Raw genomic sequence first — 72,089 nt, 5'->3', positions numbered from 1 at the left:
TGTATGGTGTACAACTCACAGTCAAGACGTACATGAACACACTATGCACACACTATGCACACGTACACACTACGCTACCTGTATGGTGCACAACTCACAGTCAATACCTACGCGTACACACTTCGCTACCTGTGTGGTGTACTACACACAGTCAAGACGTACGCGTACACTACATGCACACATACACACTTCGCTACCTGTATGGTGCACAACTCACAGTCAAGACTTACGCGTACACACTTCGCTACCTGTATGATGTATAACTCACAGTCAATGCGTACACGTACACACTATGGACACGTACACACTTCGCTACCTGTATGGTGTACAACTCACAGTTAAGACGTACACGTACATACTATGCACACGTACACACTATGGACACGTACACACTACGATACCAGTATGGTGTACAACTCACAGTCAAGACGTACACATACACAGCAAGCACACGTACACACTACTCTACGTATACGGTGTACAACTCACAGTCAAGACGTACAAGAACAAACGATGCACACGTACACACCTCGCTACCTGTATGGTGCACAACTCACAGTCAAGACGTACATGAACACACTATGCACACATACACACTTCGCTTCCAGTATGGTGTACAACTCATAGTCAAGACTTACGCGTACACACTTCGCTACCTGTATGATGTATAATTCACAGTCAATGCGTACACGTACACACTATGGACACGTACACACTTCGCTACCTGTATGGTGTACAACTCACATTCAAGACATACACGTACATACTATGCAAATGTACACACTTCGCTACATGTGTGATGTATAACTCACAGTCAATACGTACACGTACACACTATGGACACGTGCACACTACGCTAACTGTGTCGTGTACAACTCACAGTCAAGACGTACACGTACACACCATGCACATATACACACTTCGCTTCCAGTATGGTGTAGACTCACAGTCAATACGTACATGTACACACTATGCACACATACACACTTTGCTTCCAGTATGGTGTACAACTCACAGTCAAGACGTACATGTACACACCATGCACACGTACATACTTCGCGACCTGTATGTTGTACAACTCACAGTCAAGACGTACACGTACACACTATGCTACCTGTATGGTGTACAACTCACAGTCAAGACGTACACGTACACACGTTTGGGCCGCACTTCCACGCACTTTGTGTGGAACATTACCCATTGAAGCTAAAAAACACAAGCAAACTTTGACTTGAAACTTACATTTCATAGGGTAATCGTACGCTGATTGAAAAAAAGCTGACTTTTAGTCCATGCATGCATTTAATCCGATTAATTGCTTCATGCATGCCATGAACTATGACCATTTCGATTACTGTCAAGTGCATTTTCTGTGTGCTCGCGATTTGTTTTAGAGGAAACAGTCGGCTTCAGGTATCAGAAACATCTAAATATTCAGATGCGAACATTCTTTGATGTTACAATAAATATCTTCTCTTTTACGTGCACAATTAATTTAAGGTGGAACGCGACTATGATTTTTTTTTCGAGTTACTGTCTGAAAATTGGTATACGAATAGAAGAGCATATGCCCAGTTAGGGCTGTTTTTACTTTTTCAATAATCGGAACAGTTTCGAATCTACGAGTCTTTAAAATATACCACTGCCGTCAATTTTGAGACGTCTGTCATATTTTTGCGTTCCTGCTACAATAACCGATATTTTCATCAATTCTTCGTTTACCGCTATGAAATTTCAACATCAAGTGCGTCTTGTGGAAACGTTCACGCACATATATTTTCTTTCTCTTGTTTTACGTTATTTATTCTAAATTCTTCTATAACGTCATTTTTCGCGGGAAAAACGGCGTCGTGTTTCGCTGAAAAAAGTGCGCCTTTCTTTAATTCTTGAAAAAAACTGCTCGTTCAATTTTTGATTTTTTCAAATACATGTATTCAATGTGTTATTACAAATCGCCTGATATCAAAAAAAGGGTACCTCACCGACTTCGTTTTTGCGCAGTATCAAATAATCTAACCCCTATACCTGTTTCTTTTTCAAAACGTAGTGTATTTAAACGTTTAGCATGATGTTAATCGAATTGCTTTTGTTTATTAAATGGAAAGATTAGAAATCTTAGAGTGTCTGATCAGTTTTATGTTAGTGATATTTGTTATTGTTGTTGTACAATCTACTTAAAGACACTTACGACATTCGACATCGCATGCATCTCAGAGCACAAACTTAAGTCACCCAGTGCTTCATTCTTAAATACACTACACTCATCATATAGATCTATCTGTGTCTGTGAACAAGTTGACTTAAACGTTAAATGTGGTAAAGGAGGTGTGAGCATAATGTTTAAGAAATCTCTCTCTTTTGCTGTGCAAGAACTTAGAAACATTAAATTCACTCGCTTGACTGGCATTAAATTAACAAGTGTAGAGTCCACTATTGTTACACCTATCTATTTATTATGCATGTATCTACCATCGGCAAATTATACATTTGATGATTATAAAGAATGCTTAACCGAACTACAAAGTATTTATGACATGTATTCTAATGACGGTTTTATAATATTATGTGGAGATGCTAATGTGCAACTGACTGATATTAATGACAGAAGGTCAACTGCATTTAATAACTTTTTATCTGACAACGAACTTTCGTCGTGTTTAAACAGAGGAGTAAATTTCACATTTAGGCCGAGTAAAAGAATTCTAGATTATGTTGTATTATGTAAATCGCAGTTAGATATTGTGTTAGATAGCTGTATTGTTAACGATGATTGTTGTGTTGTATCCGATTACTTACCCATAGTCACCACTGTCTGTTTTCCGTTATATCACTTCATTTTGTCTGATAAACTATTAATTGCATGGAACAAATGTACAGATCAACATTTTAATTCATACGCAGTCGCTCTTGCTAACAAACTGTGCAAACTTAGTCTTGATAGTATACGGTTGTGTAATACTGATATACACTCACTCTATGATCATATAATTAGATCAATGTTAGAATGTGCTGAATCAAACTTGCCCATGTCAAAATATAACATGCATGCTAAGCCTTATTGGACTAGTGATGTAAAATGCGCGCATATGATCCAAAAAGATGAACGAAAAAATGGTGTTCTGCAGGAAAACCCAGAGAGCGTGATACTCCACTATATGTCAGTTACAAATCGGCAAAACGAGCATTCATCAACACCCCAAAGGCTGCTATATACAATTGCAATGAAAAGTTTTATAATGACTTAAACGAGGCTGCGGAGTGCGACATGCGTCTATTTTGGTATTTAGTAAAGACGAAACGTACTTCTAGATCGAATCCAATAAATGAGCTAGCTATAAATGGTATCTCATTTAGGCACCCACACCAAATATCAAATGCTTTTCGTGACTACTACTCACAAACTTTCAAACCTAAGAGTGCACCACATTTCGACAACGAATTTCTGAACAAATTAGATTCTGATGTTAATGCATTCATGCAATCGAATGACTATGAGTTCGACCCAAATTTAACAGAAAACGTACAGATCGATGAGTTAAATAATGCTTTTAGAAAAATGAAGATGAGAAAAGCCCCCGGATATGACAAAGTAACGCCGGAGCACATAAAATACGGCGGTAAAATTCTGCGGGCATATATTGCACGACTATTCACGCTAATGATCAAATGTGCTTACGTTCCGGAAGAATGCAAACTTGGTATCATTATCCCAGTTCACAAAGAGGTAAAACCAAGGTCCTTCCCAAGTAGCTACAGACCTATTTCTTTATTGCCGGTGCTATACAAGCTATTTGAAAATGTCATCCATAGCCGTTTGAATACATGGTGTGCTGACAGTGGCATCGACTTCCCTAATAAACAACAAAATGCATACCAAAAGCATATCGGGCCCGTAACAACATCGTTCAACGTACAAGAAGCAGTTGCGAATAGACTGGAGCTCGGATCAAGTGTTTACTGTGCCCTACTGGACACCAAGGGTGCATTTGATTCCGTTCGGCACAGTGCCATAATTATGAAAATGAAATCACTTGGTCTAAAAGGCATTTTCCTGAGGCTGATGGTTATTATATATTCATCTCTTAAAGGATGTGTTCTTGCAAATGGAGTCCTATCCGAAACCTTTCCTGTTCTTCAAAGTGTACGGCAAGGCGGAATAATATCAACATGGAGTTATCTCCTCTTCATTGATGAAATACTGAACATCCTTGAAAATAATGGCCATGGTTTAACACTGCATGATATCCCCTGTGGGAACCCCACTCTCGCCGATGATCTAACTCTACTTTGCCCGAACAAAATGTCTCTTGAAAATCAACTCGCTGTTGTCCTTGAATACGCCAACAAATGGGGCTATGAATTTAATTTCAGTAAATGCCAACTCGTTATATTCCAGAAAAACAGTCCTCGTGAAACAACAGTACCATTTGGGCAGCAAACACTGGTCAGCGTACACTCTGCTAAACACCTCGGTGTGAACTTGAGATATAATTTAAGTTGCAGTGAAACTATTTACAATCGTCTACGAAAAGGATACTCCTCCCTTTTCAGTGTACTTTCAAATGAAAAATCCGAGGGCGATGTTAACCCTTTGACAATAGCCTCTCTCGTGACAAAAGTCAGCATACCCACAGCACTGTACGGCGCAGAATTATGGTCCAACGTTTCCGCTACATCAATGCGATTAGAAAGATTCAAGCGCCTAGCAGCTAAACGAATTCAACATTTACCGACATCGACACGCACGGATATGGCCCTAAGCATGCTAGGCTGGTACACAATGGAATACGACATCCATAAACGTAAACTCATATTCCTGCAAAAACTTTGTACTATGCCCACCTCATTGCTAACTCGTCAGAAATTCAACTATAGACTGAACCTATACATAGCAAAGGGATTTCAACATCAGACAGGCTACATTCCGGACATAATTTCACTTTTGCAAAAATACGAACTGATTGGGTCTTTGAATGTGTACCTTAAAACATCCATATTCCCAAGTAAAAGTAAGTGGAAACAAATAGTCAATCGAACATTATCACTGTATCACAAAACTCAGTGGCGAAGAAGAACCAACTCTGACGAGGATTTCCGAAGATTCCAAAGCGTCCATGAGTCTATTGCCCCATCCATTCTTTAGTTGAATGCACAGTCACGCACGGAAATCATTCACGCCATTAGTGCAACCAAGGCCTTAGTTTACAGACAATTTCAACCCGAATACACGTGTAAACTCTGCAAAACTGAAACATTTTTAATCATACAACTATATAATATGTATAAGTAATGTACTTTTGGAACATGTATTATTTATATTATTAACTACATTGTATGCCATGTCACTTATATCATATGTTAAATCACTGAAAAGTGGAATAAAAGAGAATATATAAAAGAGAATATAATTCCACACAAGACGGGCGCTGAATAATCAGCTTTATAAATCAATGACTTAAATCTGGCAGCTATTTTAATGAGAGGCTTTCTTCATTATTAAGCAATCTCATTTGCCAAATTATAATATTTTGATAATACACATCAATAATCGTTCCAGTCACTATGCTATGAGTTGTGATTATGCTGATGAGTGCTTTGTTTTTATATAATTATACATCTACAGTAATAACACAACAATAAACGGTTCTACTACTTTATTAGTTACCAATTTCTTTAATAAGTATCAGTAGAGATCTGCAGTTATAAGGCTCTAAACTAAGCAAAAGCATAGTAAATCCAGTATGTGACACTCATTTCATACACAAAATATAACTTACAAACCAAAAAATGATAATCGACAGAAATCTGCATTGTAATAAGCACAAACGGATCCCGGCAGTAGAGGGCGTGCAGCCCCCCCTTATAATCATCCAAGTTTTCTTCTGTATAACAGTGAAAAATGTAATAGTATACAGATCTATAAAATACGCGACTATAGAGTTCAGTGTATTGAATCTAAGTTTGATGTAGTCAATCGGTTATCGTTGATTAAAAACATATACAATTAATACATTCCACTAATATTGGTAACCATATTATTGACTAAGTTTGGTAGTGAATATAACTCTTGAACATTTTCAGCGAGGGTCATTTGTTACGCAACGGTTTGGGGAGGGGTGGGGGTGGTCAGTTCTTGACGTTAAAAAAATGATCGGTCATTTTTTGAACAGAAAGAAAATAACTCATGTGGTCAATCGGCGTTAATTTAAAACACACTAAAATTTTAAAGTGAAACTCTTATTCAAATCAATATTCCACATGTATAACAAACATTTATTTTGACTGATAAACTCTTACTTCTTACGAAATAATAAACTCATACAAAGTATTTTTCACTGATTACAAGATTGTAACTGTTTATTTAATAGTAGAAAGCGCAAAAATAATTCATTTTTTTATTGAATGCTAAAGGATTTACTATGGTCTCATATTTCTTTCAAATTAAACTCGGTATTCTTCATAAGAACCATTGTTTTCGATATGTATTTATTCTTAAAGGCATATTAAAACTATAGTATTAGTTGTGGTAAATCGTATTTGTGTTTAATACTTGTGTTTGCACTGATTGTAAATGATCACATGGAATTGTTTCTATTATCTCATCTTCTTAAGGGTTGTTATAGTTCACACAAATGCACTCACATGAACGCACGTATACGCCCACATACTCGTACAGGCACGCACGCTCATACACACGATCACGCACACACACACGCACACACACACGCACACACACACTATGATAAAATATATGTTCCAAATGGCTCAAATGATCTTAAAGTTAATGTTTTTAGTGCAGTAAAATGTTTAATTTTGTTAATCAATGCATTGTTTGTTTTAATCCATAACGAGTTATTTTGTTTTCCTGACTTTACCACGCAATCAAAGCTTCTCGTGCGTTCAAGCGAATTCATGAGACAACTTTCGGCGATGCATTCAATGCCCATGATACAGAAGCCAACATAGCTACCTTATCTCGCACTCAATGTCCCTGCCGTGCGTATTGTACACGCGTGTGTGCGTGCGTGTGTGCAGGCGTGCGTGCGTGTGAGCGCGCGAGCGTGTGTGCATACATGCCTGCGTGTGAGAGCGTACTTGTGTGTGAGAGCGTGTGTGAGAGCGTGTGTACATACATGCCTGCGTGTGAGAGCGTACTTGTGTGTGAGAGCGTGTGTGAGAGCGTGTGTACATACATGCCTGCGTGTCGTACTTGTGTGTGAGAGCGTGTGTGAGAGTGTGTGTACATACATGCCTGCGTGTGAGAGCGTACATGTGTGTGAGAGCGTGTGTGAGAGCGTGTGTACATACATGCCTTCGTGTTAGAGCGTACATGTGTGTGAGAGCGTGTGAGAGAGCGTGTGTACATACATGCCTGCGTGTGAGAGCGTACATGTGTGTGAGAGCGTGTGTGATAGCGTGTGTACATACATGCCTACGTGTGAGAGCGTACTTGTGTGTGAGAGCTTGTGTGAGAGCGTGTGTACATATATGCCTGCGTGTGATAGCGTACATGTGTGTGAGAGCGTGTGTGAGAGCGTGTGTACATACATGCCTGCGTGTGAGAGCGTACATGTGTGTGAGAGCGTGTGTGAGAGCGTGTGTACATACATGCCTGCGTGTGTGAGCGTACATGTGTGTGAGAGCGTGTGTGAGAGCGTGTGTACATACATGCTGCGTGTGAGAGCGTACTTTTGTGTGAGAGCGTGTGTGAGAGCGTGTGTACATACATGCCTGCGTGTGAGAGCGTACATGTGTGTGAGAGCGTGTGTGTGCGTGTGTACATACATGCCTGCGTGTGAGAGCGTAGATGTGTGTGAGAGCGTGTGTGTGCGTGTGCGCGTGTGTGTGTGTGCGTGTGCGTGGGCGTGCGTATGATCGTTTGTGTATGTGTGTGTGTGTGTGCGTGCGTGCGTGCTTGCGTGTGTGCGTGCTTGCGTGCTCGTGCGCGTGTGTGTGTGTGCGAGAGCGCGAGCGCGTGCGCATATATGCATGCGTGTGCACGCGTGCTTGAGTGTGGGATGGTGTGTGGGGTGCGTTTTTACGCGTGCGTACGTGACTTTTTTGTACGTGTTGTGCGTGTGTTTGTATGTAAGCTATAACAACCCTTAACAAAATGAGCTTATAGTAACTATTTAAAGATACACACTTACTCTCCCATCTCAACTCAACTCAATATCTTAATTTTCACCATGGCTGGACATATTCATAATATATCCAAACATTGATAGACATAGAACATAAATAATATTATATACAATAATAGTACAGTTTAAAATTATAGCATATTGTTGTCAAAATATTTATACAGGTAGGATATAGCTATATATAAGTATAAATAAAAAACTTATATTCTACATGCAATAAAAATAAGTCTATTTGAGGTCGTACGTGATCCGACGCTTGGATGCAGAAATCTTGTCGAAAACAAAGGTTCTTATGAGAAATACCGAGTTGATTTGAAAGAAATGAGCATAAAACATGATATTTTTACATTATGAGATTAGAGTAGACCACAGTAAATATTTTAGCATTCACCAATAATTTGATGTTTTTGTGCATTCTGTTATTAAACACGCGGTTAAAATCTTTTAACCAGTAATTAATACTTTCCATAAATGCATAATTGAGTAAGAAGTTAAGTTTTATTAGACAAAATTGATCTTGTTATACATGTTTATGCATGGATTTTGGATAAGCATGTCACTTTAACTATAGTTCATTTATAATCAATGCTTTAATTATTTAATAATGTTAACTATTCGGAATTCAACAGAAGAAAACAATGTTGAATTATCAATTTAATTAAAATTAACAACAAATGTTATATGTTATTGATCAGTGGTTTATTCAAAACTAAGCTCTTATTATAGTAAATAATAGTTCGATTTATGTCATGCTAAACGTTTTATAACAATACGTAATGAAAAAGAACAGGTATAGGGGTTAGATTATTTGATACTGCGCAAAAACGAACTCGGTGAGGTACCTTTTTTATATCAGGCAATTTGTAGTAAAACATTGAATACATTTATTTTAAAAAATCAAAAATTAAACGAGCAGCTTTTTCAAGAATTAAAGAAAGGCGCACTTTTTTTCAGCGAAACACGACGCCGTTTTTCCCGCGAGAAAAGACGTTAAAGACGAATTTTAAATAAATAACGTAACACAAAAGAACGAAAAATATATGTGCGTGAACGTTTTCTCAAGACGCACTTGAGGTTTAATTTTCTTAGCGGTAAACGAAGAATTGGTGAAACTATCGGTTATTGTAGCTGGAACGCAAAAATATGAGAGACGTCTCGAAATTGACGTCAGTGGTATATTTTGAGGAGTCATAGTTTCAAAACTGTTCCGAATATTGAAAATGTAAAAACAGTCCCTAATTGTGCATATGCTCTTCTATTCGTATACCAATTTTCAGACAGTAATTCATAGTCGCGTTCCACCTTAACACAATCGATTTTCTTGTTGTTACAATGGTCCTTCTTTACACGGATTGAAAATGGTGTTAATCGCCTATGTAACATTAAAATTTGACCCCGTTGAAAAGTGACCCATTTTTCAACGTATTTTTCATCAATTGTCAACGTTAAAAATGACCCTGCCCGTTATTTAATGACCCAAGCCACACATTAAAAAATGACCCCGTTGAATACTAATACGCTGTATGCAAGTCGTTTCAACGTTGAAAACATATCCCAATAAGCTTATGCAATACGCCTTTAACCATACAGTTGTCAGATAAACAATTTTGCATCATTTTCATATTTTTAAGTGATTAAAGGGGCTCGTTCACAGATTGCCAAATTGCACTTTTTAAGATTTTTTGTTTTATATTCCAAAATAAACTGATGCAACGCATTAGATATGTTAAAAATTGAAGACTGACAACTGGACACTTAGAAACCGCTTGATTTCTACAGACCTTTCTCTATACCGAAGGTTTACCGATTCCGTTGCCGAGTGGTCTAACACGCTGAACATACTTTTGGACCTACAGTCGTGAGGTCGGTAGGTCGTTGGTTCGAAACCCCGCTCTGCCAGTTTTTTTTCCCGCTGTTTTGCATTGTTTATTGTCATAATATATATGTCAAACAGCATCAGGGTAAGACATTGACCATAAAGGATAGTTTTCCAGGCATGCTAAAATTTAGGACCAAATTATTTACAAGTACTTTACAATAACTTGACGTGTTCTTCACAATTGTAGATACCGTTGGTGTAATAGCAAAATGTGTCTTTCGTACGCTATGCTTTGGTTTTGGGTGTCTATTCGAATGATGGTGCAAATAAAGTTGAAAATATAATTTCGTAAGTAACTGGGGATTAAATCGCAACTACTCATACACGGCTGCAATGAAGGTGTATACGGACCTTCGTTGACTGACTGGCCGGTCCTTATAATGTCATATGGCCCTCGTCGGTGTGTTATATTTATTATATTATTATAATACAGGGTATTGGCTCAGCCTCCACGCTTAGACTCCAGCTCCCTGGCTTTTGGCTCCAGCTCAATCCAGAAAGATAATAAACATGCTTATTCCGGTAAACAGGCGGTCAATTTTATTCCCGACAATATAAAAGCACTCGATAATACTGGTTTTATCTTAAATGTATGCTTCTTGAGTGAAAATCAGCTAAATATTGATGAAAATGTTCTACTTTCGTTTGTAAACATGCATGTGTTTGATGGGAGAATCGGTTTTATAACTCCATAAACAATATGTTTACAAAATAACCGAAACACGTGTGAAGATTAAACATATTTATATGGCACTGCATTCCCCGATTTTTCAAATAAGCCGTCATAATAGTGATATAAGATAAATTAACGAGTTATACTTACGTTTTATGATGATATCCATTCTTTTGCTCTAGCTCGGAAGAGTCATTGGCTCTTTTTATACACAGTTCCTAAAAGAGCTGGAGCCACTGTTTCGCAGCCGTGTCATAGCAGCTCGCCAACACATTGTAACGTACAATACTCGTAAAGGCTAGATTGACCATAATGACTCATACTTCAATAGCAACAACTCGTAAATACAACGTACCTCGTATAACGATCGTACCACTGGTAACAAATTGTTAATTTTAGTCATAAATTTATCATTATAACTCTATATATTAGATCGCAATTTGGTCGTTATAAACATATCCTTAATATATCGTTAAAGTGGTCAAATCGTATAAATTTCCTGATGAAATATTTCATAGAGGACATCCTGGGTCTTCAAAATAATGTACCTGTATTTGAAACCCTTCAGTTTTCATACGAGTTTTGTATTAAAATGTATAATTATAATGAACCATGGTTGAGGTTTTGTTCAGTCATTATCAAGGTCATCTCTTAGTATCCAACCGATGGACTGGATAGAAACGTCTCATCGGCCATCGCAGTGATCAGCCTTTTCAAAATAATAAAGTTACTCTTGCTCGAATTTGGCCCTAATCGACTTCAGAAATTCTGATTCAGAAACCATTTGATAAAATAAGTTGAAACATTATATACAACTCTTCCTAGACGGCAACTGTGAATTAGTTTCTTCTAATAATTATAAGTATATTAAAGAATGAATAGTGTGTGCAGTTTGATAAAATATTTGTTTCTACAAAAGAAACAGGTTTTGACTCGTTTTTGAGACTCAATTTTGTGCGAAATCGAATCCTCTCCTTTTCATAGCATGGCCTTGGGTGATAACAAGCTTATTTTTTTAATTCGACCATGTGACTTAGCCTTTTAGCATGCACATCAAATGTGTAAACAAGCTTTCCCTTCGATTTGAATAGACGAACTAAATTTTTCAATGCTACCAAGTTTCGCACAACGCCTATGACGACACATGCATTTTGAATGTTTGTATCCAATATAATATTTAATAGACTATATCTGGCTGCAAAACCAGAATAGCAAATTCGCTCTTCAATGTGCCGTAACATTAAATTTAATAAATTATAGTTTTGTTTACAAACGACACACCCCTTTCCTGAAAAATTATTCTTTATGGTCAATGTTTTATCCTGATGCTGTTTGACATAGAAATTATGGAAATAAAAAATGCAAAAAGCAAAAACTTGATGATAATGTTGGCAGGGCGGGGTTTCGAACTCACCATCTACCCACCTTACGACTATAAGTCCAAAAATATTGTCCAATGCGTTTACCACTCGGCCATGGAGGTTTGAAATTAAAAGTACTACATTCGATATAAAGAGAGGCTTTACTAACGCTTTAAAATCGTGTTGCTTCAAAGACACTTTTTGACCATAAAGATATATCCACATAGTTTGAAGAAGGCCAATAGGCACTTTTCAAAATTTGACATATCTAATGCGATGCATCAGTTTATTTTGGAATATGCAACACAAATATTCAAAAGTGCAATTTGGCAATCTGTGAACGAATCCCATTTATGTCGTTAATGAGGAGTTGATGCTGAAAAATGAAAGTTTCATGGCTTTAGATCTTATACTTTTGAAGGCCACAGATTTGATAATTAAGGTGGGATGCACTGACGCATGGTCCGGAGGCCAAATTTATATGCCCCTCTTAAAGCTGCACTCTCACTGATTGAACATTTTGACAACTTTTTTTTTATTTTTTTGTCTTGGAACGAGTCATTTCTTGCAAAAATCCATGGAAACAACTGATATAATACTGCTGACAAAAAATTATATCTCAGATATTTATATTGCAGTTCAAAAATTAATGTTTTATGCAGTGTTCTTAAACCGTTACTAATGGTTTAAGCCATTAACATAAATTTTCGAACGGAAATATGCAAATCTGCAATCTGATCTTTTGTCAGCAATCTATTGTCAATAGTTTGCAGATATTTACGCAACATTTGCTTTTTCCAAGACAAAAAAATAAAAAGTTGTAAAAACGGTAAATTTGTGAGAGTGCAGCTTTAAGTGAGGAACATTGTATTCCTCCTCTCTTATGTACGGAAACGTACAGAAACGTCACCATGCATGTGCCGGAAAGGATGGGACGGCGAGGGGTCGTGCCCCCTGAAATTTGACAAGCCCTTCTTTAAACATATTCATGCCAGCCTCCCACTTCTCAAATTTAAATCGGACCCCTTTCGATATGAAGGTTCCCTTATGGGACGCATAACAGACCATACATATGCGGTAAAACATGTTCTCTGGTTCATAAATAATTGAGAAAGAAACACTTTTGGTTGTCAATATTTCAGGATGAGTTTGACCCTCGGCATTGTAGTCTGGATCCGCGCATGCTTAACGTTGTATAATGATGTTGTTGTCATAGCTTTTATTGAATTGCTTGAAATATAAGAACGCCTCTATGCGTACATATGCCTTTTTTCCACCTGTTAAAAAAGACCCCATTTGTGATCAAAATTTAACGACTGATCACATTTCAACGATTTTTGGATCAAAACTTAACGTTGAATTGTTGGCAGGGTCAATTCTCAACGTTGAAAAATGATCCATGGGGTCACTTTTCAACGGGGTCAAAATTTAATGGCAGCCGCATCGCACTTTCGTTTATCCCTACTCATCCTCGGCACCCCATCGTATCATAACCTATGATGATCCTTACTACTATTAACGAGGTCTTTCTCGAAGCTTGCCGGAGAAGGCCGAGTTGTTACGATTGATTACTGCCGTAAGATAACCTGATAGCGTTGGCAAATCGTTTCGAGTTAAACACTTAATTTCGTGATATTTAATTAGTTATCTAGTTAATATTCGCGATACTTTTTTGGTAAGATAAATATCATAATACTATAAATAGGCTAAAAAGTGCCCAGAACTGCCACCTATTACCCTTTTTAGCTAAACAACATTAACAGGTTAACTAGGTATGGTAATTCCACTTAATAAAAAACATAATACATGTTGTAACATGTTAACTAGATAAGATTCGTGTTACCAGGTATCATACATGTACATATATTCATACGACTGATTATTTTCTTCTGTTTTGCGAATTTCACTTAGTAAGTGGTAACACGAATCTTATCTTTGGTTTTAACTTAGTGGAATTCGCAAACCATATCTAGAAACCTGTTAGCGCCTGAATCTGGAATGCATTTATAGGTAACTGGTATTTTCTAGTTAATCAGTTAGTAAGTTATTTACTAAGTGGAATTCGCAAATCATAACTAGATATCCAGTCACTGCAAAAAAGCCAAAAAAAAACATTTATAGGTAAGGCTTAAAAGGTGTGTTTTAATATGTAGTTTAATGCATTGATCGCCTTATACACGGAAGCTAACTTGAACACTGTTTTCCAATGATGAAAATAACATTCTCATATAAAGGCTTATAATAAAAAGGCTACCTACCCTACCTATTCTTTTAAAGGATGTAACCCTAGCCAAACAATTTGTTTAGGCCTTAGTGGTAACAGGAATCTTATCTAGTAAACCAGTCGTTATATTACTTATTAAGTGGAATTTGCAAACCATGCTACTTAATATGTTAATGTTGTACAGCTAAAAGGTAATAGGTGACAATTCTGGGCACTTTCAAGCCTGTTGTTAGTCTTATCATATTTATCTTACCGACATCGCGATAATTAACAAGATAGCTAGATAATTACCGCGAAAATTAAGTGATTAACACATAACAAATTCGCAAACGACTGACAAAAGATCAGATCGCAGATTTGCATATTTCCATTCGAAAATTAATGTTTTATGGCTTAAACCGTCACTAACGGTTTAAGAAAAATACATAAAACATTAATTTTTTAACTTAAATATAAAACGATCAGTGATCTTATTTTTGTCTGCAGTCTTATATCACTGGTTTCCATGGATCTTCGCAAAAATTGGCTCGTTCCATGACAAAAAATAATAAGTTGCCAAAACGTTCAATCTGTGAGAGTGCAGCTTTAACAGGCTATCTTACGGCAGTTATATGCCACCTTATGATATACTTTGGCATACACTCCGGTCGGTTAAAGTCAACATTTCGTTTTCATTAAAAATAACCATACTTTGAAAAAGCTTTGTCTGTAAATCTTCAAGCATGATATGTCTGCAAGAGTAAACAACATATTTGAAACTTCGTTAAATAACTTATAAACGAAAGAGAGTCAAAAAGAGTAAACCAGCATTGTAAACAAACGTTTCATTCATAAGCCATGCTAATTTGTTTAAAAACAAATATACAATGGTAAGTGTCTAATATTCATCAACAATGTGTCTGGAGTTGATTCTGTGCGAGTCCATTGCTCTACTTCTTTTTAATTCAGAGCGAAACAACAACAAGTAAACCTATGTTTACCTCAAATTCCCGTACTTTTCAGCGTATAGCAAACCTAAAGACCGGCTGTGCTATCTTATGTCTGAAGTACACCAAGAGATGATCCGGTTTAAGATAGTAATATTTGATAAACCTGGGGAGATATCACAAGGTGAACAAGGTCATTCAAGTTTTTATCAGCAGAGAGCAATCCCCGCAGCTGCTGTATCACTATGCATAGGCACAGAAAGGCTTGCATACATGTAGAGGTGTATTTTTACTCGGGTGAATAGAATATTTTAGAAGCGAAGATAAGATTACTCTCGCATTTCAAAGAACTTTTAACAGTGGAGTAACTGACATCAAGGAATAGCAGATGTACATGTGTATGCAAATGTAGTTATTTTATCACTCCTTTATACCAACAAGTGAAATGGCGCCGTGTGGGGAAAGCTACATCCATTTGGAGCGTACTGTACATGACGACGGTATTAAGACTGTAGGGGCGTGTCTAGCGAAAAACGCGGCGGAACTCGGGGAAGGGGATGCGCTTGTTTTTGTTACACCAGGTATATGAAAGTCTATAAGAAGCAATTACAATTATTAAAGAAAGGTTTCAAAACGCTGTATTTACGTTTTCATGTACGTATGTTCTGTGAGTTATACACTATACAGGTAGCGTAGTGTGTACGTGTGCATAGTTTGTACGCGTAAGTGTTGACTGTGAGTTATACACCATGCAGGTAGCGTAGTGTGTACGTGTGCATAGTTTGTACGCTTAAGTGTTGACTGTGAGTTATACACTATACAGGTAGCGTAGTGTGTACGTGTGCATAGTTTGTACGCGTAAGTGTTGACTGTGAGTTATACACCATACAGGTAGCGTAGTGTGTACGTGTGCATAGTTTGTACGCGTAAGTGTTGACTGTGAGTTATACACCATACAGGTAGCGTAGTGTGTACGTGTGCATAGTTTGTACGCGTAAGTGTTGACTGTGAGTTATACACCATACAGGTAGCGTAGTGTGTACGTGTGCATAGTTTGTACGTTTAAGTGTTGACTGTGAGTTATACACCATACAGGTAGCGTAGTGTGTACGTGTGCATAGTTTGTACGTTTAAGTGTTGACTGTGACTTATACACTATACAGGTAGCGTGGTGTGTACGTGTGCATAGTTTGTACGTGTAAGTGTTGACTGGGAGTTATACACCATACAGGTAGCGTAGTGTGTACGTGTGCATAGTTTGTACGTGTAAGTGTTGACTGTGAGTTATACACCATACAGGTAGCGTAGTGTGTACGTGTGCATAGTATGTACGTGTAAGTGTTGACTGGAAGTTATACACCATACAGGTAGCGTAGTGTGTACGTGTGCATAGTATGTACGTGTAAGTGTTGACTGTGAGTTATACACCATACAGGTAGCGTAGTGTGTACGTGTGCATAGTTTGTACGTGTAAGTGTTGACTGTGAGTTATACACCATACAGGTAGCGTGTGTGTACATGTGCATAGTTTGTACGCGTAAGTGTTGACTGTGAGTTATACACTATACAGGTAGCGTGGTGTGTACGTGTGCATAGTTTGTACGTGTAAGTGTTGACTGTGAGTTATACACTATACAGGTAGCGTGGTGTGTACGTGTGCATAGTTTGTACGCGTAAGTGTTGACTGTGAGTTATACACCATACAGGTAGCGTGTGTGTACGTGTGCATAGTTTGTACGCGTAAGTGTTGACTGTGGGTTATACACCATACAGGTAGCGTAGTGTGTACGTGTGCATAGTTTGTACGCGTAAGTGTTGACTGTGAGTTATACACCATACAGGTAGCGTAGTGTGTACGTGTGCATAGTTTGTACGCGTAAGTGTTGACTGTGAGTTATGCACCATACAGGTAGCGTAGTGTGTACGTGTGCATAGTTTGTACGCGTAAGTGTTGACTGTGAGTTATACACCATGCAGGTAGCGTAGTGTGTATGCGTACGTCTTATCTGTGAGTTGTACACCATACAGGTAGCGTAGTGGGTACGTGTACGTCTTGACTGTGAGTTGTTCACCATACAGGTAGCGAAGTGGGTACGTGTACATAGTGTGTCCGTGTACGTCTTGACTGTGAGTTGTACACCATACAGGTAGCGTAGTTTGTACGTGTACAAAGTGTGTACGTGTACGTCTTGACTGTGAGTTGTACACCATACAGGTAGCGTAGTATGTACGTGTGCATAGTGTTTCCGTGTACGTCTTGACTGTGAGTTGTACACCATACAGATAGTGAAGTGTTTACGTGTGCATAGTGTGTACGTGTACGTCTTGACTGTGAGTTGTACACCATACAGGTATTGAAGTGTTTACGTGTGAATAGTGTGTTCATGTGCGTCTTGACTGTGAGTTGTACACCATACAGGTAGCATATTGTGTACGTGTGCATGGTCTGTACGTTTACGTCTTGACTGTGAGTTTTACACTATACAGGTAGCGAATAGTGTAAGTGTACGTCTTGACTGTGAGTTGTACACCATACAGGTAGCGAGATGTGTACGTATGCATGGTCTGTACTTGCACGTCTTGACTGTAAGTTGTGTACCATACAGGTAGCGTTGTGTGTACGTGTATTCTTTGACTGTGAGTTGTACACCATACAGGTAGCAAAGTGTGTATGTGTGCATGGTGTGTACGTGTACGTCTTGACTGTGAATTGTACACCATACAGGTAGCGTAGTGTGTACGTGTACGTCTTGACTGTGAGTTGTACACCATACAGGTAGCATAGTGTGTACGTGTACGTCTTGACTGTGAGTTGTACAACATACAGGTCGCGAAGTATGTACGTGTGCATGGTGTGTACATGTACGTCTTGACTGTGAGTTGTACACCATACTGGAAGCAAAGTGTGTATGTGTGCATAGTGTGTACATGTACGTATTGACTGTGAGTCTACACCATACTGGAAGCGAAGTGTGTATATGTGCATGGTGTGTACGTGTACGTCTTGACTGTGAGTTGTACACGACACAGTTAGCGTAGTGTGTACGTTTCCATAGTGTGTACGTGTACGTATTGACTGTGAGTTATACATCACACAGGTAGCGAAGTGTGTACGTGTGCATAGTATGTACGTGTATGTCTTGACTGTGATTTGTACACCATACAGGTAGCGAAGTGTGTACGTGTCCATAGTGTGTACGTGTACGCATTGACTGTGAGTTATACATCATACAGGTAGCGAAGTGTGTACGCGCAAGTCTTGACTATGAGTTGTACACCATACTGGAAGCGAAGTGTGTACGTGTGCATAGTGTGTTCACGTACGTCTTGACTGTGAGTTGTGCACCATACAGGTAGCGAGGTGTGTACGTGTGCATGCTGTGTATGTGTACGTCTTGACTGTAAGTTGTACACCATACAGGTATCGTAATGTGTACGTGTCCATAGTGTGTACGTGTGCATAGTATGTACGTGTACGTCTTAACTGTGAGTTGTACACCATACAGGTAGCGAAGTGTGTACGTCTCCATAGTGTGTACGTGTACGCATTGACTGTGAGTTATACATCATACAGGTACCGAAGTGTGTACGCGTAAGTCTTGACTGTGAGTTGTACACCATACAGGTAGCGAAGTGTGTATGTGTGCATGTAGTGTACGCGTACGTCTTGACTGTGTGTTGTACACCACACAGGTAGCGAAGTGTGTATGCGTAGGTATTGACTGTGAGTTGTGCATCATACTGGTAGCGTAGTGTGTACGTGTGCATAGTGTGTGCATGTACGTCTTGACTGTGAGTTGTACACCATACAGGTAGCGTAGTGTGTACGTGTGCATGGTGTGTACGTTTACGTCTTAACCGTGAGTTATACACCATACAGGTAGCGTAGTGTGTACGTGTGCATGGTGTGTACGTGTATGTCTTGACTGTGAGTTGTACACCATACAGGTAGCGAAGTGTTTACTTGTGTGTAGTATGTACGTGTACGTCTTGACTATGAGTTGTACACCATACAGGTAGCGAAGTATGTACGTGTGCATGGTGTTTATGTGTACGTCTTGACTGTAAGTTGTACACCATACAGGTAGCGAAGTGTGTACGTGTGCATGGTGTGTACGTTTAAGTGTTGACTGTGAGTTGTACACCATACAGGTAGCGAAGTGTGTACGTGTGCATGGTGTTTATGTGTACGTCTTGATTGTAAGTTGTACACCATACTGGTAGTGTAGTGTGTACGTGTGCATGGTTTGTACGTGTACATTGTTTGTTGTCCCGTTGTTATTGAAAGAGACTCGTTTATCGGAAATATTGATGTAACAAACAGTATACATGGACGCAACGGGAATGGCCATTAGTTTATAAAATCACGAGTGTCAGCGAAGTTGATTATCACACGTATATCGAACACTAAATGTACATTAAGGGGTGCATGGCAACACGTACAAGTTACAAGTTATGTTTGGTAATTAGCAATTTTTTGTCTAAAAGTCTTTAAAATAAGAAAGAATAATGCCTAATTGTTTTATTCATGAATTGTCACCAAAAACAAGACGAGCTGTATATGTCTTTGTATTTCCTTTTTACATGTTTGTTTGTTTTGTTTCCTGTTGTTGTTTTATCACACATGATGTATCTCCAATCTATTGGTATTAGGTTCCTTTATAAACGGCAATACTGCTTCTATTTTCATGTCTTATTATACTTTCCGCAATTTTCAAGGTTTATGTGTTAAATAATATATTTAACATTCTCACTTTCATATCAACCATCATGCACGCTGATTTATGTGTAACTTGGTTGATGTTTTCCTTTATTTCTTTTGTTCTTTCCATTTTTGAGAAATTTCTGGAAAATCTGTCAATGAAACAAACATCATTTAAAACGTGTTATACATGAAACTATATATATTTTGATTGTTTATGTGTGTGTGTATTCCATATTTATGTTTATATTTGTGTAATGTGACGATGAGCTGTATATGCTTAAGTCAAAAATAACTTTTCTGTTCTGTTCTGTTCTGGTAACCTATCTAATATTTAGCACAAAACACACGTATAAAATGATTTTGAACATAGTTATGTGTGTCATGAATAAAGGTATCAAGTAGGTAAAGCATTTGCAAGGAAATTACCTGATAAAGTCATAACCTGTTAAGGTCGTTTTCCCTTTACTAAGTAAGAAATGGACAGTTCTTTGTTTCACTTCGCGCACGTATACTTTATGTTCCACCAGACGTTACTGTCTAATTGACCATCCTCTACGTACACGACAGGTGCGCAATACGAGCGTAATGTGGTCACGTGGAGGCAACTGCACGAGAACTCGTTCAACGTCACCAGGGCGCTTCTAAAACTCGGTAAGAACATCCAAAGTAAAACATGTGTTTCTTTCTGATTAATTCAGTTTGCATATATATAAACGTTAAATGTATATAATATGTTCTTAGATTGTTTGTTTCTCAACAGCTTTTTTGGATTATAAATGTCATAAAACCTTTTTACGCAGTTGACACATTCTTAAGTGTTATAATCCTTTCTTTTAACACAAATTTTCAGGCCTTAGAAAGGGCGAGTGCGTAGCGATCGATCTCCGTAGCTGCCCGGAGTGGGTGTACCTCACTTTCGGATGTATGGTGGCCGGGCTACGCCCTGCTTGTCTTTCATTCACATACACAGACGGAAGTGACGTCGTAGCAACCATGGAACGTCTCCAGACATGCGCACTGCTTGTGATGGATCCGGGGGAGAACGGAGAGAAATGGGACGTCTTAGAACAGCTGTTCGACAGTCATAGCAACGATGCATCAGCTAAAAGTTCACGTATGCCCTATCTCAGATATTTACTTAGCTTTGCGCTTTTCACAACAATTAAAATAATATGCGAAATTAAACAATGTTTTTAAATGTTGAAACGTTTGTGCATTATTTGCTTTGTGCAATAAAACGCACCAATAGCTTTACAATATAGTAATATGAAATGTATAGCATAAGATATATAACACGCTACTTATTGACCACTTACCATGTGTCGATAATGAGTGGACCACGGCATATACACATTTGCGGGCTGAGTGACCAGTACTTATAATGTCATTTTACCTTCACTGGTTTGTAATACTTGAGGAAGAAGTGCAAAATTTACAAATTGCTTTTAAAATTAACGCCTTCACTAGTTGGTCTGCACTATGGATGCACTGTCACGGGTACCGGACTTTATATGATCCCAACATCTCTGAAGGGAGATGAAATCTGCCAGATTTTCATCAATTTAATATTCAAATTAGATAACAGTCGAACCCCGTTGGCTCGAACTCCCAGGGTCCGGCGATAAAACCTCGAGCCTCGGAACATTCAAGCCATGCGGGAATGTTTACCTTCAGTATAAATAAATCGGTCTTAACATCAAGTTCGAGCCAACGAGGAATGTTGAACCAAGCGAGCTCGAAGCAACGGGGTTCTGTATTTCTTAAATGTTTTGGGATACACTTACCGCACCCGACCATCAAACCAGGTTTTAGTTGACGAAGCTTATACCTGAGGCCCTAAGCCAATAACAATTAGGACAAATATTGAACAAAATGGTCAGAAGTGACGGCCTCAAATAACAGAAGTTTTTTTCTTTTTTTACTGCAAGCTTTTGAATTTCAAGCCTAGTAGAGAATATTATGCAATCTGAGCATTCTTAATCTGTGAGTATTAGTTTTAAACCCAAGAAGTGTATGCCTTTTGCAGGTCGCTGAGAGTCTACTGTGACCGGCCGTTCACCTGGGTCGGGGGTTTCCCCTTCCAGGTACTCACTGGACAAACCCGCGTCACCACTTCCGGTTTCGCCTCTTCAGGCGCGGACCTAATGGACGCCACCGTCCAGATCATCCAGCGTGAGCGGTGCACCCTCATGTACGTGCTCCCGCCGTTCTTGCACGAGATGATTCGCCGGAAGGTTAGTATGATTTACAATTATTTCTTTCAAATGCGAAGCGCTGGCGATTATGTTAATATACATAGCTTAATAACTGATATAAATATCTTTAAATGCCTTTATTAGTTAAAATTATCAGTCTCTTTATATTATGTAGTTAGGGTACTGAAATTTGGCTCTTACCTTTCCCACGCCTATAAGTTTTAAAAGTTGCTTTTAACCAATGAATATTGCAGGACAAAATTCCCTCCGACTGTTCCCTGAGGTACATTCTCACTGGTGGTCAACCGATCACACGTGGTGCAGTGCAGTGTATCGGCCCGCTGTGTACCAGTGTCGTCTGCGCATACGGTGGGACGGAGTTCATAATTTGCGGCCTTGGGGTGGTCACAGATATAGAAAACTTCGTGGAGTTCTCTTGTGGTAAGGTCATCACTGGACCTGGGTTTGAATTTAAAATCGTCGATAAGGGCGGAAAAGTAGTTCCAATGAACGAGAGGGGAGAAATATTCATTCGCAGTCGGGTAATATTTAAGGAGTATTACAACGATCCTGAGAAAACGAAGCAAGCGTTCACAGATGACGGCTGGTACAAAACAGACGACTTAGGGCGGATGACGTCAGACGGCCAAATCTTCGTCGACGGCCGTAAGTCTAACATGATAATTAGCGGTGGGATGAACGTTGCCCCGGAGATCTTGGAGCGCGTTCTGAAGAACTGCCCGGGGTTCGGGGCAGCCGCGCTGGTTCCCGTCCCCGACCCGGTTTTCTACCAGGTTGTGTGCGCATGCGTCATTAAACAAGATGGAAGTGACTTAACAGAGGAGACCCTTAGAAGGTTTTGTGAGGACTACCACAATGACAGACCTGGTGTATTTACTGTTTTACCGAAGTTTTACATGTTTCTGGACGAGTTTCCTCTCTTGTCGTCCGGGAAACTTTCACGGAAAGATCTTAAGAAGTTAGCCCAGGAACGCTTTATGTCCGCGACAAAATAGAGGAGCTGTACGTGGCATTGAATCACGTGGATGTTTTAGAGAAAGAACATGTTAAGTGAAAGAAAAGTTTTAAGTAAAACAATACAATTTGCTATTTTATCGTATTCTTAAAAACGTTATGTATTTGATTTTGTTGAATAAATTGACGACGTCAAACAAATTTTAAATTTACTTCTGATTATGTGAATGTTATTCCATGTTTTCAAAGAAAAGCGGTGCATGTTTACTATTTTCATTGTAACCTTCAGTAAAGTAAATGTATTAACTTCATGTTTGTATTTCTTAACCTGAGCAACATGAGTTAAACAAGCACAATTACTGTAATAATTTATCTTACCTAAATCGTGTAAACAGTAGTCATTGTAGGACGTCAATTTGCACCGCCTTACCATCTTTTGAATTGTTGTATGTTGAGACCAAGTGAATCAGTAAAAATCAATCGAAGCTATAATGTGACAACTGGACATTTAAGGCATCCGACGTACAAACAGACTTCGGCCAAATATAATTATGGATATTACTTGTTAGACATGCGCGAAGCTAGGGCCGATTTGGGATTACGAAGATCGATGACTGACATTGTATTGACCCCTTCATCCCCTTCCCTTCTTCGGTTTTTATTTCAAATTCGGGATTAATTTCATTGCGCAACCGCGTATTTGCGTACAGTCAATTACGCGCTTGTAAGAGTAGGGGTTGCCTTTGTCGTGTATAGAATGTGACCGAACATTTGCACGTCAAGTTAATGCAGTATTTTGCTTATCATTTCAACTGTCATAGCAAGTGTAATGACCGATTTGCAATATTACAAAGCCATTATAAGGCCATCAAATTATATTACATTGTTGTAACATTTATATCGTTAAATTACATAATCTTTACCTTGCAAATTATACCACAACCGTATGTGGATTCAAGACATCAACAATTCCTATTAGTGTACATCGGATGCCTTATCTGGTGACGTATACACGTATATACATGCAGTAATCTAGACAAGAAGGCAGACGAACACTAGCACATAATTAAGAGGCTAACTGCACCATTGTACTAGATAAACCTTTAACCCATTGCGGCCTCGTTCAGCCCCAAGTCAAACCTTGATAAAGGCATCACGAACTATGTCGTATATAGAACAGTTTTAGAACGAGTGTTTGGACTATATACAGGCTTTCATAATGCCTGTAATTATTTAAGTGCATTTTAAGGCTTACAAATGTAAGTTTTATTTTATTTTCAGTAAGATACAAGTTATGAATGGTTTAAAGTTTAATTTTTAACGATAAACTTTTGATTTTATTTAAAATTTACTACAATTTGATTCGTGTTATGTAAGGTGGAAATATTAGTTAAGTCTACAGATTATACTGATGTGTAGGGCGCGGGGGCAGCGGTTTGTTTTAAGCAGATTGTATTTGCTTGCCAAAAGATATATTCATTAACATAGGAATAAGGTATACCAATGTGTTAGGAATTATAAACAATCCTTATAAACCTACTGCCTGAAAGAGAAGCATTCGATTCGTGTATGTCGTTTTACATCCCATATAAATAAACATTAAAGTTGCCACTAATAACTTAGTAATAAGGGGTAACCAAATGGCGCAAACCCCGAAGGGCTGGCTATAAGGACTACAAAGGGCTGTGACTTAGCTAGGCTAAACTCTACGACTGAAATAACCCTTTATACACAAATATATCACAATTTTACAAGAAGATATAATGCAACATAAATACACTTGATGGTTTTGTTGAGATATGCATCATGTCCATGGTTATACGATATTCACATATCTTCATATGTTGGTTTACAAGTATGAAGCACGCGTTGTTTTTATGTCAGCATTCAGATGTTTTAATTTTGTTTTTCACAGGCTCGCTAATGGCGTCAAAAGAGATAGCTCTGGTTCTCTTTATATTTGCCGTACTACACGTGGCAGGTGAGTCTCGTGAATTAATTTCCAGCAATGTTCATCATACAATCTAACATAGCGCTGGTGACCTGGCAAGTCTAAGCCGTGCAGAGGACAAGTTTCCGATGTGAAAAACGGCTTAACTAAATAGTTAGCTGACAGTGTAGCTACAAGCGAGTCCTTCAAAGGGCGTCATTTCCTTCTCAAGCTTTCCACCACTTCAACATTCTGGATGAATGATTATTGGACTGGAATATACTACACTTCTTGGTTGGAGTAAACTTCCTCATTTCGGCTACACAACTTTTCTTGCTCGGGTGAACATTTCCAAGACTGGCTAACGGAGCTTATATTAATTAACCACAAAAGTGTATTTCATTCCTAATATTATTACCAAGGATAGTCATATCTGTTTTTAAGATGAAACTTACAGCAAATATTAAGGTGAACGAGTGTTACTAAGTACGTCTAAGCTAATGACCGGCTAAGAAACCACTAGCGGACTACCCTCTCCCTAACTGTAGCGACCGCTAGCGGATCCCTGATCCACGACCAACATGTACTGTTTAGCAACCACTATGTAATCCCCTTCTCCGCGAACAATGCAACAACCAGTCGCGGATAGCCTTGTCCATAACCAATGTATATAATGTAGCAACCACTTGCGGATCTCCCTCTGCCCAACCATTGTGTACTGTGTAGAAAACATTAGCGACCCACCGATTTCTCACCCAATGTATGCTGTGTGCCGACCATAACCGGAACACCCTCTTCTAAATAAACCAATTTATACAGTAAAATAATCACTGGCGGGACATCCTATTCCTGGCTTATATATACCCTTTAGCAACCACTATCGGACCTCTCAATTACCAATGTATACTCTGTAGCAACTATTAGCGAACCGTCCAACGTTCCAAAACAAGTGTTGCAGCCGCTAGCGCCCCCGCTTCCCGACCAATGCATACCGTGTAGCAAAATCTATCGGATGGTTTTCTCTCCTATCAATATATACAGTGTTTCATCCAAAATTGGATCACCTCTCCAAGGCCAATAACTTATGTGTCAGGCAACCACTAGCTGATCCCGCTTCGCTTGCCATTATATTTATCAAAGCATACAGAAAATACGCATGGTAGAATATAATGTCACTTGCAAATCAACCTTTACCGTCAATTGTATACAGCTTTTCCCACTTCCATCCAGCCAATGTATACTAAGTAACAACCACCTATCCAATACCCCTCTGGCCGACTAATGTATACAGATTAGCAACCACTATCAGATACCCCTCTGTCCGACCAATGTATACTGTGTAGCATACACTATCGGACCCTCCCCGACAATGTAAACAGTTTGGTAACCACTATCGGATCGCTCTCTACCCGACCAATGTATACTGTGTTACAACGACGAGTGCACCCTATTTTCTCCCTGGCCAACGTATACAGTTTAGCAACCACTATCGGACCCCCTCTACCTGACAAATGAATACTGTGTAGCTTAACCGGCGTACCCCCCTCTCTCCGACCAATGTATACTGTGTAGCTACTACTAGCGGATGGGGACACCCCGGATATACCCCTCTCTCCTCCTTTTATCGACACAATAGAGTCAAATATATATATACATATTTTAATCATGTATTCAATGTTTCTGGTTGTTAAAAAGTACGTTTATCAAAACAACTATTATTCTCAATTAAGTTTTCAGACTAAATTAGATTTTCAAAAGATAGTACATCTACATTTGTAAAATGTGTTTAACTCTACATCGTATGCTAGTGTGTTTACCTTCCTATTTTGGAATTTTCCGTAATTTGAGTAATGCAATTGATACTATGCATGACAGTTTTCTTCTCTAAGACTACCTAAGTTTTATATTTAAATAACAGTTTTTAATACAAAAATAGTAGTATCATTTTCGATAATTTTTGCCATTCATTTCTTAGGTGCTGTCACATCTTACACCTGGGGTAAATGGGGTCACTGGGGATCGTGTGACAGTAACTGTCCAGACAGCAACGACGGCACGAAAACCCGCACCCGAACGTGCTCCTCCCATAACAGAACGGGACTCCACACCACAACACATTCAGTTACATACATCCACTGTGGCACCTCGTCACAGAGTCAACAGAACACACACTGTAATGTTTCCTGTCCCGGTAAGAAACCTAAAGCTTTCCGCCAACTCGGTTTGGAACAATAGGAGAAAATATATTTCATCTATCAATCGGTATTTAATCGATATTTCTAATAATTATCTATAATAACCTATAAACTTCGGAACTCCTCGTTTTTATCGAAAACAACCTCGAATGTATATGGACGGTTTACATACTCAGAAATCGGTATGTATAAGCCCGCTGCAAGTAGATCGCATAGTAATTTAGTTTAGCAGTTAAAATTAATGACTTAAATCTTGGAAATCTCAATTATGTTTGCAATAATACACTTCACTGGCAATCAATTTAAAATTATATCAATAAATACAAGCTAATACACTACATTCAATTAATGATTTAATTAAAAAAAATACGAACTACTTCTGCTGATGTACCGGCATACTTCCGAAGTTGTTTTTGATAACAGAGGCCGAGGAGTTCCGAATGAACCTATAACACTCGATTCCTCATTAAAATTTGTTTGAGATTCTTGGACTTGTTTTCAAATTGACGTTGCAATTTTATGAACGTATCTTAATAGAGCGGCCTTTAATTCGCACTATTCAGAACCGCATATCATCAAACGTCCAATTGTATAACCCCGTCGTTGTCATGTTAAGAATTAGATCTGACGATACCTGTTTTCGATTTGCGGTTCTAAAGACAAAGGGTAAATATTGTAGAAGTAACAAAGAAGCCTAATTAATCTGTCATGTTTTACATATCTGAAGCACAATTTCTTTTGACCACACAATACTTCGTCCCTGCCTTCCAAATATCATTTCGAACCATACAGCAAGTCCGAAAAACGGACCTTTCGTAGCAAAAGAAAGAAAATAAAGAATACATTTACATGTTTGCTATGCCTTAATATTTTGCAATAACTACCTTCAGATTACATGTGGATGCCATGGTCTGACTACAACAGTTGTAACGCCACGTGTCACCCAGGAGATACTAGGGCTAGCGGCTACCATACTAGCTTCAGGTTACCACTTAAAACCATTTATAAATGAAAATGTTCTTTACATGCATTGTATATGTGACAACGGTATAATGCAATTCAAATATGAAATATGTACAACTCAATATGTTGGTGTTTTTGTAATTGTTACCAAACAGGGGAAAGAAGCTAGTTTATACGGATTGTTTTTAACTCGATTGTGATGACAACTGTATTCTTCCATACATCATGTCCATTTCTTGGCAGGAGTCATTACTAGTGTCCTATTTAATAGATCATGAGAAACTACCCCTTATGGGAATCGAACCCGGGTAAGAGCTGAACACCTCTTCCACTAATACGTGACTCACATCCACAAGATAGTTAAATAGGTAAGTATGCATTGACGTTTTGCAATATATCCGGAAGATGTCAGAATCAAGACCGTATTAGTTATGAACGAGGTTTAATTGTTTTTATCCAGGGAATGCCACCACGTGCATAACAGTGCGAGTGGTCCTACAAGCCATCACTCGGTGTCAATCAGATACTGCAATGGCACCGACCTTCACGCCAGCCAACAGTCGCATACACGTTCATGTCATACGATGTGCCCAGACCCAGGTAATTCAGCTTGCATTCTTTATCGAATATTCTTTGCCCACGAAAAACGACAAGACAACAGTCTATATGTCGATAGTAAATACGTATGGTGGAATATAAGGTCATGTTGTGATTTTAACATTTCATTTTTGTTGGCAATAAAAGGCCAACACACGACAATATACCTTTGAATGAAATGAAAGCGCTAAATTAAAACGATTAACAACAAAGGCTGGCGATAAAAAGCAAGCAAATTTGGACCATGCTCAAATGACTGGTGACAAAAAAACGCGTCCCATTATGTTTTAGTAAAGTTAACTATTTTTTTTTGTATGTATATCCAAATCACTTATCTTAACCATTTATACGCGTTTAGCTTTCATTTTTAACATTCCTAATGATTTGCCACGTTTGAATTCGTCATACATGAAGAATGCGTTTAACAAAAACATGAGCGAGTACCAATCTGCGATTTTTTCCCTAAACAACATGGCTAAGTTTTCATCAATAAATACATGCATCATATTTCTTTTAGAAAAAAGAGCTTGTTTGTTATGTGAAATTTCTATTCCGACAAATGCTCAGGTACTGTTTGTAAAGCGCAATGCTCCGCCCACTTATCTACCTCATTAGCATATAGTGAGTAAGTGATCCAGTTTGGAATTACATTGGTATTTCCCAAACATATCTTTCACTAAAAGTTTTACTTGGACCTCGGGAATATATTTGACATTATACGAGACTCTATCATAGTTATATACATGTACCCACTTTATTTTTCTCTAATTATTTAATCCTAAGTGGCACTTAGGCTTTAAGCACCTCAATAATTTAAATTACCGAAACTATATAACGTCCCACCCCCTGTATGAACAATGTTGCATTGTAACTACACTGGTTTTGATTGAATATTTCTGACGAATAGAACGCGAGAGGGTCCGTTTAATTAAGTCACATGATCGATTCATAAACGGATTTGTAGGAGCGTCTTAGGTGGCAACAAAATACAGTATGTGTTCGCTTAATTGTGTGTCGTATTCGTAAAGTGCACATATGACCCTAAGATAGTTTCACTTTGTGACTGAGATGTATATTAGAATAGGTCGAGTAGGTCACGTGTGTTTCATTAAAGGATCTTCGTTATCTACACAATCATAACTTGATGAATAACAGAAATTACCACTAGTATAGTTAGTTCACAACTAGGAGCCGTATTGTATAAGTTAGTAAACCCAGTGCGTAGAGTTCATTATTAAGTACTGTATGAACAATTGTGTTATCATATGTATATTTTGTCCACCAGTAAACGGAGGTTGGGGCGGCTGGACATCATGGAGCACGTGCTCGGTCACAACGGGGACGGGTAGCACGGAGCGATACCGCAGCTGTAACAACCCGGCGCCCGCACATTTCGGCAAGGACTGCACGGGGATTAGCCAGCAACATAACCCATGCACCGGTAGATCATACATGTTGTATATACATACTTCGTAAATGAGTCAAATATTCACTGAAACTATTGAGTTTCAGGATACATATTTATCCAAATTTTGCAGTGATGATTATCCGGAAAATTATTATTCAAACTATCAAAATATAATTTCCTTTTTGACATTTTTAAATACTAGCAATAGTACTGGCGTAAATCGTTTGGGAAAATATCGTAAAAATATATGTATGCATATTCAAATATGATGATCCTGTCCTTAAAAATTCTTACCAGAACTATACTTAATAGATACATGCATTATTTCTAGTAAACGTTTGGAGTGACTGGACCGCCTGGAGCCAGTGAACCGTCACGTGCGGCACCGGGGAAAAATTGCGCATGCGCCATTGTGTAAACGGAAGCCGATGTAACGGCGCAACTGTAGACAAGGCTTCCTGCGCACTATTGTCCTGTTCTGTAGGTGAGGACTGAATGCTTGTTTTATAGTCCCCCCTACTCGATCTTTAGGTAAGGGCACATACAATAAATGTGGTCTCTTCTTGCCCTGTTCTGTAGGTAAGGACTTAATGCGTGTTTTATTGTTCCCCTCCACTCGATCTTTAGGTAAGGGCACATACAATAAATGTGGTCTCTTCTTGCCCTGTTCTGTAGGTAAGGACTTAATGCGTGTTTTATTGTTCCCCTCCACTCGATCTTTAGGTAAGGGCACATACAATAAATGTGGTCTCTTCTTGCCCTGTTCTGTAGGTGAGGACTTAATGCGTGTTTTATTGTTCCCCTCCACTCGATCTTTAGGTAAGTGCACATACAATAAATGTGGTCTCTTCTTGCCCTGTTCTGTAGGTGAGGACTTAATGCTTGTTTTATAGTCCCCCCTACTCGATCTTTAGGTAAGGGCACATACAATAAATGTGGTCTCTTCTTGCCCTGTTCTGTAGGTGAGGACTTAATGCGTGTTTTATTGTTCCCCTCCACTCGATCTTTAGGTAAGGGCACATACAATAAATGTGGTCTCTTCTTGCCCTGTTCTGTAGGTGAGGACTTAATGAGTGTTTTATAGTCCCCCCCACTCGATCTTTAGGTAAGGTCACATACAATAAATGTGGTCTTTTCTTGCCCTGTTCTGTAGGTGAGGACTTAATGCGTGTTTTATTGTCCCCCCCGCTCGATCTTTAGGTAAGGGCACATACAATAAATGTGGTCTTTTTTTGCCCTGTTCTGTAGGTAAGGACTTAATGCGTGTTTTATAGTCCCCCCCGCTCGATCTTTAGGTAAGGGCACAATCAATAAATGTGGTCTCTTCTTGCCCTGTTCTGTAGGTGAGGACTTAATGCGTGTTTTATTGTCCCCCCACCCGATCTTTAGGTAAGTTCACATACAATAAATGTGGTCTTTTCTTGCCCTGTAGAGTAGGTAAGGACTTAATGCGTGTTTTATTGTTCCCCACCACCCGATCTTTAGGTAAGGTCACATACAATAAATGTGGTCTCTTCTTGCCCTGTTCAGTAGGTAAAGACTTAATGCGTGTTTTATTGTCCCGCCACCCGATATTTAGGTAAGGTCGCATACAATAAATGTGGTCTCTTCTTGCCCTGTTCTGTAGGTGAGGACTTAATGCGTGTTTTATAGTCCCCCCACTCGATCTTTAGGTAAGGGCACATACAATAAATGTGGTCTATTCTTGCCCTGTTCAGTAGGTGAGGACTTAATGCGTGTTTTATTGTCCCCCCACCCAATCTTTAGGTAAGTTCACATACAATAAATGTGGTCTTTTCTTGCCCTGTAGAGTAGGTAAGGACTTAATGCGTGTTTTATTGTTCACCCCCACCCAATCTTTAGGTAAGGTCACATACAATAAATGTGGTCTCTTCTTGCCCTGTTCAGTAGGTGAGGACTTAATGCGTGTTTTATTGTCCCGCCACCCGATCTTTAGGTAAGGTCACTTACAATAAATGTGGTCTCTTCTTGCCCTGTTCAGTAGGGGAGGACTTAATGTGTGTTTTATACTCCCCCACTCGATCTTTAGGTAAGGGCACATACAAAAAATGTGGTCTCTTCTTGCCATATTCTGTAGGTGAGAATTTAATTCGTGTTTTATTGTCCCCCCTCACCCGATCTTTAGGTAAGGGCACATACAATAAATATGGTCTCTTCTTGCCCTGTTCTGTAGGTGAGGGCTTAATGCGTGTTTTATTGTCCCCCCTCACCCGATCTTTAGGTAAGGGCACATACAATAAATGTGGTCTTTTCTTGCCCTGTTCAGTAGGTGAGGACTTAATGCGTGTTTTATTGTTCCCCCCACACCCGATCTTTAGGTAAGGGCACATACAATAAATGTGGTCTTTTCTTGCCCTGTTCAGTAGGTAAGGTACTTTATGCGTGTTTTTTTGTTCCCCCCACCCGATCTTTAGGTAAGGGCACATACAATAAATGTGGTCTTTTCTTGCCCTGTTCAGTAGGTAAGGACTTAATGCGTGTTTTATTGTCCCCCCCCCCGATCTTTTGGTAAGGTCGCATACAATAAATGTGGTCTCTTCTTGCCCTGTTCTGTAGGTGAGGACTTAATGCGTGTTTTATTGTCCCCCCACTCGATCTTTAGGTAAGTTCACATACAATAAATGTGGTCTTTTCTTGCCCTGTTCAGTAGGTGAGGACTTAATGCGTGTTTTATTGTCCCCCCACACCCGATCTTTAGGTAAGGGCACATACAATAAATGTGGTCTTTTCTTGCCCTGTTCTGTAGGTAAGGAATTAATGCGTGTTTTATTGTTCCCCCCACCCGATCTTTAGGTAAGTGCACATACAATAAATGTGGTCTTTTCTTGCGCTGTTCTGTAGGTAAGGACTTAATGCGTGTTTTATTGTCCCCCCACTCGATCTTTAGGTAAGGGCACATACAATAAATGTGGTCTCTTCTTGCCCTGTTCTGTAGGTGAGGACTTAATGCGTGTTTTATTGTCCCCCCACCCGATCTTTAGGTAAGTTCACATACAATAAATGTGGTCTTTTCTTGCCCTGTTCAGTAGGTAAGGACTTAATGCGTGTTTTATTGTTCCCCCCACACCCGATCTTTAGGTAAGTTCACATACAATAAATGTGGTCATTTCTTGCCCTGTTCAGTAGGTGAGGACTTAATGCGTGTTTTATTGTCCCCCCACACCCGATCTTTAGGTAAGGGCACATAAAATAAATGTGGTCTTTTCTTGCCCTGTTCTGTAGGTAAGGATTTAATGCGTGTTTTATTGTCCCCCCCCCCGATCTTTTGGTAAGGGCACATACAATAAATGTGGTCTTTTCTTGCCCTGTTCAGTAAGTAAGGAATTAATGCGTGTTTTATTGTTCTCCCCCTACCCCACCCGATCTTTAGGTAAGGGCACATATAATAAATGTGGTCTTTTCTTGCCCTGTTCTGTAGGTGAGGACACTTATAACTAATGTGTGTGGTCTTTTCCTGCCCTGTTTTGTAGGTAAGGGTACGTTTATTTCATGCGTGTGGTCTGTTCTCCGCCTTTTATGTAGATAAGGACACGTATAACTAATGCTTGTGGTCTCTTCTTGCACTGTTATGTAGGTGAGGACACGTATAATTTATGCGTATGTTTTTTTTCTTGCCCTGTTCTGTAGGTAAAGACACGTTTAATAAATGCGCGTAGTCTTTTGCCACCAAAGCAGCACTGTCTGATGTGATATGGTAGTCATGATTTTTTGACCGCGTGCTTACTATGAAATTCTATTAGAAATATAATATGTATTATTAACTTAACTCATATCCAATGCAATGTTTGTGTTTTGTTCACCTTTTTGTCGATGATGTAGTGTCAGGACCAAATCATTTACTAATCATTCGAAAGGTGCATCACTTTCCATTGTATATGACCGAAGTAGACAAAGCATGGAACGCGAAAATTACACGCCTTTGTGACTCTTTTTACTATTTGGTAATAAGCCTGGTAGAAACGTGTTTCCTTTTGATTAATAATTCTATCATGAAAGGCTATTTTAAACTTATTCTGCATCGTTTTCTAGTTCTAACGTTATTATCAAAATAAATTCAATCACAATCAGATAACAGCAAAACTAACTTAACAACCGAGTTGCGATATCTGACTCTTCGTATCCCTAGATGGCGGGTGGAGCACGTGGAGCGATTGGAGCGGCTGCAGTGTCACATGCGGGTACGGAGGCCGCTATCGAAACCGAACATGTGATTCCCCAGCGCCTCTCCATGGTGGACGGCCTTGTGCGGGCGTTGACAGTGATATCGATGTATGTTATGATGTTGCATGCCCAATAGGTAAGTAATTGCGTTCTTTTGGTTTCAATTTGCAAGATTTGGAGGTGATAAGCAGGCCAAAACATGTGATATTCAAGGCCGCTCAATGGCCGCGATTCTGAATGGGTAACGATATGTAGTGAGATCGATAGTCACAGCGATGAGTGATTATGTGGTGGATGCGGCATGAAAGTAACGGCCATTTGCCGTAAATTGCAAGTTTCCATAGCCCTCATTATTGTTAAAAATAAAAAGCTGACATGATGCTATATCCACGCTTAAAGAGCGATGACTGACCATCAGAACCATACATTTACGGTGGAACGTGACTATGATTTTTTTTTCGAGTTTCTGTTTGAAAATTGGTATACGAATAAAAGAGCATATGCCCAGTTAGGGACTGTTTTTACTTTTTTATTATTCGGAACAGTTTTGAATCTACGAGTCTTCAAAATATACCACTGACGTCAATTTTGAGACGTCTCTCATATTTTTGCGTTCCAGCTACAATAACCGATATTTTCATCAATTCTTCGTTTACAGCTATGAAATTTCAACGTCAAGCGCGTCTTGTGAAAACGTTCACGCTCATATATTTTTCGTTCTCTTGTTGAACGTTATTGTTTCTATATTCGTCTATAACGTCATTTTTCGCGGGAAAAACGGCGTCGTGTTTCGCTGAAAAAAGTGCGCCTTTCTTTAATTCTTGAAAAAAAACAGCTCGTTTAATTTTTTTAAATACATGTATTCAATGTTTTATTGCAAATCTGCTGATATCAAGAAAAGGGTACCTCACCGACTTCGTTTTTGCGCAGTATCAAATAATCTAACCCCTATACCTGTTTCTTTTTCAATTCGTAGTGTATTTAAACTTTTAGCATGACGTTAATCGAATTGTTTTTGTTCATTAAATGGAAAGATTAGAAATCTTAGAGTATCTGATCAGTTTTATGTTAGTGATATTTGTTATTGTTGTTGTACATTACTAATTCCACTCAAGACGGGCGCTGAATAACCAGCTTCATAAGTCAATGAGAGGCTTTCTTAATTATTAAGCAATCTCATTTGCCGAATTATAATATTTTGTTAATACACATCAATACTCGTTCCAGTCACTATGCTATGAACTGCGACTATGCTGATTAGTGCTTTGTTTTTTTTATATATACATATACAGTAATAACACAACAATAAACGGTTCTAGTCAGTTCCGTAGCCAGACTTATAAAAACACCAAGGCAGAACGATCTATGGGGGTCCGGGGGCATGCCCCCCCCCCCCGTAATTATTTTTTTGCAAGAAGCGATTCCCTGCATTCTGAAGTATGTTTGTTCGATGGTTTGTGTACATTGAGGCAAATGAAGTGAGTCGAAAAGAGTTATTTTAGAGCTATAAAAATTATTAAATGCTCAAAAAAACACCGAGGCAGCTGCCTCGATGTGCCTCAGTGTAGCTACGGCACTGCTACTACTTTATTAGCTACCAATTTTTTTATAAGTTTCAGAAAAGATCTGCAATCATAAGGCTCTAAACTAAGCATTAGCATAGTAAAACCAGTGTGCGACACTCATTTCATACACGAAATATAACTTACAAACCAAAAATGATAATCGACAGAAATCTGCATTGTAATAAGCACAAACGGATCCCGGCAGTAGAGGGAGTGCAGCCCCCCCCCCCCTAAAATCATCCAAAGTTTTCTTCTGTATGTCACTATCGGCGATGTATGTAATAGTATACAGATCTATATAATACGCAAATACGCGACTATAGAGTTCAGTGTTTTGAATCTAATCTTGATGTGGTCAATCGGTTATCGTTGTATAAAAAGTATAAACATATAACATACACTTAATAATTTCCACTAATAGGAGTAACCGTATATTGGACTAAGTTTAGTAGTGAATATAACTCTTGAACATTTTCAACGAGGGTCCTTTGTTACGCAACGGTTTGGGGAGGGGTGGGGGATGGTCAGTTCTTGACGTTAAAAATGATCGGTCATTCTTTGAACAGAAACAAAATGAGTCATGTGTTCAATATATAACGGGTCAAAATTGAATTAATTTAAAACAAACTAAAATTTTACAGTGAAACTCTTATTCACAATCAATATTCCACATGTATAACAAACAATTATTTTGACTGATAAACCCTTACTTCTTACTAAATAAAAAACTCATACAAAATATTATTCACAGATTACAATATTGTAACTGTTTATTTAATAGTAGAAAGCGCAAAAATGATTATTTTTTTTTGGTGTTTGCTAAAGGATTTACTATGGTGTCATATTTATTTCAAATTAAACTCGGTATTCTTTATAAGAACTATTGTTTTCGATATGTATTTATTCTTAAAGCCATATTAAAACAATAGTATTAGTTGTGGTAAATCGTATTTTTGTTTAATACTTGCGTTTGCACTGATTGTAAATGATCACATTGAATTGTTTCTATTATCTCATCTTATTAAGGGTTGTTATAGTTCACACAAATGCACTCACATGAACGCACGTATACGCCCACATACTTGTACATGCACGCACGCCCACGCACACGAAAACGCACATACACGCACACACACACACACACACACGCTATGATAAAATATATGTTCCAAATGGCTCAAAGAATGATCTTAAAGTTAATGTTTTTAGTGCAGTAAAATGTTTAATTTTGTTCATAAATGCATCGTTTGTTTTAATCCATAACGAGTTATTTTGTTTTCCTGACTTTCAAAGCTTCTGGTGCGTACAAGCAACTTTATGAGACAACTTTCGGTGATGCATTCAATGCCCACAATACAGAAGCCAACATAGCTACCTTATCCCTGCCGTGCGTACAATGGCTGTGCACGCGTGCGTTCGTGCGTACGTGCGTATGTGCGTGCGTGCGTGTGAGAGCGTACATGTGCATGTGAGTGTGCGCGTGCGTGTGTAAGGGTGTGCGTATGATTGTTTGTGTGTGTGTGTGTGTGTGTGCGTGTGTGCGTGTATGCGTGCGTGTGTGTGTGCGTGTGTGCGTGCGTGCGTGCGTGCGTGTGTGCACGCTGGTGTGTGTGTGTGTGTGTGTGTGTGTGTGTGTGCGTGTGTGTGTGTGTGTGTGTGCACGCGTGCTTGAGTGTGGGATGGTTTGTGGGTGCGTTTTTACGCGTGCTTGCGTACGTGACTTTATTGTACGTTTTGTGCTTGTGTTTGTACGTAAACTATAACAACCCTTAACAAAATGAGCTTAAAGTAACTATTTAATGATGCACACTTACTCTCCCATCTCAACTCAACTCAATACCTTAATTTCCCCATGGCTGAACATAATCACAATATATCCAAACATTGATAGACATAGAACATAAATAATAGTACATAAAATAATAGTACAGTTTAAAATTATAACAAATTGGTGTCAAAATATTTATATAGGTAGGATATAGCTATACATAAGTATAAATAAAAAGCTTATATTCTGCATGCAAATAAATTAGTCTATTTATCTTCCATGATAGTAAGGTCGTATGTGATCTGACGCTTGGAGGCAGAAATCTTGTCGAATACAAAGGTTCTTATGTGAAATACCGAGTTGATTTGAAAGAAATGAGCATAAAACATGGTATTTTTTACATTATGAGATTAGGGTAGACACAATCACATTAAAATCATATCGTGACGTTCACTTCATTTCATTACGTTATGTCAAAATTGACCTTGTTATACATATTTATGCATGGATTTTGGATAAGCATGTCACTTTAACTATCGTTCATTTATAATCAGTCCTTTAATGATTTAATAATGTTAACTATTCGGAATTCAACAGAAGAAAACAATGTTGAAATATCAATTTAACAAAAATTAACAACAACTGTTATATGTTATTGATCAGTGGGTTATTGAAAACTAAGCTCTTAATAGCGTAAATAATACTTCGATTTACGTCATGCTAAACGTTTTATAACAATACGTAATGAAAAATAACAGGTATAGGGGTTAGATTATTTGATACTGCGCAAAAACGAACTCGGTGATGTACCCTTATTTTGAAACATTGAATACATGTATTTATAAAAAATCAAAAATTAAACGAGCTGTTTTTTCAAGATTTAAAGAAAGGCGCACTTTTTTCAGCGAAACACGACGCCGTTTTTCCCGCGAAAAATGACGTTAAAGACGAATTTTAAAAAAATAACGTAAAACAAGAGAACGAAAAATATATATGCGTGAACGTTTTCACAATACGCACTTAAGGTTTAAAATCCTTAGCGGTAAACGAAGAGTTGGTGAAAATATCGGTTATTGTGGCTGGAACGCAAAAATATGAGAGACGTCTCAAAATTAACGTCAGTGGTATATTTTGAGGAGTCATAGTTTCAAAACTGTTCCGAATATTGACAATGTAAAAACAGTTCCTAATCGGGCATACGCTGTTCTATTCGTATTCCAATTTTCAGACAGTAACTCGAAAAAAAAATCATAGTCGCGTTCCACCTTAACACTTCCAAAAACGGAATAAAAATAATCTAAGACTTCACTCTACCGAAAGGACGTTCTCGCAATATGCATGAAAACCGGCTACTGAGTGAAATTATCGATGTGTAGGAAAGTCCAAAGACAGACACTTGGTTCCCACAGTTTCTGCAGTATTTCAGCAATTGATGTACTGCTTGCCAATGGTATGATATCTACTATTACCATCTTACTATTTTGCTGAGAGAAAAAGTGTTTTTAATTAAAAATTCAGAATGTAACTTTGAGTAAAAGCATCCGATGTGGAGTACTCTGCCCTTCCAGACGGTGGGTGGGGTAATTTTACCTCGGCTGGCTCATGCAGTGTCACGTGCGATGTGGGTGTGGCCTACTCAACCCGGAAGTGCGATAATCCCCCGCCACAATTTGGTGGCAAAGAGTGTGAGGGTTCCCCTGCCTCGTTTGAGAAATGTGAAATGCCCGGATGTTTAAGAGGTAGCTACCCTTTCCGCGTCATTTTGCCAAGGAGTGAATATTTACAAATCATAAATCATATCAGGTAACTGCTGTAATTGCATACTAGTCTGGTTTGTATCCGAATTGTGTTGCTACACTATAAATTCACGAAAGCTTAACATTTTAAAACGTTCTCACCTAGACGGAGGATGGACAGGTTGGTCTAACTTAACTTCCTGTAACTCTATCTGCGGAATGGGGATGCAGCGGACGCTCCGAACGTGCACGGCTCCCGCCCCCGCCAATGGCGGTAGAGAGTGTACAGGCGAGTCCATGCTCTCCCGCGAGTGTGACAACGGGCCATGCCCATCGGGTAGGTTCATTTCTGTCGGCTAGGTTCAAGTACCCCTAGCAGTTTGATGTTTTATGGTATGTTGATTATGTCGGGAAGGCGAATTTGGCATTGACATTTTCTAATGTCCCCGATTTTACCAAAGAGCTGTATATACATGCTCGTCGACTTTGTTATTTTAACCTCAAAAATAATTACCCTAATGAAATATTGTGATCATTTTCATAGGCAATTAGTGAATTACATCTATGTATAACATACTTTACCACGATCGAATAAATTGAAAACAATGCCGTATTACTAACAGACGCAAGCATAATTTCAAAATCACCCCCTTTTAGACATAAAAGGATGTGATGGAACACTGCTTATGGATGCAATGCGCGGCGCCCAGTCCGCAGACTTCAATTGCTATAGCACTTCCGGTGCGGATACTTCCGGTTCGGGTAGTTCCGGTATAGACCCTAAAGGCATGATTTCCGAGATGTGTCTGGCACCCGACAGCGACGCCTGGATAATAGGCGTTCAGGTTTCACATTTTGTTTATTAATTGCTTTAAACATACGAAATTAAACTACGGCACTAATTGAAGTCTCGCTATGCCGTGTGACATGTTACCTATTTCAGAGATTTTTAAAGCAACCGCCGATTCAATATACAACCAGGTTCATTCATCTATTCACAAAATATAATTCCTTCATTGGTCAAGGTACCTTATTACTTTGAGGATAACTATTACTTGACGATCTGTCTCAAGCTTAAGGTGCATCCGGGTCCATTGGCCTTCAGTATGTTTGCTTTAGAATCACTTGATTTGTTTTCATATTTAAAGGTTTCTTCTATTTGCTCCCAACTACCAATCTACTCTCCCTTGGCAAGTTTAGAGACCGGATCACGGAAACATAAATACGCTATACTCCTGGACTGTTTTCAAGAAATCCTTACGGTGAGATAATTCATAATGCAAGATGGTAATCTAAATAGGTTTGATAACAATATTTGACTAAGTCATACCCACCCAGTAAATATACATTGACCGTTCCAAGGCGGTACCTAACAATCCTTGATAAACATACCTAGTTTTTTTAGAGATAGTATGTATGCACTGTGCTGTTTGTGGAGTTTTGTGCTGTTCTTCCATGTTTCTTGTTTGTGATTTTGTGACATTAAACGGGATTTCTGTTTAAACTTTTTGCAGCTGAGCTTTTTTCTGTAGTTTTTCACACAGCTATTTCTAAAAACGTTTTAATAAGTCATATGTTATCTCAGTGTGTTGCCTTGTGACATTTTTGTGTCTCTCGCTGAGTCTCGTTCAGGACTTGAACCTACAGTCTCATGAAACGGTTATCGTTATGAATTCTATGTATTGGTCATTGTTATAAGAAACCACATACCTCTAGACGGTTAGCATTACGTTATAGCTACTTGCGATGTATTTGTATTCTGTTCACTATAATAAAAAACCAAGTGCCAATACACACGGATACCGTTTAAGTTACGGCTACTAGGGATCTCTCCGTATTGTTCATGGTAATAAAACTATTTCACAAAATCATGTAATTCAGAAGAATGTTGCTCAAAATTGATTCAGATAAAAGTTAGGATCGATTATTTGTGTGATATTTTGAAACGCAATGAAATGTTCATAATTTTTTATACAATATCAAAATAACGATTATCTGAAATATTATCAATATTTATGCGAAAAACTACAGAAACAAGCTCAGTAGCAAAACGTTTAAACATAAACCCGGTTTAATGGCACTAATAGCCTTTTTGCCACAGTCAATGAATGATCAAATGAGAGCTGCCATGCCAATAAATGACCCTCAAGACACGCTATAACACAAAATCAAAACAAGCAAAAGAAAAAACCAAGCACATTGCTATACTCAATCCAACTTGGAAAATGGAAACGGGTCATACCATATAGATAATACTTTATGGAAATTAATCAACACATCTTATTATAGATGCACCAATTATGTTACTCTTAGAAGTTTTCAATACAATTTTTTAAACAGAATTATACCTACTAACAAAGTGTGTAATCTTAAATTTTAGTTTATGTGATTTTTGCGGGGAATACATCGAAACACAGGAACATATATTCTGGGAATGAAGAATTACACAAAATCTATGGTCTCAATTAAAAAGAAAAATTGATCATTATCCAAACTCGCGATCAATTTGAACTTAAAAACCATAAGCTTTGGCATCTTTGAAAAATTACAACATAAGACAAAAATGAACTTTTTATTACTGCCAATGAAGTTTATCTTTAGCATGAAAAACATAAACACTATACCAACCTTTTCATTTTTATGAACTATGTTAAACTTAGAGATAAAATAGAGCGCGAAACAGTTCTAGTCAACAACAAAATAAACTTCCATAAAAAGAAAGGTATCTGCTGAATAAATGCATAAATACCTCCTTTCTATTATTTCTATCCTTTCTATACGTTCTACCCTTCTCCATTATCATCTTCTTATTCTTTTTTTCTTTAAATATTAAGATATTGAACGATTAAATAACTGCTACCTTCTTTGGCAGTCACCTATATACATTTATACCTTTTTGTACAATATGTTTTTGCCTGTGATATCACTCACACACCAATACTTAAGAAACAGATATTATGTAATACAAATAACAAGTACGCCATATAAATGTCTCAATTATATGTATACATATGTTTGCAATGTGCTGTGTTGTATAGTATTTGTTTGTAATGAAAAATAGAAAAATGAAATGTTTTACTTGTTAATACAATGTTTTATTATGCTAATTATCGATACATTTAACAATCAAACAATAAATCAATTACATCCAATAATGCATTCTTAAAGTTTATGTATTGTTCTTTGAAACTCATAGATTCACTGAAATAGCCTAATCGTATAAAAAATCCTTTATTATACTATTTTATTCATCAAACTATTTTACCCTTACAGATAGCGACAATGGATTGTCAGGGAGCAATACAGAAAGTAACTGTTGATCTAGAACAGGCCCAACAAGAGTATCATTTGCTGACCTGGTGATGGATGTTTGATCTGTTACTCGTATATGTTGTGTTGAAGAGTTTAAATAAATATTTGAAACGCTAATGTCAGCTATAGTATCAAGCTGTTTGACCATGAAGCTTCTGTCATAATCGTATAACGTCAATTAGCCGGACAAAAGCATACCTTTTTAAAAATCGCTCATATATTTTAACAATCGCTCGAACGATTCAAAAGAATTACTCCAAGGTTATTATACAATCGCAAACATGTTTTAAACGTGCTTACAAATTGTTAACTGTCTAATGTATATTTATATGGATAAAACCTCTACAATATAATATTTGAAAGATGCTTCTGCGTACCTTGAAATTTTGTTCAATTTAAATTAAGACATAGAAAGTGCACGTGTTAATTCTTGTATATTCACAACAGTAACCCTTATGTTGGAATAATAAAGCTAATTTTGTATCTTCAAGTACATAAAGATATGTGTACACACAACATACTATATTGTATGGATTACAATCATTAAGAAATACAATGTAGTCATTCCACAGTTGTCTGCCTCGCACACTTGATGGATCACATAAGATGTTATTGTCCAAAGGATTTTTTACAGGCATGGTTATGTTAGACTTTCAGAAAGCTTTTGATCCTGTGGAACATGGCTTTCAAATTGATATAAACCTATTTATAAGATCAAAATATCCTTCAAAAATACCCCAAAAATACCACAAACATCCGCCGTTTTGTTCCGCACTTAACATGCTCCTCATTTGAAAATCTGTAAAAATACCTTACTTTGAACCCCGCTATTTGATCTCCTTTCACTATTGAAGTTATTTTGTTTACACCACATATTTTAAGAAGCATTTATGGTGGACCGAAAGAAGTTTACTTAAAATAATCAGAGGAATACTGTACATTTTTAAATAATATTTCACATGAATAAAATTTAGCTCCTGTATTTTAAAATAAAATGTGATTCAAGTATTTTCGAACGAAAATTGTTCTATGTTGTTAAGTGAAAAAAGCAGGTCCGCTAGTTTTCTACATTGTCCATTAATGTTCCATGAAATAATATCCAAATGCTCTTCCTAACCCCCTTATTAGGGAAATGTTTGGTTGGGGTTTACACTTAATTATTGATGTGAAGTTTGTCCCCAGAAAATCGTACACGATCTTCTTTCTGTTTTTCGGCATGAAAGATTGAGTAGAGTTTCTGCCGTGCGTCGCGCCACTCCACGCTTCTTCAGGTCGTCTCTTGCTGTAGCCGCCGCCTAGCGGACATGTTCACGTTCATGATAAAAGTTGAACTTGATAATGTTTGGGCGGGGTTTCTTAGATCGTTCAATAATTTTCGACCTATGTGCCCGGTCAAATAAAATGTGATAAGCCTTAATGGTCAATACGTCTTTGATAACGATATTTACAAGCTGGCGCCAATCAAGACTTTCTTTGTGAATAGTTTATGCTGATGGGACCGGCTCCTGTTTGGCTCCACCCTCTTCACACCTTGTTGAGAATGCGCTGTATTCTCTGGAATGCCATACAATATTAGGCTTTCGTTCATGCGACGAAATTCAGCATCCAATATCTTGTCGTTGGCATGTTCATTGGCCATTTTTCTAAAGAGTTGGTCATATCATGTAGCGGTTTACAAGATGTTTGAAGATGTTTAATGTCATATTTTGCTGTCTGAATGGAGTTTGCATGTTCTTCAAACTTGTTCCTGATAAAAGAGAACAGTTTCTACATCTGTGACGTCAATAAAGTGTTCTAGCGTTAACATCCGCTTCATTTTAAGATGTCCCCTTATTTCTTTTAACAGAATGTACCTTAGAATATTTATGCGAAAAGCTACAGAAACAAGACCAGTAACAAAATGTTTAAACAAAAACCCAGTTTAATGGCACTAGGTAAACGCAAAAACCATAAAACATAAAATCACAAACAAAAAACATGGAAGAACAGTACAAAACTCCACAAGCAGCACGGTGCATACATATTTTATATATAAAAAAACAAGGTATGTTTATCAAGGATCGTCAGGTACCGCACAACCTCACTCTTATCCCAACAATCCCGAAACCGAAACTTATGATGCGTTGTATTTGTAAGTTATATTTTTGTATGTCATAAACTTTAAGAAATTTAATTAGTTGTATTAGATAACAGATACCATGTTATTGAATGTTTTATTCAAACACATCTATCAAATAGCAAACATGTGTAAGATATGCATGTTGAGATAATATGAGACAAGAAAACAGCATAGTACAATGGCGAAAAATAGAGCATGTTACATGGAATAGACATATGATATACGGACATCCGTAAGTAAAGGATGCCAACAAAACGGTATCAGAAAAAATACAATCTTTGCTAATGTTAGAAAATACAAAAAAAAACGACCACATACCAAGCGATATTTCAATACTTATTAGGCGAACATATTTGCGTACACTTCTTGTCTTCCTATATTTCTTAATGATACCCTCCTCTCCTGGTGAGGAACTGGTGATTTATTTGAAACTTTTCTTGGTGTTCGTCGAGGGGTATGTTTAAGCCCGTAATTATTTCGACGCCCGTTTCTTTTTTGTTTTTACCTACACAATTTAGAATATTTATTGAAATTTTAAGGGTGCCAAAGGAATAGATGTTGATACATTTAAATTATTTATATTGATGTATGCAGATGATTTTTGAAGCTATTTGTAAATAAGGATAAGACGAACACTTTGCATTTAGAAAAGGCGGTAGACTACCATAAAATTTGCAATTTCATGAAAGTGACTCAGAAATAGAAGGTGTGTCAAACAAGGTATAATTGTTCTCATAAAGTAGGGCTCTTTTATGGATTGTTATAAACACTTTCAGGTCTGGCAAATAAGACTCTTTGTAAACTGAAAAAAAATATTCAGAGCTTAATAAGCATATCAACGGATCATATGTTAAATTTGTGAAATAAATTAGCGCATCTTATTTTATGGTTATGAGGTTTGGGGATTTTTTAGTGCTAGCAATATAGAAATAATGCAAACAATGTTTTATAAGAACTGATTAGGGGTAACAACCTCGACACAAAGTGAGTTTGTATGTGGTGAACTAGGAAGAATATATTTGTATTCTACGTGATTGACATGCATTTTAAAATATTGGTTCAATATGTTACATTGCAGTGAACGAAAGTATTCAAAGATCATGTATAAAACGATGTAAATTGAAATTGGAAATCACCCACGAAAAATTAAATGGGCAGTATATGTAAAACATATTTCATGTAATTATTGTTTTCATGAGGTCTGGATTTCCCAAGGGGTGGGCAATACAAACACATTTATCAGTTTTTCCCAGCGTCGAATAAAGGATTTATTTACAGCAGTTTATAGAACTCACCTAGAGCGTCGTTTTATAAAGTCTCGCAATTTTCGAGGTACAGGCATATTTGAAGAATGCTAACATTAATAGCATTAACTAAATTACGAATATCATCACACCGGCACTCAGTGGAGACCGGAAGATGGACAAATATTACAAGAGAAGATGGCTTATGTAGAGTATGCAACAAATTAGAAGATGAGTATCACATGGTAAATGAATTGCTATTGTATACAATCAAACAAAGAAAATATATCAATAAATGCTATAGGGAGAGATTAATACTTATGCAAAAAAACTGCATATAATAAGGGAGAGATCAAGACTGTTTAAGGCAGTTTGTACGTTAAAATATGAATTGTAAACATCTTAAAAAAATAGATATTCATATATTTAACGCATTTGAGATAAGGAAAATATATGTTTAAGTATAGATATCTTGTGAGTAGAGAATATGTGAGCATTCATCTGTAAAATTAAATCTTAGAAATACAATTTTGCATTAGAATTGGTACCCAAAGCAATAATAAGATCGACATAGCTTTACCCTATAGACCCTTCTAATTTTTCGTTTTCGCCTTTTAGTGGGGTGGGAATGGGACAATGATATTAAGGTTAGTTACGTATATAATTCTAGTAAAAAAGTGAATTAGTAGTTAGTATTTTTGAAGATGAATAACATAATAGTTAAGAAATATATCATGTATTATTACTAAGTAATACATTTTTGGTGTTATTTTTAAGTTTATAATATTAAGTTCGTCTTGATATCTAGAGCATGGATATAGTGCATAAGTCATGTGTCATTTTAATATGTTTTTCAAATAGTAGAGATATCTTCTTCTGCTTCTTTTTAATTAGTGACTTTCTCCTATAAACTATAACTATCACTCCCTATCTCCATCATCTCTTCTTCGCCTCCCCCACTTCCGAAGCTTGAACCCCTTCCCTGAGCGGCCATGGTGGAGGCCCTCTTATCACGAACGTCCTCCAGAAAGTCCTCTGTGATGTTGAGTGCCTGTCGAAGCGCCAGCAGGGCCAGGGCGCTTGTGGCCGCCTCGAGCTGCACCTCGTTCTCGTAGTTCTTTACCGGAAGGACGTTGTGACGTGGCAACCCTAAAAAATTGGGACATGACAAAATGGTATTTGAACGAATTGCAGGTTTTGCTTTGTAATAAATACTACTCAATGTATACTCAAGTATGTGAAAACATGTATATAACTTAATAAAAAAGAATTGAAATTTTCCACGCAACGAAAATGCATATGATATTATGGCGAATTCTTTCATTAAGTATTAGTGGTTAGGGTACTATTAAACTGATACAATTTTTACTCGGTATAGACATTTTACCTGACAAAATATTGCGTGATTAAACTTAGAAGTGAGGCGAAGGCTTTTATTATAAACACTGACAGCAATGACAGCAATGTCCAATTAAATACGTAACGGCTTTGGGTTAATAGGCATTTATAGGCGTGAAAACCTACCTAGAAGATCGTCAGGGCACTTCATATAACAAAATATCGCTTGATTATACATTTAAGAAATAAGGCACTCTACGGACTGGTGTAAATATATTGGAGTGACAACATACCTAGAAGCTTGGCAACTGTGTCCACGACTTTTTCGACGTTTGTGTTCCGGAAGACACTTGACACGTTTTCGGCGACCTCTGTCCACGCTACATCCACCTTTGTCAGCAAGACAGCCTGGGGGATACCTGTGGTTTTAAAATGAAACGGGTTTTTTTTCCAATCCATGTGACGATTTTATAACACAGTTAAAGGCGTACAATAAAAACTGATGCAACAACAAAATTAAATAGTGAATTTAGTGAAAAATATTTACTATTTTTACTTTTAATGCATAATCGTGTTTAACTGATTTGGCTTTTATATGATCAAACCAAAAAGTGCATATGATTTAGGAACAGATGACCACAACAGCTACAATACACCGCTTTGTATTAAAAATGAATACAATAAAGACTTAATATGTGCCACAATTAGTACAAAATACAAAATAAAAAGTAAACAAGAAACGCCGCAATGCGACAAAACCAGGTTTTCAATGATTGTCAGAAAAAAATCAGCCTTCGTTGTGAGTTTCAGGACCTTATCGTAATAACCAGGTATCACTTTGTAAACACTTGGTTAAAATATGAAAGTTGAGTTATAATTTGTCAATCATAACTAATAGTATTCTTTACCAAATGGTACATCTTTTTTAGTAACAGTGACCTTGATCTTGACTCTAAGGACCCCAAACTCAATTCCATGAAAGGTATCTAAAAACTCGTCATATAAGTTGCAATATGTCAATTCTAACTAAAGTTATTCGATACCATATGTGAGTTTGACCCACATGGCGGCCCAGCCTAAAAACGGCGTACGTCATTCTCATGACCAGGTTTTACTTTGAGAAACAATTGTGCCTGTTAAAAGTAATACAACAACTAAAATAATTAAACCAAAACGTTGAAAACGTAAATCGCCGTCCATAATTTGTTATCAGGTTTTATATGGAATTATGTAGCATATTTGTATGATGGCCCTAAACACCCGTGTCAAGTATTAAGTCAATCGAATGAAGGGTATAAAAGTGAAAACACGATTTCACCTCTAACTACTGGACCCAATGGGCCCTTAAACTGTAAATTAAGTTCCTAATTCAATCAGGGCCATAATTATTATTTAAGATGAAATTGTGTTATGTGACCAAATTGATAGATTGCCGTTAATAATTGTGTGAGGTGTTAAATCTGACACAATGAGTCCTAAAACTAAAATCTAATTACTAGCTTAATATACAATTTGTTCAACATACAATAAAATAAACTATAATACAATTATATTAGCATAATAACTGTATAAGAACAAATTTCTCTACCGTTTAAACCTATTGTATACGTGAATTATCGGTCTGCTTCATAACAACGCTATTGCGATTTTCACAACGTGTAAATATTACGCACAGTCATATTTTGGGATTCGCGAACATTTCTGCCAGCGAAACGTCGGAAATATTCAATTCGCGAAGTTTTTGACCAGCGAACATAACCACTTATACAATAATGTTAGTATAGAGTAAAAGCATATATAGCCTTTTCAGATAGCGCTAGACACTAACACAGTGACAGTTAAGAGTCATTACGCGTATATTATCATAACGCAGTAACCTTGCTTAAAGGTCGTAAAGAGTCATGGCGCGTATTACAGTATCAGATAGCCACAAACACTCGCACATTGCTCGCATAGAGTCATGGCGCGTATAAACAGCATCATATAGTGGAATACACTTAGAATATAATCGCAATGAGTCATGACGCGTATAACAACATCTGATCACCTAAAACACTTACACAATGGTCGCACAGAATCATAGCGCGTATATAAGCGTCAAAAAGCCCAATACACTCGCACAATGCTCGAAGGGGGTCATGGCGCGTATAACAACATCATATAGACCACTAAACTCGCACATTGCTAGTCATGGGTAAATGCATATAAAACAGCATCAGATAGCGCAATAGACTCACATAAAGCTTATAATGAGAAAATGGATCTTTATCAGCATCAGTAGCGCAAGTCAGACACACAATTTTGGAAAAGAATAAATGACCCGATAACATAATCAGATAGCGCAAAACACACACAATGCCAATACATAGTAAATGCAACTTTAACAAAGTGCTATTAAAGACGTTTTGCACGTCAGATAGCCCTAAACACTCACACAATACTAGAAAAGAGTCATCACAACCACAACAGCATCAGATATCGCAATAAACTCGCAGGTAGTAGGGAATAAACGCAACTTAAACAACAACAAATAGCGAAATACACTTTAACAAAGCTCGTAAAGAGTCAATGCACTTACATTTGCTCATCAGATTGTGCAATAGAGACACACCATACCAGTAAAGAACTATGCTCCTTGGGTATGCTCAAATAGCGCAATACACTCGCACAATGCATGTTAAGAGTAAATGCACCTATATCATCATCATAGCGCAATAAACGAACAAGATGCTCGTAAAGAGTAATTGTGCTTATAAGAGCATTTCCAACCACAAAACTCTGGCACAATGCTCGCACATAGTCAATGCGCTTATTACAGCATCAAGTACAGCTAAATAACAAGCACAATGATCGTGCAGTCATGGCGCGGGTAATAGCATCAGATATCACACAACACTCGCACAAATGCTCGTAGAGTCATGGCGCGTGTAATAGCATCAGATATCACACAAAACTCGCACAATGCTCGTAGAGTCATGGCGCGTGTAATAGCATCAGATTGTACAAAACACTCGCACAATGCTCGTAGAGTCATGGCGCGTGTAATAGCATCAGATTGAACAAAACACTCGCACAATGCTTGTAGAGTTTTGGCGCATGTAATAGCATCAGATTGTACAAAGCACTCGCACAATGCTCGTAGAGTCATGGCGCGTGTAATAGCATCAAATATCACAAAACACTCGCACAATGCTCGTAGAGTCATGGCGCGTGTAATAGCATCATATTGTACAAAACACTCGCACAATGTTCGTAGAGTCATGGCGCGTGTAATAGCACCAGATAGCGCAAAACACTCGCACAATGCTCGTAGAGTCATTGCGCGTATAGCATCAGATTGTGCAAAACACTCGCACAATGCTCGTAGAGTCATGGCGCGTGTAATAGCACCAGATAGCGCAAAACACTCGCACAATGCTCGTAGAGTCATTGCGCGTATAGCATCAGATTGTGCAAAACACTCGCACAATGCTCGTAGAGTCATGGCGAGTGTAATAGCATCAGATTGCGCAAAACACTCGCACAATGATCGTAGAATCATGACGCGTGTAATAGCATCATATTGCGCAAAACACTCGCACAATGATCGTAGAGTCATGGCGCGTATAACATCAGATTGTGCAAAACACTCGCACAAGTACTCGTGGAGTCATGGCGCGTATAATAGCATCAGATTGTGTAAAACACTCGCACAATGCTTGTGGAGTCATGGCGCGTATAATAGCATCATATTGTGCAAAACACTCGCACAATTCTCGTGGAGTCATGGCGCGTATAATAGCATCATATTGTGCAAAACACTCGCACAATGCTCGTAGAATTTTGGCGCGTATAACAGCATCAGATACGAAATACATTTATACAGTGCTAGTAAAGAGTAAATGCATATATAACAGCTTCGGATAGCAATCAAACATTTCACACAAAGATTGCCGCTACAGCGCTACCTGGACTCAACATACATAAACTTAATAAACAATGGCATTGTTACGGTTCATATTATCAGTTGTTTATGTATTATATGTTTAGTGCTTCATTGATAATCAATCTAGTTTCCTCTGCATAGTGGCATAGATATATTTGAACAAACAATGTTTCCATGTGATAGTATTAGCATGAATTTATCAGGATTTTCTAGAATGTTCAAGAAATCTGTTTCGATTTCATGTATTGGGGTTTCAGTATTAAAAAAAATAATATTCATTTTTTTAAATTTATTTTATTATAGTGTATAAGCAATTTTGTTTTCAATTTCAGAGGAAGGGCTTACATCTGAAATCACGGGTTTTTGGTAAAGTGAAATTTTCTTTAAAGGGTATACCAAATAATGTTGTTTTTCTAAAAATCCCCAAAACTGAAATATTTCTAGAATCTGGATATAGTTAAATTTTCTGCGATGACTATATGTCAATAATGTGGATGAGTTTGAAAGGTGTTCTAATTTAATAAGTGCTCAAGTATAGTGTGCTTAATATTTAATGTGGTTTAAACAGAGTAGTAATTATAGAACACCAGGATTAGTAATATATATTGTGAACATTTCGACACTTATTTTTGTGAACTATTTTAATTTACACAACTTTTGTAGTACTAACATTAAATGATTTTTGAAGTTTGTTCCTGGTTTCAATTTCTTTGTTGCTTTTGGTGATCGTAACAATAATTTAAATATACTTTCTCACAATACCTCCCCCCACCCTACCTTTCTGGTTCATCAGTTTTTGGAAGCTGTTCATCTTTTCCACGAGTTGTGTTGGCAAGTCGTCAACCGTGTTTGCCTCAAGGACAAATAACACACAGTGGACTTTGTCAGCAAGGCCGGGCTTGTGTATAAACCCCGGGCTCTCAGGGGTGATAGGGGTTGCGGGGTCGAACTGGAAATATACATTATATATCATTACTTAGAGCTAACTATGTGTGTAAATCGTAGACATCGGAGTACCAGGGGTATGCGAGGGGTTGAACTAAAATAACGATCATGTACATTCTATGCATCCGTACGTGTATAATCATTGACTATATTACAGTTAGTTAAACCATTTATTCACATCTTGGCGTTTATAAAAACGCTTGTATTTTATGTTTAAATCATTATTCCAATCAAGCAATAACTCTGGCCACATCGAGATGAATCACCGATGTACCTGATAGATTCTGGTGAATATAAGACATAAAGTATGCAGACCTGTTATCATTTGCATGGTTGGAAGTTTACAACGCCAACGCTCATATATACCTCGTAGTGTTCAGGCACGTGACCGTCCAACAGGAAGTTGCACACGAGCAGGTCAAGCCCCTGGCTGACCTCAAGTCCGCGCGTGTCACACAACTGGAATTGGAGTCGGGGGCCGCTCTGTTTGCTCACCGTGTACGGCTTGTACTGAAATTGAGTTAAATTGAGTTTGGTGGTGAAACCGAAATTTGGACACTAAAATAAGTGAATTCTCGAGGGATTAACAAACTCTTTTATATAAAGAACTCTAAATGAGTATATACACACAGTCATCGCTTATTGTCTAGTCTAGTTGCATTTTTCCCTTTTTCCTGAATAAAAACGTTCATAAAAAAATGGAACTAAATGATACTGAGCCATCCAAATATTCTACGGACTTGCTCTTGTTAATCCTTTCTTAATATTAAATGTAAACTGACCGCTGTAGTGATGCCTTGAGCGAAAGTGCCACACCGCGCCCTCTGTGAAATGCGTCCCCTGAACACAGAGTTCACTGTGTTGTAGAAGCTTGACTTGCCGGAGCCAATGGGACCAAGAAGGAGGACTCGGATTTCGGTCAATTCTAGTTTACTCGGAGGCTTGAATGTGGCGATTTCTTCCTTCAGTTGGTCGAGGAGCTAATTATAAAAAGCAAAACTATAGAAACGAGTGGCTTGCATTTGTAGGATATGAGCCTCGCACTACAAGGGCTTTTAACTCAAATCTAACACATCACAAATGGAACATGAAAGTAATAATTAAGTAATAAAATGAATCATTAAATGCGATTGTTTGTTTATGCTTTACACATGCTTCAAATGCCTCTACAGTTACGATTGCGTCCATCACATGCAAACTTCGTAGTGGTACGTTTACGTTCAAGAAGCGTGTAATGTACATGGTTTGAACGCGAACCATTGGACTGTAAACTGTACCAGCAAGAAGTGTAGGGTGTACCTAGTTCGTACGTGTACATATAGATTGTGAGTTAATAGCATACAAAAAACGTAGGGTGTACCTAGTTCGTACGTGTACACATAGATTGTGAGTTAATAGCATACAAGAAACGCAGGGTGTACTTAGTTCGTACGTGTACACATAGATTGTGAGTTAATAGCATACAAGAAACGCAGGGTGTACTTAGTTCGTACGTGTACACATAGATTGTGAGTTAATAGCATACAATAAACGCAGGGTGTACTTAGTTCGTACGTGTACATATAGATTGTGAGTTAATAGCATACAAGAAACGTAGGGTGTACCTAGTTTGTACGTGTACACAAAGATTATGAGTTCATAGCATACAAGAAACGCAGGGTGTACCTAGTTCGTACGTGCACATATAGATTATGAGTTAATAGCATACAAGAAACGCAGGGTGTACCTAGTTTGTACGTGCACACATAGATTGTGAGTTAATAGCATACAATAAACGCAGGGTGTGCCTAGTTCGTACGTGCACATATAGATTATGAGTTAATAGCATACAATAAACGCAGGGTGTACTTAGTTCATACGTGTACATATAGATTGTGAGTTAATAGCATACAAGAAACGCAGGGTGTACATAGTTCGTACGTGTACATATAGATTGTGAGTTAATATCATACAAGAAACGCAGGGTGTACCTAGTTCGTACGTGTACATATAGATTGTGAGTTAATAGCATACAAGAAGCGCAGGGTGTACTTAGTTCGTACGTGTACACATAGATTGTGAGTTAATAGCATACAAGAAACGCAGGGTGTACTTAGTTCGTACGTGTACACATAGATTGTGAGTTAATAGCATACAAGAAACGTAGGGTGTACCTAGTTTGTACGTGTACACATAGATTATGAGTAAATAGCATACAAGAAACGCAGGGTGTACTTAGTTCGTACGTGTACACATAGATTGTGAGTTAATAGCATACAATAAACGCAGGGTGTATCTAGTTCGTACGTGCACATATAGATTATGAGTTAATAGCATACAAGAAACGCAGGGTGTACTTAGTTCGTACGTGTACACATAGATTGTGAGTTAATAGCATACAAGAAGCGCAGGGTGTACCTAGTTCGTACGTGTACATATAGATTGTGAGTTAATAGCATACAAGAAACGCAGGGTGTACCTAAATCGTACGTGTACACATAGATTGTGAGTTAATAGCATACAAGAAACGCAGGGTGTACCTAGTTCGTACGTGTACACATAGATTGTGAGTTAATAGCATACAAGAAACGCAGGGTGTACCTAGTTCGTACGTGTACACATAGATTGTGAGTTAATAGCATACAAGAAACGTAGGGTGTACCTAGTTCGTACGTGTACATAAAGATTGTGAGTTAATATCATACAAGAAACGCAGGTACACGCAGGGTGTACCTAGTTCGTACGTGTACATATAGATTGTGAGTTAATAGCATACAAGAAACGCAGGGTGTACCTAGTTTGTATGTGTACACATAAAATGTGAGTTAATAGCATACAAGAAACGCAGGGTGTACTTAGTTCGTACGTGTACATATAGATTGTGAGTTAATAGCATACAAGAAACGCAGGGTGTACTTAGTTCGTACGTGTACACATATATTGTGAGTTAATAGCATACAAGAAACGTAGGGTGTACCTAGTTTGTACGTGTACACATAGATTGTGAGTAAATAGCATACAAGAAACGTAGGGTGTACCTAGTTCGTACGTGTACACATAGATTGTGAGTTAATAGCATACAAGAAACGTAGGGTGTACCTAGTTCGTACGTGTACACATAGATTGTGAGTTAATAGCATACAAGAAACGCAGGGTGTACTTAGTTCGTACGTGTACACATATAGTGTGAGTTAATAGCATACAAGAAACGCAGGGTGTACTTAGTTCGTACGTGTACACATAAATTGTGAGTTAATAGCATACAAGAAACGCAGGGTGTACCTAGTTTGTACGTGTACACATAGATTGTGAGTTAATAGCATACAAGAAACGCAGGGTGTACCTAGTTCGTACGTGTACATATAGATTGTGAGTTAATAGCATACACGAAACGTAGGGTGTACTTAGTTCGTACGTGTACACAAAGATTGTGAGTTAATAGCATACAAGAAACGCAGGGTGTACCTAGTTTGTACGTGCACACATAGATTATGAGTTAATAGCATACACGAAACGCAGGGTGTACTTTGTTCGTACGTGTACATATAGATTGTGAGTTAATAGCATACAATAAACGCAGAGTGTACTTAGTTCGTACGTGTACATATAGATTGTGAGTTAATAGCATACAATAAACGCAGGGTGTACCTAGTTCGTACGTGTACATAAAGATTGTGAGTTAATAGCATACAATAAACGCAGGGTGTACTTAGTTCGTACGTGTACACATAGATTGTGAGTTAATAGCATACAAGAAACGCAGGGTGTACCTAGTTTGTACGTGTACACATAGATTGTGAGTTAATAGCATACAAGAAACGCAGGGTGTATCTCGTTCGTACGTGCACACATAGATTATGAGTTAATAGCATACACGAAACGTAGGGTGTACCTAGTTTGTACGTGTACACATAGATTGTGAGTAAATAGCATACAAGAAACGTAGGGTGTACCTAGTTCGTACGTGTACACATAGATTGTGAGTTAATAGCATACAATAAACGTAGGGTGTACCTAGTTCGTACGTGTACATATAGATTGTGAGTTAATAGCATACAAGAAACGCAGGGTGTACCTAGTTTGTACGTGCACACATAGATTATGAGTTAATAGCATACACGAAACGTAGGGTGTACTTAGTTCGTACGTGTACACATAGATTGTGAGTTAATAGCATACAATAAACGCAGGGTGTATCTCGTTCGTACGTGTACACATAGATTGCGAGTTAATAGCATACAAGAAACGCAGGGTGTACCTAGTTTGTACGTGTACACATAGATTATGAGTTAATAGCATACACGAAACGTAGGGTGAACCTAGTTCGTACGTTTACACATAGATTGTGAGTTAATAGCATACAAGAAACGCAGGGTGTACTTAGTTTGTACGTGTTCACATAGATTGTGAGTTAATAGCATACAATAAACGCAGGGTGTACCTAGTTTGTACGTGCAAACATAGATTATGAGTTAATAGCATACACGAAACGCAGGGTGTACTTAGTTCGTACGTGTACACATAGATTGTGAGTTAATAGCATACAATAAACGCAGGGTGTATCTCATTCGTACGTGTACACATAGATTATGAGTTAATAAGATACACGAAACGCAGGGTGTACTTAGTTCGTACGTGTACACATAGATTGTGAGTTAATAGCATACACGAAACGCAGGGTGTACTTAGTTCGTATGTGTACACATAGATTGTGAGTTAATAGCATACAATAAACGCAGGGTGTATCTCGTTCGTACGTGTACACATCGATTATGAGTTAATAGCATACACGAAACGCAGGGTGTACTTAGTTCGTACGTTTACACATAGATTGTGAGTTAATAGCATACAATAAACGCAGGGTGTACCTAGTTCGTACGTGTACACATAGATTGTGAGTTAATAGCATACAATAAACGCAGGGTGTACTTAGTTCGTACGTGTACACATAAATTGTGAGTTAATAGCATACAAATACAAATACAAATACATTTGTATAGCGCAAAAAGTATTTTTCAATATTCGATTGCGATTCACACAGTTCATGCGCTATTTTACACAAGGCTATATATACAGTCATTTACACATAAAATCTGGTAGGCTCTTAATTATGAAAGAGTCCAATCAAATAAGTTTTCAGTTCTTTCTAAAAGTAGGTTCACTTTTAATGTGTTTTATGTCTCTAGGAAGAGCATTCCACCATTTTGGCCAAACCACAGCAAGTTATCTCTCAGCAATTCTGGTTCTGGTTCTTGGAACAATAAATTTAATGTAATTAGAAGATCTTAGTCTGTATTTTCCCTGAACACGGTTTAATAAAGACCTCAAATAAGATGGAGCTGTTCCCTACACAATACGGAACACAATGACAAGAATTTTAAACATAATTCTTGCCCTCACATGTAGCCAGTGAAGGGATTTGAGGACTTCGGTAGTTGGATGACCGTATGGTGTGTTGGTCACAACTCCTGCTGCTTGGTTTCTGAACTTTCTGAAGTCTGATAATCTGATAGGCAGGGATTTCCGTAAATAATCAATTCCAAAAATCAATATGAGAATGATTAAGCCCGTTCACCATTATTTCTGTTGATTTTTGTGAAAGGTGTTTACGAATTTCTTTCAGATTTCTAAGCTGAGCATGCGCAGTCTGACCTTTTTTTCTGATATGCATGTAAAAATTAAGAGTATTTTCCATATGTACACCCAAATCTCTGACATTATTAACACATTTTACTGATGATCCACCAACATTCGCACTTGAAATGTTAAGTTTTGCTAGCTGATGTTTAGTGCCATACATGATAATTTCTGTTTTTGAGTTATTCATTTTCAACTTAAAATTTGTCATCCACACAATTAAATCATTGAGACAATCATTTAGCTGTTCAAGCACATTCGCTTCATTTTATGCATTTCCAGCTTGAATTCTGAAAGCAATTTGATAATCATCAGCATACCCATAAAGTCCAGCTGGGTATTTTTGTACAACTTTGTTCAGAGCAGCACTATACATGGTAAAAATAACTGGGCCTGCACAGGACCCCTGTGGTACACCGAACTGCAGCTGTTCTGTGTTGGAAGATGCGTTCTCAACAATAACTTTCATTGTCCTTTAAGTTAAATAGGAATTTATCCAGTTCAAAGGAATACCTTTAATACCAAAGTCTTCCCGAAAAATTCGAAGTACAATTGGAATATCCACTGTATCAAAAGCTGCACTGAGGTCAACCATGACAACGATAGTAACTTTATTGTTGTCAAAACCAAATCCAATAAATCCCCAAGGTGTTGTATGAGACCATCATGTTTAAGAAGATGATCTTCAACAAGGTTGTTCAATCGTTGAAAAAGATCCTTTGGACGTTCATCCGGCTCAAGGTTTATTTCATTTAAGTTCAAGAAATATGAACCAGAGGTTCGGAATCTATAACGTTGATATTCTTTATAGATGTAGAGTTTTTGACGATTGTATTGCGCGATATGACAGGACAGAAGTTGGGAATCTGCCCTAGCATCAATTGCAGGTGCAATAGCCTTTTGTTCAGCAGTATGTCTATGATGTGCATCTTGAACATCAGCCTGGAGGCCTAAGCATTTTGTTTTGTGCCAAGTGACCACATCCACAAGGAATGGTGCAACATTGGGTATCAAAAGTTATATAAAAGGTTTTGCCTTCAGGATTCAAAGGATGTTGTTGATTCATTTTTTGTAAGTGTCCAGTATTTAGGAGCACGAAGATTTGCAATGAAATTGAATGTTGCTTTAACATAACTTTTGAGCTTAATGTTTGGAGCAAGTCAAAATCATTGTTCGTTGACGGATTATTTTACGACTTGATATGGCAAATCCTTCACGTACAAATTGTTGTGTACCAAAAGGGGGTAGTTGTTCCGATCGGGATTCAGGGTTAAAGCATTGCGTCTATAAAATATCATAAAAACAAGAAATATTACAAGATTATGTTATTTTATATTAGTTCCGTACACAAAAAATAATATCCAACGAATAATCATGAATTTGATGTGTGTTTTTTTCATTGCATACTGTCAACACATAACGATATATACATGAAGGGCACCTGCAATATTGCGGTTCACAGTTTTACAACAGTGATTTACATGTTAATTTTTGAGGTCCACCGGTATCTAATTACTTTATATGACTAGACTTAAACACAGGCAAATATATGTTTTGTAACACATTTTATTCCCGTCTAATCATCCATCAATGATACTTGTTCAAATTGATAATACTTTTTCCAAAGTCAAAAGTAAGAATCGAAAATAACTTTTCCAAAACATCAACATATTTTACGAGGGGATAGTTGATAACAGAGCGCAATTTTAATTTTTCAGCGTTGGAATGCAATATAAGGTACAGAACTAATTGATGTCATTTAAAAAAAATGATCATGTAGATAACGTATCACTTATTAATTGACCGAAATAGCCACGCTTTGAAGCAAATGATTGGTTTGTCGCATATTTTCGCGACTTCAAAGATTGTTTAGTAATAAACATTGATCAAGTCCAGCAGTGCTGGAACAACGGAGGGTACGGGCGAGGACGCCAGGTTTTTGATAAGAAGAAACCGCAAAATGACTATGTTTCTTCCATTTCTCTAATGGCTAAGACTAAGTCGACGCCACGAAAGCCTACGCGTCTCTGTGGGGAAACCCTTGTCACAAATGCCAAAGTGTGCCGAGATTCACAAATTGATTGTAAAGCATGTGGAACTTCGTTAAAGAAGTTGTCCTTATTCTGGCTCAGTTTGACGGTGGTGTCGATGGCCAAAGTTTCATAAAAAGAGTGATGTGCTTCTGCCAAAATTCTGTTTTGTACAATCGGAAAACAAGAATGGTTTAACAGAAAATTTAGAAAAAAACACAAATGCTAAAAGGGAGATAAATTAAAATACGAAAGCCTTTTCTTTATTAAATCAGCATTTAAAGTCATGTAAAGTTTGTCAAATTGTAAAAACATCAAAGTATGCCACTGAAGTCTCAGATCTAGTTAAAATTCATGAAAAAAATGCTAAAAGGGTCTGGATAATTTAATTATGAAGGATGTCGGATTCGAATAAATGATAAGAAAACAAAGACTATATGAGATTAATGTTAAAGACATTTTGTTATAATGATTAAATAGTTTGTGATTTTAGTTTGTGAGGAAGGCATTAGAGTGTAATACTTATGTGAAAAACTACAGAAACAAGCTCAGTAGCAAAAAGTTTAAACATAAACCAGGCTAATATTGATAATTTTAGATACAATCCTTTTAGTTCAAATCTTTTGATTTCACCATTGAATTCGGTCCCTCAACAAACTACAACATTTTATCAAAATAGTAAAAGAAGAAAAATGATAGGTTTAATGCCAGAAAGATCTTCTACTCATTCTAAGCACAAATACTACTCCAGTATCTTACCAACAGCCTGCGAACAACCGGTCTCAACAATCACTCGCCAAGAAAGTCCCATCACTCTGCATAATAATGACACTGGCAAAAAAAAATCTAAATGTGCACTTACCTCACCCGCAAATGCGGAAATCTTTGCAGAATTCAACGATAGTTATTTCCATTTCTGTGGTGAATGACAAAATCTCACTTTCAACAGAAATGAATAATCTCTTTGCCAGTGCATTTATGAACATCCAACACTTTATTATTGTATATCAACATGAATTAAATCCATTAAACATGTGGCGATTGTTTGTAAACACTGTGATCTTGAACCATGAGCTGTGCACTGTAGTCTGTGACATGCGGAATAATTGTAACATCATTAGATAATGTTTGGTGACTGATCCATGTTTAAGCACTTTTTAAGAAGTTATTGTTTTGAATTGATATTGACGTATTAGAATGCAATTACTTTGACTATAAGCGTATTGAATAAACTTAAAATTTTTGAGCACATTTAAACGTAGGTACCTACCTAGTGTGCCTATGCGACCGTGCAAATGTCAACATGGAAATAACAGTTGCTCTCCTTTTTAATAAGGTACTTATAAATTTTAAGGTAATTTATTGTGTTTTATTAAACAAAGTAACAGGATTGGTAGAATACTAGGCTAGCCTTCGACTCACCCGATAAATGCCACCGCCTTGCCAGATTAACTTCCTCTATCCACGGCACTAACCTAGTATTTTCTATTTATATTACGATAATAGCGATATAAACCTATTCACCAGATCAAAACATTTTTGGAAAATTTCCGCCATTTTGTTTCGCACTGGACATGTCCCTCACTTAAAAATCCGTAAAAATACTTTACGTTAAACCCCTCAGTTTGATTTCCTATTACTAAGCGTTATGTAATTTGTTTACACCGCGTTTTAATAAGGCGTTTATGGTTGACCGAAATTGGTTAAAGTCCCCTTTACTTAATATATGTCAGGAATACTTAACATTATTAAATAAAATTTCACATGAATAAAATTGAGTTCCTGTTTTTAAAATAAAATGTGATTCAAGTATTTTCGAATGAAAATTTGTTTATGTTGTTTAGTGAAAAAAACGCCGATTTAATTTGTCAATAATTATTGTCATTATACCTCACTTTGCTTTAGCAGAATAAATTATAGCTTTCAATTAAAATATTGTATAAAAATAACATTGTAAGTATAATAATTTAATTTAATTGACATTTAACCATAATTACTTAGTTATAAAAGAAAATCATTAGTAAATATATTTAGCAACATAGAACCTTTGGCATCAAAAGTAACATGACAGTCGCAATGACGTTGTGCGCGTTAAATTTGGGTTATCCTCTCGGTTTTATTGCATTTTGTAATTATGATAAATGATTTTTGTATTATCCTGGAGGGAAAAATGTCGAAAAGGTTAAGAGAAGCAATATGATATACAAAAAAATAAGTTTACATCACTTAAACGTAACGGGATTTTATGATAGAATATAGGATAAAACGGTATTCAAAATATTCGTCAATTAAACCAATACGTAGCAGACAGCATCAACTTCAGAACAATAAGGAATAAAGAAGAACACGTATATAATATGATCATTTTTTTTTAGTACTTAACGACCGGATACAGACATCACCTGCTCCCACAGTAGGTTACTTTAACACACTAGTTTATCTAAGAAACAGAGCATACGTGTTGATTTCGGTGACAGATGGTATTTTTTCACCAGTGGTTATAATGTTGTACTGAAATACGATCATAAACTGAAATCAACATCGTCTTATTCGTTTTGCTTAATTTTTGAGATTTAATTAAGGAATGAATAGCGGGGTTGATGTCATTATCGGATATGAACGCAATGGGGCTGATCAAAGTACGCGTGTTCGGACTCCACACACTTTGACCAGACCAATTGCGTCCATATCCGATAATGACATCAATCCCGCAATTCATTCCTTATTTTACACCATCAGTTTATTATTTCATTCAAGAATTGTTCAAAAAATACTTCATTTTATTCCTTAAAATATTTATGTAATTCTTCCTTACCCTTTCCATTAATAGAACGACCCGACCGGTTGACACATTTTATTTCTACGGTAAAAAATAGGTCCAAAATAAAACTTAAGGTTTTTACGTAAAATTAAAACGCTAATGACAAATAGTAATTTAACAAATCAAAAGGTAACAATGTATAACATATAGCCTCGTCTGCTGAAATAATTCAAACAATAACAAGATAAACAGTTTTCAATGTCAAGGTGGTGCTTAGAACGAAATGTGCGCATGTCGGATTGGATTATATTCGTTTATCATGTCATATATGGATTGCTGTCTGAATGTTGTTTGTTGAATGTGCCATTGGTGAAAGTCGAAGCAAGCTGAGACGATTTATCAGATTCAGATGTAGGGAATGGCGCAGTGGCAGTGACAGTCGGACGTGGCACCAATGAATTAGTGGGTGGGGCAAGAAGAGCTTAAACTGCTGGTCAAGATGAAATTGACGCAGTTCCGGCTTTTATCGCATGGAGGACATTGCTCTTGAAGCGTTTCTGGTCAGCGCTTGGTTCCCTTGTGTATGGCCGCAGGGAGGCTTCATTTCGATGACCAGATATGTACATTATATGTCTGGCATCCAGACCAGTGTCACTGAGCAGTTGGATGGCAGTAGCTCTTAGACTATGAGCGGTGTAGGTCACACTTGTGCTTGCCTGCTAACACATATTTCCCATGAAGAGGCTGAATGTTCTGGCCGAGAGAGGTGAGTTGATATACCAGATAGATGTTGTGGCGGGTGAGGTCAAGCATTCTTATTACATTACAACAAGAGTCCAGAAGAGCGACCGGCATGCCTCAGACCCAGTGGCATACATCCTCCTGTCAGAAGGCTCTTTATCCTTTGTAATTCCTCCCTGGAAGTTTTTCTGCTGGGTTTCATGTGTAAGCCGCGCATATTCCAAACAATATTCATCAAACTGAGACTCAAACGAGTCCCGCTTAAGTTGATGATGGAACTCCAAACCCCTGCTGACAAAGTGAATCGCAAGGTTATACCAAACTGCAGGCCTAGGTGTTGTTGGTGAAGTCTCAGCTTTGCTGCAAATAAAGGGTATATTTTCATGTTTTTAGTATGTTTAGGTCATACCAATATCACTCAAGTGACGATTGAGAGTAGCCCTGATGATTTTCATGGTGTTTTTGTGATAAATCTTCGGTTGCTGTTCAGCAGACTTGCTTTTCTTCTCCAGAGAAGCTACCTCGCAGTAAAACTTCCTGAACAGTTTGTTAAGATGTCCCTCGTCAGCTGTGACCCAATCAATGACATCCCCATGTACATACAAGTGCCAGTCTGGGAAAGAAATAATTACATTCTAGTTTGATCAAATAAAAATAAGTAGCAGTGTGTTATTTTTAGCAAAACTAAAGGATCTACCGTGATAAAAAAAATGCCATAGAATCACACAAAGTCAACAGTGAAAGGAAAACAAAATTAGTTTAATGTGTGTGGAAGTATTATTTGTTTCTATTGTTTATAAAATGTGCAAACATAGTTGTCAATATTAAAAAAATAAACCACATACATTTGTTTGTAAACTTTATAAGTCAGTCATTGAAATAAACATTTTTTTTTTGAATCTGTAAATATTCGAACCTTGAAATATTTTGAGGCCCCATTGAGTGGTTTTATTCGTTTTAGCTTTTTACCTTTATGGTTTTTGTCTTCAAGGTTTTTAACCTCTTCTTCTCGTTTTGGTTTAAATCGACCGAGTGACCCAGTTTCGGTTTCACTTTTAATTTCACTTTTGGTTTCCGGGCCTGTGTGCTTAACGTTCACATTATCTAAGCCGGTAACTTCATTCAAAACCAATAGAAGATCTATTTCTGATAGCATATCAAACAAATCGACATCAAATGTGCAGCAAAACTGTTCATTCATAAAAGGAGTACGCTGTTAATATTAATACGCGATGACTCGCGATCCGAACATATCCGAAGATGTTGCGTTCATCGATTGATAAACACAATTGCCAGCATGTTTTTATAATATGGTTTGCGGGAGCGCCAAAATTCTGCCAAACCAAATAATTTAAAATTTAAAAGCATTATCGTTATCTTTTATTTTTATTCTGGCCGCCGACTGTCATTTTTTCGTGTGCTCGAAACAAAAGACTGATGACGATTCGGAGATGATTTGTCAAATTGCATACTATTCCGCGTGAATTGTATAACGGCTTTTAATTGGATGTTCACTGCGGTTGAATTTGATGTAAGCCAATCAGAATCATTGTAATTATGTCGTCCTAGGCCTTCTGAACAAGATGTCGGCATTTGATGTTAACAACAACGCATGTGATATTGAATATTTTAAATTGATTATAATTGACCAAAACACTTCAAAATGTTTGATACGCAAAGAAAAAGTAACTGTATCAGTTGATGAAGTTTTTGAAGACATTAATGCTCAGCTCCAAATGACGTTAAAATAACGAAAGTCCTTGCCGAGAAGCAGACAGAGGTTGATAAGACAAAATCGTTTGGAGTTTTGAAGGATTTTTCTCAGATGAGAGGGGCAAGACGTTCAACACATCATTGTTGAAAGTTTGACCCTAATTAGCTCAAGCTTGAAGCATAATAATGTTTAAAGTGGTCTTGACATGGCTTTGTGTGCATGTATATTTATAGAGTTAGGCTGAAAAAAGCTATTGAGCATCAGCATTTTGTAGAAACTTTATTGTTGGTCTTTATAAAACATATTTTCCAATTAGGTACTCATTGCCAGAAGCTATTCATGACTGAAATGATTATGGATAATAATCCGCCACTTACAGTTAAATTTTTAAACAAGTTCAAATACTGTACTGATAGCTTTGCTAAAACTTTATTTCTGTTTAAGATATTCTACAGAAACTTTATGCGCAACTATCTATAAAGGACAATATTGGTTCCAGTTAAATTTTTCAGTTATATTTATGTTTACCTTTAAGTGAAATTTCAGCTTAGATCAGGGCGCTCATTATGTGCCAGGAATGTAGTTCACGTAGGATTATGTACAGCCCAGGAAAATCGACGACATCTAAGGCTTAGTGTGTCACCAGAGTTGAGGAAGAGCTTCTTTACATATGCGGGGATCCGCTATTCCGTGCAAGGACTTACAGGTACAAACTCATTGTCAATGGAGGCTTTTCATGCAGTACTTAAGTAAAGGCATCTTATTATACAGGTTGAACATTCAACTTTTCTAGTCTGAAAATCATCTACTTGAAAACAAGCCTCACTCAGTACCCAATTTATTCTCATGAATTATAAAAAAAATGATTGTTGGCAAAGCAAATTTTTAGTGTCAGCCTGGTAATTTAATGAATGACAACTTAGTTTACTCTATAAGTACTTTGTTTGAGCTGGTATAACAAACCCAGTTAATGAAGGTTACAAATGAAAATGTTTGCTTTTTCAGGTCAAATAATGAGTTTTGATGATATTTGCTTCTACTGTGGGGACAGTGATATTCTTGACACTGATAAAGTGCGAGATTGAAAGGAACGCTTTGGCATTGTTTGTCCGATATGTGCAACACGCAGGGAAGCAAAAAAAATCAAGACCAGAGGTGCTAAGAAAACAAAAGTGTGCAAAAATGACAGTTCATATCACCACAAAGAGATGTGTTGAAGTCTTAATAGATATAATGAAAACTGATGTGTTCATTATATGTAACAATTATTTTTAGTCATAGCAGTGTCATTGTTAAAATTGATGTATAGAATGTCTTATTTTTTATTTTTGATATTGACATTTTGTTGTTCTGTTTGGATGCTGTTTTCTAGTTCTTGAAAATACATTATCTAGTCATGTTTTAAATGCCTTGATGTGTTCTAGTTTTAATAGAGACATTATTTAGTCATGGTTTAAATGCCTTAATGTATTCTAGTTTTAAGAGACATTATCTTGTCATGTTTTAAATGCCTTAATGTGATCTAGTTTTAATAGAGACATTCTTTAGTCATGGTTTAAATGCCTTAATATGTTCTAGTTTTTATGTCATTTTTTGAAAGCTGCAATATTTTCTAGTGCTAATAGAGACATTATTTACTTCCATCTTTGAGTGTATGGAAAACTGCAATATAATGATCATATATGTGTAATAAATTTGTTTGGTTCTTGTAGAAGTATTTTTGATTGAAGCTCTGAATTTTAAGTGTATTATAATATGTGACACCAGCACAAGTGTAAAGAAATACCGTAATTATTTGTTTGTGTGTGGTGAGTTTAAACTGGAATGTTATAGTTGGAAACAATTAGAATAGTTACAGTAAACATTTAAAACATATATCGTTCAGGTGCAAACTGTTTGCGACATTCATTATTGTTATCGTATAAGTAAGTTAGTAAGTAAGTAAGTAAGTAATTATTTTATTATAGTGACATGTGTATATATACATCATTACAAATCAATACAAATATAAATAATTTAAACAATTACACCCGGCCCATCGGGCCTATAAGTCACCTTGATATCACATATATGAAATACAAATTTTCATAAATTAAACATAACGACTATGTATGTAAGGTTTCAAGTGAATATTATACATATCTATAAAGGAAATGTTTATATCATCAAATACGTTTATAAGTGAGTTTACATATTAAGGACATTGCATGAACAAAATTTCAACGTAAAAGATGTAATGTTAATAACTAGCAATAGTTTTAAGCAAACAGTGTGGTTTTTCTCAAAGTGAAAGCACTAACAATATACTTGGATAATTGTCTCACATAGTCCTTCATAAGTAAAACAAGTTTGTCTAGATCGGAGATATTTACAAAACTGTCACGTGATATGATATTACCAAGGTAGGTATTTCTCAGTTCATTATACAGAGAACATTGAAATATGAAATGACACTCGTTCTCAACTTCTCCAGAGTTACATAGCCTACACGTTCTAGAGTCCACTGGTTCCCCTAAATAACGACCGGTCTCTAATCTCAGTGGTAATATACCAGTCCTACACTGAGCCAATAATGAACGTTCATTTTTCTTAAGGTCCATACCCAGATTGGTTTCACACTTGAATTCTTGTTCATAATTTCGGCATAGATCTTATATCCTGTGACCGTATATTACAAAGAGACGTAAAACAGAATACACACTTCTATACAAAACATCACATATAAAACAGACATTACCATATATTTTTAGAAAATGTTGGGGTTAAGGAATTGGAGCTGACAATTTAAACAGGAATTCACTGTGAGGTGAAGCCGATTAATGATTACCCAATTCTCGCACGTTTCTAAAATTAAATGAAAAAAAATCAGCCTAACCATAACTGGCTGCATTAAAGTTCTCTATGCCATTTTGTTTGATCATTACTATTTAACCTTTTTGTATTTATCTCGTTCATGTTACACTGCGCTATTAAGATAATCAATGTTGTTGTAGTTGTTGTTTTTGTTCAGTTGCTGGTATTGTTTTTGTAGCTGTTGTTGCAGTTGCTGATGTTGTTGATTGTGTTGTTGTTGTTGTTGTTGTTCGTGTTGAGTCGTTACGATATTGTTCAAGCGTTTAGATCAAAACTAAAATTATGAACTTGTTTTTTTCATCATCAATATGTCAATATGGTAATAACTTTTTGTTATTATATTTTTTGCAAGTATGTATGTAAATGTAACCGCCAGGGTTCGTATTCATAAAGCATATTATGAATATTTTCAACTTAGTGAAAATTTCGTAATATTTGGTAACTGTTATTTCAAATAACATCTTTTCATCAAATTTCTTCAAGGACATATTTTGTTTAGACCAATTTCTTGCTTATTTTCATATTTTTGGTCTTCAAACATTTTCGAATTTGAATTGTTCAACTTAGAAAGAAGCCACTAAGTTGACAATTGTTACTAAGATGCTTTATGAAAACGGCTCCATATGTATAGGCGACGACCATATATTTGTGCTTAATAATTTTTGAATTAAATTGAATCGTGAGCTGAAAAATATTTAATAATCAGTTTTGACCAATGATCCGTATGAGTTTGTTAAAACAAATGATAAAAGAACACTAACATTTCTCTTTCCTTAACTCTGTGCGCTAGAATTTCAGTAAGGATAGACATAATTGCTTGGCTAATGACTAAATGTGAATGTGTCGTATTGTTTCCATTTATTATAAATATCGACATATTTGTAGTTTTATGAAATTAGTCATGTTTTCAATGCTGAGTTAATGGTGTCTGTTGAACCATAATTTAGCAAGAAGTTCCTTCAATATAACAACCCGAGGGCACCTGCGTTGCCAGGTTACGAAGCTTGACGAGTTACCGGCTACGCAGCATGCCCGAGGGTTGGATTTCCTATCAGAATCGGACACATATCAGGTCAGGTGCTCCGACGGTCGCGTTCTTTCGAGAACAGTTCAACTTTACCATCAAATCTGGTCCTGACTCTCCCGCACGCGCGGATCCTGGTATATCTGCGACATTAAATCCCCATTCCATTCTTCGAATACATGTTAAACCAGAACAAGTACTAATAACGTCAGAATAGTGTGTCTTCTAGTAAGTATGGACATCTTCGGGAGATTATCGCAATATGGCGAGCAGCCACCAAACATTAACGTCTTAAATAAGTATGTGTATCCTTTACATTTTTTTTCAACTTTCCCTCATGGTACATGTCCGCTGACGGATTCGTGCCAGTATGTCCATTCATGTTGTATTCGGACAGTAGACACGACATATTTCATTCCTGATATCAACTCGATAATTCACTTTACCGAACATTTTAATATTGTAAGTATATAAAAACATTGAAGTATTAGAGAATTACTGGCGGCCAATGTGACAGCGTCTGATAAATAAGTAGTTAATTGCTTCTAATAGTGCGAACATTCGCTTGTGCCTTCTGTCAAAGATATGTGGAAATCGTGTTATATCGTACTTATTGTTTATCAATGGGTTTCGGAACACATCGGCCATTTAATATCGAATACTACCTTGGATGTATATGAACGCTGTATAATGTTATATTTATATTTTCATTTAACTACGATGCAAGTTGATCGCGTAGTAATTTCAATTTCGTTACCTAATGCCTCTACTCTCAGGAATCTTCACTATTTATGCAATAATACACTTCACTATCAATTTAAACTTATTAATACAAAACTGGTTAAAACACTATAATTAATGAATAATACTATTTTAAAAAAAATAAGAACTACTTCCACTGATGTACCGGCATACATCCGAGGTTGTTTTACTTTTATGGAAAATGGCCGAGGTGTTCCGAATGCTATCAATGGTATGCTTTGTCGACAAATTGTTCTAATAGTTTTGGCAACATATTATAATATAAGTGAAAAAATGGATAATCTAGACAATTACTGACAATACATAAAATCGGTTTTGCGGTCTATGATCATTTTTAGTTTGCTGCTATCATTTCCCCCGACATTTGTGTGAAAAAAACATTTAATGGTGTCATCATTTGTGAAATTGCACTGTCATACGATAGCTTTAACTGTACATGTCGTATCTACTGTTCCGTTCCATCCTTAACAATGCGTACCTTGTCCATGCAGCAACCTTTTTAATACATTTTTAAAGACAGTCGAACCACGTTGACTCAAAATCGCTTGGCTCGAATTCCTCGTTGGCTCGATCAGAATTTAAAGTACCGATTTCTTCATACTGAATGTAAGCAATATCGAATTTTTCGAGGCTCGAAGTATTTTCGCCGGTGAAAGTATATGTTGTTCAATTTTTTTATTGGCATAAGCCTGGCGCAGCTCGCCTGTCGGAATTATTGTTTATATAAAACAAACAACTAAGGATTGAATAAGTGTTGGCACAAATGCTTTTATTCCAGCCAACGTGCATCCGCAAACTAACTCACACAATAGCATTGGTTGTTGTTTTCGTAAAAAGAATACACCACACATCATCTGCTTTTATAACTGCACTTCCAAATATAGAATTGCACCTCTGAATCAGACTGAGGGGCCTCTTAAGTCGAGATACACATGTGAACTGGTATTATTCAAAAGTACGGCGGCTGGTCTTGCTTTACGGCGAGCTTGGTATAAGCTTAAAAGCCCGTATGCAATGCTTTAGAGTTTCAAGAATAACATTGAAAAGTGTGCAAGAAGGGAGGTGGGACAGAAATATTGAGGTTCAGTTTTACTAAAAGACCAAAACCTCTGAGGTTTTAAAAAAGGTTTACGGAAACTATACTCTTTTTTAATTTCATTCTTCGTTATAATCATTGTAATATGCAATTTGTTATATGAACTGCTGGCAGAATTTGAAGGCCGATAGGTGTTATTAGCAACATTATCAAAATTTGTATTGAAAGTAAGTCAAAGTAAGTAATATCCACACATAACATGCACTGGTGTTGATATTGCGATATTGCTTAAGAATGATAGTGTATACATATTTATAATAAGATTAAACTGGCTTTAGTGCTTAGTGAAAGGTTCCATTTCATTATCTTATATTAACAGGATAAGCGAGTTCGAATATAAGGACGTTAAAGCCGGACAATATGACCAAGTTGTGTCTGCAAGGATACGACTACGGCAAACACATATGTCATTGCTGTTAAATGATGAATCTGGAACAACAATACACACACCGTTAAAACCAGGTGTCCGTGGAAGTCAAAACATAAAAATGGACAAATAATGACACAACAATGGAGTGATAACCACAATCATAATTCATAAATTAGTGCTGCACTTCTGCAATGTAAAATGTCGTCTGCTTAATCCCTATACAGAACTACTGGAATGGGAATATAGATGATGCTGCATCTCAATACGGAGCTTCCGATCTGATATCATGTTTTCTGCTTTATCCCTGAACGGAACTTCCGGTTTGGTATCGCGGATGAGGCTGTATCTCTCAATGCTGAGCTCTGGTCCGAATATTTTTGTTTGATAGTTGTACGGAGTATTGGGTGTTGTATCCCGCATAGTTCTTCAGCCCAATACCATTCTTGCCTCGTGGTCTCGGTTTGATAACTGAACATTATTTCTGGTTTGGTAGGGTAACGTGTGTATCATTAGGTTAAAAATGCTAAGCGCGCTGGATCATGATGGAACACTTCCGGTCTGGTGTCACGGGACCTGCAGGATCACAATACACAACGTCCGGTTTGGTATCGTGTAGTCTGATGATTTACATTTCCTATTGTCCGGATTGGTGTTTCAGGTTCTCTTGGACACTTGAAAGCAACTTCCGGTCTAGTGTCGCGTTTATTGATGGCTCCCAACACAGCATCACCTAAAATAGAATCAATAGTTTGTGTTGATGGCTGTTTATTTATTATTACTTGTTCGAGGTTCCGATAATGTCATAGGAATGAA

The 72,089-nt window shown here is 37.3% G+C and overlaps 3 protein-coding genes and 1 long non-coding RNA gene across 4 annotated transcripts in view; 3 read left to right on the top strand and 1 right to left on the bottom strand.

Annotated features, from left to right (window-relative positions):
• LOC128202832 (uncharacterized) overlaps nucleotides 1–2,800 on the bottom strand; it is a 7,324-nt gene extending 4,524 nt beyond the window's left edge. Inside the window, exon 1 of the mRNA XM_052903986.1 lies at nucleotides 2,797–2,800. Coding sequence (XP_052759946.1) covers nucleotides 2,797–2,800 — 4 coding nt within the window. The remainder of the gene's footprint in view (nucleotides 1–2,796) is intronic.
• Nucleotides 2,801–15,652: 12,852 nt separating this feature from the next.
• Nucleotides 15,653–23,262, top strand: LOC128202831 (uncharacterized). The gene is made up of 5 exons (XM_052903985.1): nucleotides 15,653–15,788; nucleotides 20,480–20,563; nucleotides 20,763–20,985; nucleotides 21,939–22,146; nucleotides 22,362–23,262. The coding sequence occupies exons 1-5, from the start codon at nucleotides 15,653–15,655 to the stop codon at nucleotides 23,121–23,123; spliced, it is 1,413 nt and encodes a 470-aa protein (XP_052759945.1). The 3' UTR covers nucleotides 23,124–23,262.
• A 1,743-nt stretch (nucleotides 23,263–25,005) lies between these two features.
• LOC128202830 (coadhesin-like) lies at nucleotides 25,006–40,292 on the top strand. Its single transcript, XM_052903984.1, has 7 exons — nucleotides 25,006–25,063; nucleotides 26,988–27,203; nucleotides 30,053–30,208; nucleotides 34,323–34,493; nucleotides 39,259–39,429; nucleotides 39,593–39,763; nucleotides 40,084–40,292. Exons 1-7 carry the CDS (start codon nucleotides 25,006–25,008, stop codon nucleotides 40,290–40,292), a joined length of 1,152 nt encoding a protein of 383 aa, XP_052759944.1.
• A 280-nt stretch (nucleotides 40,293–40,572) lies between these two features.
• Nucleotides 40,573–42,855, top strand: LOC128203118 (uncharacterized). The gene is made up of 2 exons (XR_008255865.1): nucleotides 40,573–40,688; nucleotides 42,700–42,855. It is a non-coding gene; the product is annotated as an uncharacterized LOC128203118 (long non-coding RNA).
• Nucleotides 42,856–72,089: the final 29,234 nt, after the last annotated feature.

Source organism: Mya arenaria, chromosome 9 (genome assembly GCF_026914265.1).
Source record: "Mya arenaria isolate MELC-2E11 chromosome 9, ASM2691426v1".
In the NCBI taxonomy this organism is placed as follows: Eukaryota; Metazoa; Mollusca; class Bivalvia; order Myida; family Myidae; genus Mya; species Mya arenaria.
Note: the sequence above shows the minus strand (reverse complement) of the source record. Positions and strands in the feature narration are given on the sequence as shown.

Bases quoted from the DNA above. Each gene is read 5' to 3' on its own strand.
- LOC128202831 (XM_052903985.1), top strand. From the start codon at position 15,653: ATGGCGCCGTGTGGGGAAAGCTACATCCATTTGGAGCGTACTGTACAT. The intron at 20,986-21,938 runs GTTCGACAGTCA...TGCCTTTTGCAG, and splicing joins TGGGACGTCTTAGAACAGCT to GTCGCTGAGAGTCTACTGTG. The intron at 22,147-22,361 runs GTTAGTATGATT...TGAATATTGCAG, and splicing joins ACGAGATGATTCGCCGGAAG to GACAAAATTCCCTCCGACTG.
- LOC128202830 (XM_052903984.1), top strand. From the start codon at position 25,006: ATGGCGTCAAAAGAGATAGCTCTGGTTCTCTTTATATTTGCCGTACTA. The intron at 25,064-26,987 runs GTGAGTCTCGTG...TTCATTTCTTAG, and splicing joins TGCCGTACTACACGTGGCAG to GTGCTGTCACATCTTACACC. The intron at 30,209-34,322 runs GTAGATCATACA...TCGTATCCCTAG, and splicing joins GCAACATAACCCATGCACCG to ATGGCGGGTGGAGCACGTGG.